Below are 72,089 nucleotides of genomic sequence, written 5' to 3'. Positions count from 1 at the left end.
CCATCTGGGATCAAAGTTCAGTTAAATTTTGATAAGGAATATGTATTAAGTAAAAATACCAGTTTCCCTCCCTTTCTAATATATGCTTCATTAAAAAAAAAAAAGGCTTTACTGAGCAGTTACCAAATGTCAGTCAATATGTTAAATGCTTTACACTTATTATCACATTTAATTTTTTAACAATTTTAACAACCATATGAGTTAAGCATGTTAATATATTGTCCCATTATGATGAGGAAACTAAGAGGTTTAAAAGTCACTCAAGATTAGAAGCTATGATAGAGATAGATGGGATTTAATTTCATGCAGTCTGACTTCAGAATCCATGAGCTTAATCACTACACCACACTCCCTGCCAACCTCACTTCAGTGGAACTAAGAAAACCTGTCCTTTTTATGCCCAGAATAGGAAGGAGGATCCTTTGGTCCATGTGAACCAGTGGGAGAATATCAATTTTGAAAACTGGAGAGAGGAAACTGCATATAGGCTGAATGAAAGAGGAGTAAACATTAGTAGAGGTGGCCTGGGGAGAGTCCACTGTGTCCTGATCTCAATGAACTCCCTTTCCTCCCAGGTCTGCCTCACAAAGGGTCAGAGAGAGACATTGATTCCCCCCTGGCAAACCTTAAATGATCCTCAGCCAGATGGATTCCACCAGGTGAAATCACTTCTGCCACTACATGTGCCCCATCCCTAATCATACCCTTTTCCCAGGACACTCATGATCTCTGATGAGAAATGGTTCTAGAGTCCCATTTCATGATGCCAGCTGAGACCTGATTATTCCTGGAACCACAGTTTTTTTTTTCTTTAGAAGATGTTGGGGGGTAGGAGTTTATTAATTAATTTATTTATTTTTGCTGTGTTGGGTCTTCCTTTCTGGGCGAGGGCTTTCTCTAGTTGCGGCAAGCGGAGGCCACTCTTCATCGCGGCGCGCAGGCCCCTCACTATTGCGGCCTCTCTCGTTGCGGAGCACAGGCTCCAGACGCGCAGGCTCAGTAGTGGTGGCTCACGGGCCCAGTTGCTCCGCGGCATGTGGGAGCCTCCCAGACCAGGGCTCGAACCCGTGTCCCCTGCATTAGCAGGCAGATTCTCAACCACTGCGCCACCAGGGAAGCCCTGGAACCACAATTTTTAAGGCTGGAAAAGCATTTACCATTCTCTTGTCCTCAGACTTTCAAACCTTTCCTCACAGAGTCCAGGGTCCAGGGGAACATCCTTGGGGAGAAGACAAGATGGAAGTGGGAGGGTTAGGGCTCCTGACTTCAACCAGCTCACCTGCTCTGGTGCCCTTTGAGAGAAGGATTACTGTATAAGGCTTAAGAGCTGGGGCACTCAAATCAGACAGCCTACGTCTGAATCCAGCTCCACCACTTACTGTCTGTGAGACTAGGGTAAGTTCCTTAACCACCTGTGCCTTGAGTGCCTTGTATTTAGATAATAACAGTATTTATAGGGTTGCTGGGAGGACTAAAGTTGTATATAAAGCACTTAGAATAACTCCTGGTATGATATAAGCACCCAATAAATTTTAGCATTATTATTTTGCTTACTTTCTACATTGGTTTCTGTGTTTAGATCCTATAACTACTAATTTTTTTTTTTTGAGAAAACCAATGGTTGCGTTGGACAAGTGACTTCTGCATGTTTTCACAACAAGTTAGTGTGGAGCTGAACTCAGAACCTGGGCTTCCCGATTTCTTCCCAGTGCTTATTCCCTTAGATCCCGCCATGTTATCCTTGCTACCCTCATCCCCGGTGATCATGAGAAGGACCCCTGAGCAATCCTGTCTTTCATCATCTTCTTTATAAAATGGGATTGGGTCAGCAAGAATGCTTGCACTTTTTCCGCTGGTAAAAATATTGGGAGAGTCAAGTGGACCTTAATTTAGTGAGTTGGTAGTGAGAGTGGGTGGAAGATCACCTATGCAATTTCTATTCCCTCTGCCTGGACGGAGATCTTGAAAGAGCTGGTTGCAGTTCAAATAACCCTTAATCCAAAAGGCCTTCCCTGACCACTCAGACTAAGGTATCATGGTGCAGTCACTCTCTACCTCATCATTTTATTTTCTTCACTGCAGTTAACACTACGTATCTGAAAGTCTGATATGTTTTCTTACTTATATTTTGTCTGCCCTGCTATAAAATCTATAATATAAGAAAGTGGTATGTCTTGATCTCTGCTATGTTCCTAGTACTCAGAACAGTGTCCAATATGTAGTAGATTCTCAGTATATATTTGTTTAGTGGATGGATGTATGGATAGTTGAAAGGGAGGAAGGAAGGAAAACTGAAATGGAAAGGAGGAAAGAAAGGAGGGAGGGGGAGGGCAGATGAAAGGATTGATGGACAGGATGGATGGATGGGTGGATGGATGAATAAATACAAAGAGAATGAGGGAGAACTTCGTGCACTATAGGACCTGTTTTAGTTCCTTAGACTTACACTTTGAATTGGAACAGAATGGTTTTCAGGGGTCACTCAAGTCACACAAAATCTAAAGGAGAAAAGAAGGCCACATAAGGAATCACAGGTCTGAAAAGTGTGAATACGTACAGTCTTATTTAAAGTGAGGAAGACAAGATGTCAGCTTATAGCTACAAGGGAGGCTAAAGACTAAGTGTCAACAGAGGTATCGTGTTGACCAAAAAGTTCGTTCAGGTTTTTCCATAAGATGTTACAGAAAAACCCGAATGAACTTTCTGGCCAGCCCAATAAAAGGAAGGGTCAGGGCTAGCTGACAAAAGGTTGGGAGGAGAAAGAATCCATGTTGTGCTGTGTGAAGAGCAGTGGGCAAGAAGCCAGACGACACTATCAGCTGTGTGCACTTACACCTCTCACCTGACCTCTGTGAGTCTGTTGACTCTAGTTCCCATATTGTTCTCTATACGTGAAGAGAGGGACAGAAGTTGTGTGGCTTCCTAGGGTTGTTGTCTGGGTGTACTAAGATAATGAACGTGAACTGCCTTGTGAACTCTCGAGTGCTGTGGACACAAGTGCTCTGTTCATTATTAAGAGAGAGTAGGAACATTGCTGCTCAGCCTCTGTCCTTCCTTTTAGGGTTTCAGTGAGGGCACAGGATGAATCTCTCGCCCTTGGTGCAAGTCTCCGGTGCTTGTCACTGTACTCGACATGTAGTGGGCGCTCCAAAATGTCTGCTTAACAATAAAATGGCATAAAAACAGGAGGAGTACCCCTTTTCATGAAGGAGGCTTTGGAATGGGACCAACCCGAGTCTGAATCCTGCTGTACCACTTCCTAGTAGCGTGACTGTAGGTAAATTATTTAAACTCTTTGAGCCCCAGTTTTCTCAGCTGTCGAAACAGTGTTGCTTACACTATTCACAATAGCCAAGACATGGAAGCAACCTAAGTGTCCATCGACAGAGGAATGGATAAAGATGATGTGGGTGTGTGTGTGTGTGTGTGTGTGTGTGTGTGTGTGGATATTAGCCATAAAAAGAGAATGAAATAATGCCATCTGCAGCACATGGATGGACCTAGAGATTATCATACTAAGTGAAGCCAGTCAGACAGAGAAAGACAAATATCATATGATATCACTTTTATGTGGAATCTAAAAAAAATGATACAGATGAACTTATTTACAAAGCGGAAACAGGCTCACAGACATAGAAAACAAACTTACAGTTACCAAAGGGGAAAGGGTGGGGAGAAATAAATTAGGAGTTTGGGATTAACGGACACACACTACTATATATAAAATAGATAAACCTGTATAGCACAGGGAACTATATTCAATATCTTGTAATAACCTATAATGGAAAAGAATCTGAAAAAGAATATATATACATATATGTGAATATATATATAAAACTGAATCACTGTGCTCTGAAACTAACATAATATTGTAAATCAACTATACTTCAATAAAAAAGTTATAGAATAATATGAATAGGCAAAAAACACCCATGCTGCTCAGTTCATAAATTTGTTGTGAGGACTAAATTAATTGATGTTATAGAACGGGGCTCCCGAGCACACAGTAGGTAATTTAAAGAAAGTATCTCTTGTGATAAAGATGAAGGAAGATCATTAAGCATCAGAGATAAAAGGGATGAGAGATGACATTGGTGTCCCAGTGGGGTGGAGAAAAATGGGATGGATTCTTGACAATCACTTCATCTTGCACTGCCCCAGGGACATAATAGCTGTAAGTCAATTTCCCGCCTGTTGGGCATGTAACATGAGTCTCAGATAAGAGGACAGTTCATATGGCCAACTGAGCATGAGAGGACACAGACCTGAGCTGTCTCTGCCTCTACTCCCTGCCTCAGTCTTCTCTTCTATAAAATGGGGAAGGGAGAACTAGGTAATCGAAAAAGCCCCTTCTGGATGTAAAACCCCATTTCTCCAAAGGAAAAATGATGGCAGCCTGAGGTGAGTGGATGGAAGAGACAGATTTTCTCTTTTCTTGGCAGATGAAACGTGTATGTTGCTTACAGTCATGTTGAGAGGTTAATTAACATCACTGAGCCTGTTTTCTCATCTGTAACAGGGACTATTAATCCTTCTCTTACAGGATGGTTGCAATGGCAGAATGAGGTGATATGTGCTGGGCACAAGACAGGCTCTCATTAAATACTCAAAATATTCTCATTCTCGACCACCCTCTCACCATCCTTCCCCATTCAGGCTAGGGCTCTTAACCCTCCCTTACTCTACTGCTGTGACTGGCTTCGAAGGGCCTCCCTGCCTGGCATCCAATAAATGCATCTGCTTCTCAATGAACAAAAAGGGAAAAGCTCCCATTCAGCCCCTTCAGCCCACCTTCCACTGGGCTGTCAGGATTATCCTCAGAAGCAAAGCTCTGATCTCATTACTCCCCTGCTCAAAAAACATCTGTGGCTCTCTCTCTCCATCACCTTAAAACAAGGACCACAGTGCTTGGCCTCTCTCAGTACTGTTAATTCACCACTACTTGGAACAACCCATTTCCCAGCCTACCAAAACTCAGCTGCAGGTTCCTGTTTTTCCACCACCCCCGCGCCACCTATAACACCAGCAAAGGAAAAGAATTATGTCTGCTCTGGATACTGAAAGGCACATGGGGAGATTTCACCCTGGTGCAGTCCAAATCAGAATCTACTTCATCAAAGTGGAAGAATTTCTGCGTTGTTTTTCTCATGAAAACAGTACTTCCTCAGTAATGAATTCATCAGGGGCTCTTCCAGCCCCTAGTCTCCGGGATTCCCCTAACATAACAATGCTTAATTGCCTCCATTTCTCCTCCTCTAATGGGGGCTGTCAAGTACCCTCCTCCCAGCATCCTGGCAAAAGATGCATAAATCCAACTGGAAGCTTTGCATGACGGTCACATTTCTGTTCTAATCTAAGCAGCCCTTTCCCCCATCTCCTCTTTACTCCAGGGACCAGAGATACTCCAATCTCCCTCCTAAGCTCCCGCCATGCTGAAGAGGAGTTCTGGGCCTCCCCTCCCCCATCCCAAGAGGTTGTAGCCACTCATTATCCAAGGAGGCTTCTGCTCAGAGGTTCATTTCATCTATCAGTTCTGAGCTTCGCCTGTGACCTGAGCCTTCCTTGGGTCACAATCTGCCCTCCTCCCTCCCCCTCCTGGGTCAATTCCATAGATTTTTGCTGCTGCCAAGAGCAGATTCTAGGGAGCTGAGGAGGGGCATCAGGAGAGATTGCCTGTCTCAGCTCTGAGTGAGGCACTGACGAGAAATGGGACTTGTAACAACTGCAGCTCAGTGATGAGAAAGTGATGGGGCCCCACCACCACCACTCAGACCCTCCTCCGAGCCCTTTGCACTTACCAGGTGAAACGGAAAACATTTTGATTAGGCCTAACTGGATGATAAATATGGGAGTCCAACCCATATGGACGCTAAATCCATTTCCTGACGCAGATGAATGGGCAGGCGGCTCGCAGCCTGATCAAAATTTTCCTTGGCTAGAAGCGGAAATGAAGGCACCCATGCCATCACCCACTGAACTCGCAATAGCTGTTTATTCAGCTTTTATGAGAGGATCCTGTCCTCCACACAGGGCCCCCGTATTGCAGTTTTAACAGCAATGTGTGCTGGTGTACGTTATTTCAGGATATTGTAAAATCAGAGCTTTAAAACAAACAAACAAACTTTGAAGGTCATTTAGTCAGTGGAATCAACTTGCTCTTGTTATAAAGCACTGAAACCATTTTTTGCAAATTACATCTTACGTGGTAACTCCACACAGAAAATAGATTAAAAAGGGAGCTTCTGTGTATAAATGATGCTCTTGAGAAACTCGGGGTTCCAGAGAAAGCTCTTTTGAAGTAGAGTGATTCATTCCAATCATCAAGCATACACAGGTATCTGTTCTACCATACCCTGGCATGCAACCACTAGCTTGACTAGCTCTAACGATGAGAAGTTCACTGGGTTACAAATAATGTCGTTCCTGTCCTAGAACCTCTTACTGATGAATCATGCGACCGTGGGCAAGTCATTGAACCTCACTAGACTTCAGTATCCTCATGTAAACGTAAGGTAAAATAAGAACAGCTGCCTGTTAGAAGGAAAAGATGAAATACCGTGTACGGAAACATTTAAAACTCAAGAAATCAGTAGGCACCCTGGTAGAACAGAGAGCGATCTATAAGTGAAAGGACTGAACTTGAAGCTGGATTGCAATTCACACCTGAGTCTGCCACCTATTAACTGTTTGACTTTGGGCAACTTACCTAACCTCTCTGCACTTCAGTTTTATCGTCAGTTTCGTCATATGATTCACTGAGCTGTCTGAAGATTAAATATGTGACAGAGGTGCATTTTATGAAGCACAGGGGATGATGATGGTTGCTATGAATAAGGTGCACATAGGAAGCCAGCCTCAGCCACCTTGATCTTAGTGGGGAGCTGACAGTTACCACATTCAGATCAAAAAATTTCTGAGCCAGCTGGTAAGGACAATCCTCTGAGGCTCAGTCAGGTTTCCTGGAGCACAGTAATTGCGTCATAAGGGGGAGGAGGGTCACCATTTTTACGTGAGAATACTGAGGTCTCGTGAGGTTAAATGACTTGCCCATTGTCATGTAACTTGTTAGTAAGAGGTTCTAGGACTGGAATGATATTATTTTTAACTCAATCTAATGAGCTTCTTTTTTTTTTTTTTGCAGTACACGGGCCTCTCACTGCTGTGGTCTCTCCCGTTGCGGAGCACATGCTCCGGACGTGCAGGCTCAGCGGCCATGGCTCACAGGCCCAGCCGCTCCGTGGCACGTGGGATCCTCCCGGACCGGGGCACGAACCTGCGTCCCCTGCATCGGCAGGCGGACTCTCAACCACTGCACCACCAGGGAAGCCCCAATGAGCTTCTTTTTTAAAAAAAATTTTTATTGGAGTATAGTTGCTTTACAATATTGTGTTAGTTTACACTGTACAGCAAAGTGAATCAGCTATATATATACATATATCCCCTCTTTTTTGGATTTCCTTCTCATTTAGGTCACCACAGAGCACTGAGTAGAGTTCCCTGTGCTATACAGTAGGTTTATATTAGTCATCTATTTTATACATAGTATTTATCGTTAGAGCTAATCAACCTGATGGTTGCATGCCGGGATATGGTAGAATGGATGTGTACATATGCTTGACGATTGGAATGAATCAGTACATTTCAAAGGGCTTTCTCTGGAACCCTACGTTCCTGAAGAATGTTATTTATTGAGACGCTCCATTTTTATCTACTTCCTGTATTGAGATACTATGTAAGATGTTATTTGCAAAAGAAACAAAAAACACCTTCGTGCACAATGCTAGATGCTTTATATGCAGAAAATCATTTAACTCTTGTCTGCTCTCAGATCTGTTCTCACCCTTCCCCAGTCCACTCTCTACCACAGGGAGGCTAACCCTCGCCAACTACAAGTCCAAGGCCCGTTGCCAAAAGGCAGGGTTTAGACAATTAGAGGCAATGGGGGATATTGGAAGAAGGCGGGGGGGAAAGAGAAGTCAGAGCGCTTTTCACCTCACCCCATTTGCTTTAGGCAGAGTCTCCAGCAGTGGCTGTAGCTCCCTAGTCAACCCTTTAAACCACCATCTGAGCTCCCGCCAGGAAGCCTGCCTCTTCAGTACCTCCCAGTCCTGAATGATTACCCCAGGATGGCTGCCTGCCAAGGTCCCGGCTCCCACTGGGCTCTGACACCAGGTCTCTGGTTAACACTGCCTTTAATCTAGTGGTTTCCTACCCTTTCCAATCCTGGGATTGCCTCACCTTCCCCAGGTTGCTGTGTCGCTCCTTCTACCACTCTATGACCAATTCATATAAAATTCCATTTATTGAGTCACCCAACATGAGTTGTTTCCTATAAAACCTTGATGAATACACCCCCTAACAATTCCATGAAGTTATTATTTTTCCATATTTACCTTTGAATGAACTGAGTCTCAAAGAAGTTAAATAATGTACTCAAGATTACAAAATAGAGTGGCTGAACTGAATCCAAACTCAGTCTATGAGACTTCCCAGGAAGTCTATGTTCTTTCCACCAAACCACAAGCCTTCCCTTGAGATTAGTTAAATCATGTGAGGCTAGAAGTCTCTAAATGCTGGAGAAATCCATGTCAAGAATTACCAAAAAAAAGAAAAAAGAAAAACTTTTGATTTTGTTTCAGGTTTTCATTTTTTTGGTATTGAGAGCAGATGCTCTATTGTTTGAGGCTCAATTTGCTTTTAAAAGACAGACAGTGATATAGTAAAAAGAAAATTGAAGATTAAGTGGGCTTCAGATTGAAGATCTTGAGTCTGCTCCTAACTTGACTATGAGACCTCAGGTAACACTGTTGTCCTCTTGGGGCCCCGGTTTCTGTATCTTTAAAATGGGGTCTTTGGACTAGTTATCCAGCATTTTGATTCTGTAATTCTAATGGTATGGTTATATAGTGATTTTTGCTTCACACTACAATGAGACTTTACACATGCTGGAATATTTTTTGGCACATGAAACCCTAAATTAAAGTGAATAAAGGAGGTCTTTGGCATGCCACTCCTGAAAGGTTTTCAGACCCTGAATTAGAATGAACAAAGGAAGACTTGGCAGGAGACTTCAGAAAGGTGGCTGACCCTGATTTAGATTGTCAAGATGTTGTTAGGGAGATTGGAGCGCTTGGCTGGCTGCAGCTCATCTGGGGAAGTTTCATGGAAAAGGTGAGTTCAGAACAGGGGTTCTGAGTGAGGAGAGGCTCTGGCTCACATCCCACAGGCTTCTTCACTCCCAAGGGGGCACCTTGTACCCCACCTGCAGAACAAGCCCCACCCAAGTCTTTGGAAACTTACTCTGTTCCTACTCAGGAGAAATTTGTGAGTCCAGGACCTTAATGGCACATAACATGAGGATGCTGACCATGCTAGAACCTCGGTCTTGGTTTGAGTATCTGAGCTCCTTAGCCTGAGTCCCCATTTTTCCCTTAGTTCCATGAAGTGGTACCCAGTGCCTTAGTCATTGCTCTGGTGCCCATACCTGAATCATATTCCCACACCCCAGGATGCAAGTCAAGGGGCTTGAGCAAGTGTCCACTGGAGAAAGTGTTGTCAGTAGCAATTGTCGGCAGTAGCTATCCAAGCCCTGTCCAAAGAGAAGCCCTCTAGCTCAACATCTGGACCTGACTGCTTCAAGGGAACAGGCATCCTTTTAAAGAAAGGGGCTCGTGTGAGCCTCAAGTTTAAGCAAGGTTCTTGCACAAGCCCACATATAATCATGGCCCCCACCTTCAAAGAGTCAAATACAAGAAACAGCTGGGAAAGATCAAAGGAGGGTCATAGGATAAACTTGCTCTTGGCCTTCTCACTGTCATCGGCAACAACTCTGAGAGCAGGGGCCACACGAGACAACAGGGGCCCTGCGAGAAGGAAGAGAACTTTAGCCAGGATGCTTATAACGTGGGCATTGTACAGGGCAGGAAGGTCAATTCTGATTTTCTTGGGAAGGGGTGGGGCTGTTGAGATCCATAAAGGACTGCTAGAGTCTTACTGGATGAACACTTCTAAAGAGGATGAATCTAGGTAACGGCAGGGCTGTTCCTGGATGTGGGGAAGTGAGTGAGGAAGCCAGCAGGTAAGGCTTGCAAGTTCAGGACCAGAGGGAAACTACTAAATTGTTCAGAAAAAATGAGGAGCTACTGACCACTCGGTCACTGGTTCTCCTTCCCCACTCCTCCCTCGTGTAGCAGCAGCCTGTCCTTTAACTCCATCAGTGTGAAGGGATGCCTTGTTGCTGGCCTGCCCAGGGCACCCACTTATCCCAGTCATGTCTCAGTCTGGCCTGACTCACAGGGTTACAGTGACAGCACATACAAGGTATGTCCTCCAGTGGACACACACGGGAAGCACTGATTTCTTCTCCGGAAACCTTCATTTTCCCTCTTGTGCCCACATACCTCCCCTGCCTCCTCTAAATTGATCTACATTGCTAGGGTAGCAATGTAGGGAAAAGGTGATCCATGTATACATGCTGATGTCTTCTTCCAAGTGCCATACTTGAAATTAAGTCTGAAATCCAACCTTCCTATTAGCAACAGTAATAAATGGTTATTGAAGATGGAAAAATGCTGATGAAGAAATAGAATTAATCACCCATCAATATGCTCAGACTCTCAGTAGACAGACATCAGGTGTGCGTGTAACATTTGTAGAGAAAGGAACCATCACCTAGGGATGAATAAACTTAGAACTGGAGTTTAGAGTTTTTCTTTTTTTTTTTGCGGTACGCGGGCCTCTCACTGTTGTGGCCTCTCCCGTTGCGGAGCACAGGCCCGGGACGCGCAGGCTCAGCGGCCATGGCTCACGGGCCCAGCCACTCCACAGCATGTGGAATCTTCCCGGACCGGGGCACAAACCCGTCTCCCCTGCATCGGCAGGTGGACTCTCAACCACTGCGCCACCACGGAAGCCCTAGAGTTTAGGGATTTGATCAAAGGCAACAGCTAATGGATGCCAGTTCTAGCTGCAGACTCAGCTCTTTCTGCTTCATTGCAGCACAAGAGACTATCAGAAAAAAATGAGTCTGACCAAGAACGACACATTACATAATTCCAGGAGTCGCCATTCACATTGAAATCTATATAAACACCACTGCCTGGAGTTATGCCATGCAGTGCATAACTGGATGCAATGCATGCAACACTGGATCTATCCTAGGAAACTCCAACAACTCTTTTCCCAAAGGCCCCATTCTTTATTGATGCCCACTTCATGAATTCATGTTTTGAAATATTTAGTTTCTCAAATAAACTTCATTTTTAAGGTATAAAGAAATCACATTCCCATTGTTTTAATGATCCAAAATACTACAAAACATCTATTGATGTTTTTATCATCAGGAGATAATCAAGGTTACAATTTCAAGTTGATTTCATTCCATCCAAACACTCATAGATTTGACCTTTGAGTTAGCACATGAAACCTTAAAACAAGTAAACATTTTGTTTCCCTTAAACCTCTTGACATATTAAAAATAACTAGAGAACCCCACTGCTACCTTGATATTAGTGCTGTCACAGACTTTAGTTAACCATAAGATCCTGCTTTAGGAACCCTAGACTTCACTATACCAATATAACCAGGCTGGTCAATTGTTTATTGAGTTTGAAATTAGTGGATGGGGAAAAAAAAACCAAAACAGAAATCAAAACCTTTGTAGGAAATACCATAAAACACATACACGAAAAGATTTTCCCTATATTTTAATTATATTTGTTAACATGGGCAGAAGAGGATGACAAGAAAATACCAACAATTCTACTTTCTTCTTTGTTCACCAAAAAGAAAGAAGTGAAGGGAATTGGAATTATAATGCATGTTTTAAATCTACTATGTGCCAGGAACTGTAATCATTACAAGTATTTCCCTTGTTTAATAAAAAAAGAAACTGAGGGCTTCTCTGGTGGCGCAGTGGTTGAAAGTCCGCCTGCCGATGCAGGGGACACGGGTTCGTGCCCTGGTCCGGGAAGATCCCACATGCCGCGGAGCGGCTGGGCCCGTGAGCCATGGCCGCTGGGCCTGCGCGTCCGGAGCCTGTGCTCCGCAACGGGAGAGGCCACAACAGTGAGAGGCCCGCGTACGGCCAAAAAAAAAAAAAAAAAAAAGGAAACTGAATTCCATTTAGCTAAATACATTGCCACATATCCAGTAAGGGATAAAAACCCGGATTTGAATTCAAGATTTCCTGGCTTAAAGTCTATGTGTAGTTTTCCTTTATTATGCCATTTTGTCTCCTGAAGAGAAAAACAATTCAACAGACAATTACCAAGCTCTTGCTTTGTGTCAGGCATTCACTTTCACTCATTCAACAAATATTTATTGAGCCTCTAGTAGATGGCAGACACTGTACCTGTTATATAGTGGCTCGTGGTCTAATGGGAGCGACAAGCAAGCAGCTCATGGGGAAACTGATAGAAATGCAGTGGGAATAAATGGATGTAGGGGTGCAGACGAGGGACCTTTCTTATTTTTGTTTTTCCCTTTTCTTTTCTCAATGTGGTTATCTCAGTGCTCCCAGGTCTAAAAAGGATGGTCAAGGCATCAACCCTATTCACATTCAGCCCAAGGATAACACTTGAAACACATCAATACAAGCAAAGATCCCTCTTCTTGTAACATATTATAAAACACGGAACACGCAAACCTGCCCCATCAAGGGAACCAGTGTAATTGGTGCACCTTCTCTCGTAGCATTTAAGGTGTTATCTCTATAAATACAGTGCATTTTGCTTTAATAAAAAATGAATTTTCCAGAACAGTGATAGTATTGACCTTACACATTATCCAAATAGAAATTGTAATGAAACAAGCCGAACAGTGAGTAGTTTTAATAGATATGCAAATATTGGTCTTTTCTTAAAGGTCTTTCGGCCTACTCACACGTGTCTCTTATGTGTCTGAGAGGATGGATTCAGCCTGCATTTATAATCTAGGAGGACATAGAGGAGGAGGAAGAAAGAGGGAGGAGGGAATGTTTGTCAAACAATTGTGGACACTAGAGTCCAGGAAGATTGTGCCTGAGTCTACAGCTTCAAAAACACATTTTGGGATACCTTCTGTGTGCTCAGTTCATTTATATGTGCTACCTCATTTGATCCACACAACCTATGACACAGGAATAGATGTTGCTGTTTTATGGGCGAGAAGACCAAAGCTCAGAAAAATGTGTAACTTCCCAAATTCATACAGCATCGCTAGAATCTGCCTCCTAACCTTCGTACCCTCAATTAGTTGATTTTTCATCGAAAAATCACCTGGTCAAAGTCTAGCTATAATAATCAAACGGAATCGATAAATTCATTTCCTGATTAATTCAATGGACAGTTATTGAATGTCTGCTGTGTGCCAGGTCCTTTCCTAGGTATGATAAAAAATTATGAATAACTCAGAAGTGGTTTCTGATCTAAAGTATCCTGAGGTTGTTAGGAGATGCCATACCGACTTCAAAGAAACCTAAAAGGAAATAAGAGAAGCAAACCCACAACTTATTTTTCCATAATACAATGTTTCCAAGACCCTTTAGCCAAATTCACCAGCCAGTCTCCATGTGTGAATTGGACAGTTCAATTTCAGGGTTTCCATACAATGGTAAATGTGAATGAGAAGGTTATATGTTTCCATCCTTAATTATCTCTAGATAGATTATACACTTTGTGGTCTACCAGTGGAAATTTGCAGCTAGTTTACTGAACAGATTGAACTCGATGGGCTGCAACCATGGAAGAATTTTATTTTTCTCCCATCACTCTTTTCCCTCAAGCTCTGATGAATCTACCCCTTAATAACTGTCTGATAGACCTCTGACCTTCCTGGTCACTTTCACAAATTAAACTGTCCAGCCCAGATTGGATCAGTTATCTCATCCCAATTTTATGCTCACTTCTTCCTCTCACTCCTGACCTTGGAGACCTAGGTATGAGGGGCTTGTGTGTGAAGAGAAGGCTTGTATGGTCTCTGGACACCTCTCTCATTCCCTTCCTCCTCTGGGATGGTGGGGTAGAGAAAGAGACAATATAGGATAAGTATCTCCTACCTAGGGTTGTTTCCCTTTTTTCTTGACTAACTCTAGGTTGCCATTAATTCCTCTTGTGTTATAAGAAATCAAGTGATGCTTCTATCTTAGGCAAATGCAAAGTCTTAAGAGCACTTAGAAAAGCAGGGGTCAGATCAGCCAGTCCACTGTAGTGATAAACAGCATAACTAGAAATGAGGTACCAATCTCCCCTCTTGAAAGCACCCCAGTCTCTGTAAGTATCAATTCTTCTCTTGGAAGTCTCCTCACTTAGCTGGAGGGAACATCCACTGGGGAGGGAAAGAAAAGACCACACTATTCCTCCCAAGCCAACAACTTCTAATCCTGGCCATCTTCCTCTCTTCCTCAGTCTTCTATGTATGCAAGCTTTATAGAAATAGATGGAGATGAAAACTGGGATGAAGGTTGAGGTTTCCAAAGTCCTCAAAGTAGTGTCTGCCCTCATTCACTTGGCACTTGATTCCCTTTGACCTGAACTTTGGGTTCTGATTGCCAATCTGGGCAACCAGAAAAGTTCTATTCAATAATCTACATGTAGAGTGATAGCATTGGCCTATATGTGGTCTGTATGTCCGCAAGAACCTTGCCTGTTTGTGTGCCATAACACTATAGCTGGTATAAGACAATCGAGGTCTGCTTAAAGGGAGCTTACATTCTAAAAAAGAAATTAAAAAAATATACGTATTCATACATAACAACCAACAATACAAAACCAGTGACAAGTACTATGCAGGTTATTATCCTAGAAAGTAACTGAAGAAAATTTATATTACACGATTTAGAAAGGCTGTTCTATAGAGGTGACACCTGCACTGTGATTTGAGTTAACAAGGCAAGAACCAGTACGGGAAGACCGAGAAAGAACATTCAAGACAGTGAGACTAGCTCAGGCAAAAGCTCTAAGATGAAGAACTGCGTGGCTGGAGCCCAGTAGAAAAGAGGGCAAATTATACAAGCTTGGGTCAGAGATGTACATAGGCCACAGACCTCACGGGATTTTTTTTTTTACTAAAGATTTTTTTTTCTTGTATTCTAGATGATATAGGAAGCCACTGGAAGATTTTAAGCAGTGAAGTGACGAGATACAGGTTTTAAATGGATTTCTTTGGCACCTTTTCGGCAAATGGGGTAAAAGTGGAAGTGAACAGTGACTGAAACCAAAAATGATGGGTGGTTTGCGCTAGGTCTATAGCAGTGAGAACAGAGAGAAGCGGGAGGATTGAATACATGCTTAGAAGAATAACGCACAGCACTAGCTGATAAATCGGATGCTGGCGGTGAGGAAAGGAGAGAAATCTAAAGTAACATGCACATTTGGGGCTTAAGGAACTTTGTGGGTGGCAGTGCCATTTCTGGAGAAGAGGAATAATAGAGAAGAAGTAGTTTTGAGGGTCAAGAACTGTCTTTCAGTCATATAAAGCTTGAGATGACTCCATCTTAGCTTTCAAGTAAGAAAGTCTGGTGCAGTAGGCATTTAGAGAAGTGAATGTGAAGTTCCTGAGAACATCAGAGTTAAGGAAGCATATTTAGAAACCACCAGCAAACACGTATTTGAAGCTGTAAGCCTGGATGTGTTCATGGGCATTTAAATCTTGTTAAAATGCAGATTCTGATTTAGTGGGTCTGGGGTAGGGCCTGATAGTATACATACCCAAGAAGCTCCTAGGTGATGCAGGTGCAGACCTCATTTTGAGTGGCAAGAGTGTAGAGAGGATGGGTAGATAGAGAAGGTGCACCAGGACAGAGACCTCTGAAATCCAATGTCTACATCAGGTAAAGAGGGAGTCAGTAAAGGAGACATCGCTCCTCCCTTCCCCTCAATTCTTTCCATCCTCCCTCCCTTGCATCACCCATAAACATTTATGAGAGCAATTAGGTGTCAGGCGCTGTGTTGAACAGTTTCTTATGTTCCTCTATCGACTGACCGTTGCCAAACCTTAATTCAGTCTTTTACTCTGCAGGTAAATTTCCCATCCCCTGCTGCTAAGACTTTTCTGCTGAACTCAGAGGCTCTGTTTACCTGTTTCCAGAAATATCCAGATTAGAAATTTAAGAACGTAAACACCTGTTTGAAAGGATCCCCTCAGGAGCCTTAAGTACCTCTGGACAGATGAAGCAAGGGGAACAGGAAAATGTGGGGATAGAAAGATTTGGCTAAGCTTGACCTTGGGGATGAGAAGAGCTGGGGATTTAGAAGTTCAGCCATCATCCAAATGCAGCCAAGTGAGGAATACCCCCTTCTAATTTCAGGAAAGAAGAGACAGACAGTTTCCTTCAAAGTCAGGCCTGTGTTCCATCAGAATAAATACCGATTGTGCTTGACAAAGAAAAAAAAAAAAGAAAAGAAAGAAGCGTAACAAGGAAAAAACCCACCACCAACATCTAGTTAAGGGAAAACAACTCAGACTGAACATGACTCATCTGAAAGCAAACAAGTCAATTAAACCAAGGATGTCTCTGAAGCAACCCAGTCCCCCTCCAGCCCAGCTACTAAATTGCTTCTTGCTTACTTCTCAGCTCAAAGACAGAAAGGAAACAGAAGGTAGGGACACAGACTAGATTTATGCATGAAGAAAACGATGGTGATAAAAGACAGCCATCAGAGCTGCCAGCCTCCCAACAGAGAACTGTTTAAGATAGCACACCATCAAACAAGAGCTGCCTGTGTACGAGTCAAATCCTGTGATCCCCTTTGTACATGCTTTCCAGAATTCCAGAATAATATGACTAGTCTCCTTGCCTTTTTTCTTTTCTTCTCTCTCTCCTCTCTCTCTCTCTCTCTCACACACACACACACACATAAACACACACACAGTCAAAGGATGCTGGAATCCAGGATGGCTCTAAAGACAGGAAAGTGAACTTGTGATCTATGATTTACAAAATATTAGGTGGAATAGGAAGATGATAGGTTGTTTTGTTAGCTCATGACTCTATTCCCTCTATTTTTAATAACGAGAATGTCTTGCCCATGAGGAAGAGCTCCCAGAGTGAAAGCAATTTCGCACACATGATCTTATACCATACCAGCCTTCATACCAACCTGTGAAGGAAGTAAAAATATTACCTTTCTTGTTTTCATACACGAAGAAACAGACTCAGAGTTATAATGGGATTTGTCCAAAATTACTTTGCAAATCAACACAAAAGGACATAAACCAAGGGTTTTGGTTCTCAAGTTCAGGGTTCTTTCCACTCTACCACACTAACTTTAAACTTTTGGTGTGCAATGTTAAGTGTGACAGGTTTGTCTTCAGGATATGGTCAAGCTGTGTTCCCTCTTCCCTGAAGTGTGCTGAGTTCTCAGCTCGGGGGCATTTCCTCATCCTAGAACTTGAAGGTCTCAAGTCAAGTCAATGAGTCTATTGTGAGGATGCACTGGATGCTTCAGGAGTCAACAAATGCTTGTGTTAAATAGCGAGAAGGGGAGAGTGATAATAATAATGATGGTGGCAATAGTGCATTTATTCACTCAACTAGTATTTCTTATGTTCCAGGCCCAGTGCTGTCAGTGGGAAGATGATGGTGATGGTGATGGTGACGATAGTGAAGAGGACTGTCAATCACAGAACTGAAAGAGCATAGGTTTAGAAGTCAAACTAACGTAGGTTCAGATTCTAACTTCATCACTTACTAGCTGAGGGATTTTAGGCAACGTGACTCATCCATCTTTGAGCGTCAGTATACTCCTCTCTCAAATGGAGGTAATATTAACTGCCTTGCTTGTCTTTATTTCATGTCTACCAAGTTGACCACCTACTCCGTACCAGGCAGGGTGCTAAATGCTGAGTATACACAGATGAATAAGACTCCACTTCTGCCCCTGAGGAAGCCACGTTCTAGTGGGGGATACAAAGCTATATTCCAATATCTACTGTTAGTAGCTATGAAAACGGCAGGCATGTGCGTACAGTGCACTCTGGGAGCACAGGGAAAGGTGTGATTAATTCTGTCTGGATTCAAGGGAGGGCTTCAAGGAGGAGGTACTTCAGATGGACCATGTAGAATTTTTACAGGTGGAGGAGAGAGAATAGCGAATGCAAAGGCAGAGGAACTTGAAATAGTGGCTTTCTGTGGGAACGGCAAGCTTCTGTTGTGACCATAAAATGCGTTTGTGGATGTGAAGGTGTTCCGGACTCCATAAAGCACCATCTCTGCACACTTAGGGGCACATTTTGTTTATATGGATCCATGAACAGCGTGAAGCACTGAGGCTTCATCTCGTCTTGTAGCCTTTCTATCTTTATATCTGCCTTTATTTACCCTGCTTTCCGCTACAGTTTCTGCAAAAAACACAGCCTCTCTTCCACAGCCATGGGGCTGGCCTCCTTCAAGCAAAGGAGACAGAGAACACAGATTTTGTGAAAGGATGAAGAGGAATCACCCAGAGACACGCTGCAAGAAGGCAGCTTTATTTCACCATCAGGAGCAATCACGTGCACTTGTAGAAAGACAAATACTGAACCAAGAGGACTTCAGGCTTTGGAGCAATCACATTAGGAACTGTAACAACTTATTTTCTAACTACACAGATAATACATATTCCTTATAGAATATCTGGAAATACAAAAAATGAAAAAGAAAAAAATACTCAAAACTCTCATCATTTAGGTAAATAACTTTGATGTTTTCTTACTTTTTTTCCCCCAAATCAGAATTATTCTAAATAAATTGCTTTGTAACCAGACTGATTCCAATTAAAACTATTTTGTGAATATTTTCTCAACATGGAATTCCTCTGCAACCTTTTTTTTAATTTGAGAGATTGCAGATATAAAAAATGATTCAGAAAACATAATGATGCCCATGTGCCTACTTCCCAGCCCAAAAAGTGAAACGCTACAGACATTTTTGAAGCTCTGGAGTCTGCCATGATTGCTGTTGCTGGAGATCTGCAGAGAGGCAGGCCACGGCCCCCTCCGACAAACCACAGCCTCAGCCCTCCTGCCTGCTTCCTCACTACAGGGAAGTTCTCAGGCTGGCACAATCAAGGTTATGTGTTTACAGAGAAATAACTCCATGGCTCACCTCAACAAGCTACGTCTCGGGGTGTCCCTACTAGGTGCTTTCTGCTCTCCTATAAGTCAGACCACTAAGGAAAGGCTTTCATTGTGTCCACAAAACCCCACTGTGTGCAATGACCCACGTGATTGTTTTTATCCTTACTGGACTGTTTCTTCAGGACAGAGAACTTGTCTTTGTTGTTCATCCCAGTACCTACTGTGGTGCCTAGTAAGTGCTTGTGAAAGAGTGGCAAGAACTTTCTAGCTCCAGGGCATGATAACCTAGAGGTTAGGTTAAGAACATGAGCTTTAAAATCATGAGGTTAAGGTTGATCATGAGTTTTAAAAGAATATGAGCTTTAAAATCAGACTCCCTGAGTTTCAGTCTCAGCTCTACCATCTTCTTGTTTTTTAACTCTCTAAGTCTCAGTTGCATCATGAATAAAATTGAGAGAATCATAGTTTCTACCTGCCTCTCAGCTGTTCTCAACCTTTGAGGCCAACAGCTCCTGTCTCGTGGCCCCTTCACTGTGGCCTAATATGCCATCATGAAAAATCCACTCCATTATGATAATAACATTCCTTTGGAATGCTGAATTAGCACATACATGCTCCCTTCCACTGGAAGCTGCCTCACTCCAGGCTCTACTAAGTAAGACTTGGTTTTTAAATTCCTCTGACTCCTAGCTGGTTGATTGGTCCAGAGATGGCACCTGCACCAAGCTTGGCTAAGAACTCTCTTCTCTGGGATTTTTGAAATAGAACCCCAGAATGCCAAGGTTGGTCCCTCCTAGAGACAGATGCTAAAAGATGTGAAACTCAAGCAGTTTCCTGTTATGTCTCTCATCCTGTGGGGAGAAAACTGACCTGTGGTGAGAGCAAGTGAAGTTAACACATGGAAAAGAGCAGAAGGCTTCTGGGTCCACATTCTAGAGTTCCCGAGACCCACCGCATGCCTGCCCTTCCTGAATGTTGATAGTTAGACTATTCTTTGGGTTTGGATTTCTAGGCCAATAAATTCCTCTCTTTATTTACATTCAAGGTTGCTTGTATCACTTATAGCTGAGAGGGAGGGAGGGAGGGAGGAAGGAAGGAAGAAAGAGAGAGAGAAGGAGGAGGAGGGAGTGGGGGAGGGGGAGGGAAGAGCAGAAAAGAAGGGAAGGAAAGGGAAGGGAAAGTAAGGGAAGAGAAGAGAAGACTATTACTTTAATTCTTTGAAAGTATCCTCAGAAGGGGCAATACATTCCAACAGTGACACCTAAGAGTAAATTAGAATCAGAGAACTTCAAATGTGGAAACGTCCTTAAATATAATCTAATCAAATCCAAACTTCTCATTTACCAGTGAGAAAAATGCAGAGCAAGGAGGAGACAGAGCTTGCCCAGATCACTCTGTGGGAAAAGCAGAGTCACAGCGCCTTAGCTCAGGCTATCATAATGCTGTAGATTGAGTGGCTTAAACAACAGGGGGAAGTCCAAGATCAAAGTCCAGTAGGGTTTGGTTTCATGTGCAGGCTCTGCCTGCGTTATAGATGGCTACCTTCTTGCTGTGAGCTCACATGGCAGAGAGAGACAGAAAGAGAGAGAGAGGAGCTCTCTGGTATCTCTTCTTATAAGGGCACTAATCCCCTAATATCAGGGCCCCACCTTCATGATCTCATCTAACCATAGTCACTTCCCCAAGGCCCCATTTCCAAATACCATAATAGTGGAAGTTAGGACTCCAATGTATGAATTTTGAGGGGATACAATTTAGTCCATGATACACAACTTTAGAACGTATAGGGCTGGAATTGTCTTTAAAGATCATCTAGTACAAATTCCTTGTTGGCCAGTGGGGAAATTAAGGTCCAAGAAAATATAGAGATTTTCCAAGGGCCCATCATGACCTGGTGGCAGATTTTACCCACCAGATGATTCTCTGAAAGGCTAAGGAAACCTAAAGGCATCAACAAGTATGTGAGGCTGCAAGGAGGCTGCTGGTGTGGGCTGGTAATGGGTGAGAGTACGTGTAAAACAGCAAAGACATTTGAATTTAGCCAATTCCGCAAACCTCACAGTTTTGTTGGGGGAGCTGATCAGACAAGTTAGCACGCACTAGAGGACACTGCCAGCCTTGCCTATTTTTTTCATTCTCCTGCAGCCGACCACCAGGCAGCAATTTTTCATTCACTCCACAGCCCTGAGTATTTGGATATGCAAATCAACTGCGTCCATGCATAATTAAGACAGACACTGTGGAAAGTTTCATTTTCTGGGGGAAAGTCCGCCAGACAGCTGGAAAGAAAGGTCCACATGGAGCACTGCCTCATTTCCTTATCTCAGACTGTGGGTTGAGGGTAGTGGCATCCAGCCTTCTCCCACCCTGTTGTCTTCTGTTGCTGCATCGGGGAGCCTCAGGGGTAGCCCTTGTCTCCCCCTTCCCAGACCTGGAGAGACCCTGGGGCTTTCCACAAAACCATCCTGGGACGGAGTCCTCTCCACCTCCAGTAAGAGCAGCTACATGCCTAGGGGCAGAAGTTTGCCCTCTTTCTAGGGTCAGCAAGCTCACTTTATGACCCAAGAGGAAGCTATTTCTAAAGGACAACACTTGGGGAATGTTTTTATAAGTCGCACACACAGGTTGTTAAACCATTTCCTCCCAACTCCAAATACACCTTTATTTATTTATTTGTTTTAATTAATGAATTAATTAATTTATTTTTGGCTGCACTGGGTCTTCGTTGCTGCGCAAGGGCTTTCCCTATTTGCAGCAAGCGGGGATACCCTTTGTTGCAGTGCGTGGGCTTCTCATTGTGGTGGCTTCTCTTGTTGCGGAGCACGGGCTCTAGGCATGCAGGCTTCAGTAGGTGTGGCTCGTGGGCTCAGTAGTTGTGGCTCGCAGGCTCAGTAGTTGTGGCTCGTGGGCTCTAGAGCACAGGCTCATTAGTTGTAGCGCACGGGCTTAGGTGCTCCGCAGCATGTGGGATCGTCCCAGACCAGGGCTCGAACCCATGTCCCCTGCACTGGCAGGAGGATTCTTAACCACTGAGCCACCAGGGAAGCCCCAAATACACTTTTAATACACAGCTCTGTGATGCTGGAACTGGGATTTCAACCCCTGAGGAGGGGAACACAGTTGTTCTGGACTTGGTACCTCAGAGGAGAGGTGAAGAGCTTGGCTCTGGGAGTGTGATAAGAGGTTAAAAGCTGAAACCACCTGCTGCTGGAACAAACTACTGCTTCCAGAGTAAGGAACATGCTGGGCTAACAGCGGCAGGAATAGCAAGCAAACGGAGAGCAGGAAGGCCTTCTCCCTCTTTCAGCCTTCCAGTCTTGCAGAAACTATCAGGAAGCCAGCTAACAACAGAGAAATGCATTTTTACAATCCCAGTCCCAGCACTGCAAAACAGAGTGTGATGAAATGGTAGATTTGGAGCTGAGAGACAGTAACAGCTTAATAACCGGCACAGTCAACCCCTTTGGCTACTTAGCATCCACACCCACCTCTCTCTATATATTTGAATCTCTCAAATGTAATTACAGCTACTGCTGAATATTCTGTAAATTAAACACTGCATTGTAATGCTAATCACCAACATCAATCCTTATGTGGAATAATAAGGGGAAAGGGGGAGAGAGAGGAAAAAAGAGAAAATAGTTTGTGTCTATTTATATGCATGGGTGTATGTATGAGTATGTGTATGTATTCATAACAAACAAAGAAGAAAATACTAATAGCTGCTACCATCCTTGTTTCTTTCACTGGTCAAAGGCCATAGTTGGTATTTATAACTTCTTTACTCTTCCTTGTTTCCTTTGTTCTTGGCCAGGACCTCAAATGATTGGGTTCTTTACCTGACAGTGTGACCTAAACCTTCATTCTTGAGGAGTCTGAATCATTTGTCCTGGCTTACTTTGATTACTGTCATTTTCCATTAACTTTTACTATTGGATATGTCATTACCAAGAGGTAAGTTGATCATCTGGACATTCCTTGGCATGTCATACTGGTCCACTCTATTGATGAGCTCATGTTAATCAGAATTCCAAGTCACCTGGATGCTCTCCTATGCCACATGCACAACAGAGGGTGGGAAATAAACCTTAAGATGATTCTAGGCCTGCCACATAACCAAAGTTTTTGGAGATAAAGTCAGTTCTTTTATAATGCTTCTTTTGAAAACATAAATTTGTTCCAATGTGATTGACATTTTAGGGACAATTTGAGCATAACAGGAATTTCATATTTGCTTATGAGTGTTTTTGTCCTGCAAGAAACACTAAGTGAATTAGAAGAACACCCAAGTGAACCAAGCCACATGGGAATAAACAAAATGTACACAGGTACACACTTCAAATATGTACCAGCTACCTCATTTCACTGCATGCCACACCTTATCCAGATCTGGTGTCAAACTTTGCATCCAATTTCAAATAATCCTCCATCCACCGCTTCACAATAATTCACAAGTTGCAACTATCTCATGGCCACATCCATAAGCAAATTTCATATCTTTTCCAAGGTGAAGTTTCATATGTACTAGTAGTAATCATGTCACCTACCTCTGTTACACCTCTACTTCTTCCTCAGTTCACACCTATGACTTTTCTGGGGAATCCCTAATCCCCACGAAGTAGGTAAAAGCCCAGGACTATTCAGTGGGAGTCAATTTCGTATATTGGTGCAGACTGAAAATATACTGCTTCTGCTCGGCAGCTTTGCTTGGACGTCTCACACCGAGCCCCACAAGAAATCATTGGCTGCAGAGAACGCACTAAACAACCAACCGGGTAGCACAATTCACCCCAGTAAGGCAACCAGTTTCTGTCCTCAACCACCCAGTGCCTGCCCAATGGACTCAAACACCAAGAATCTATGTGTCAGAAGTGGAAGCCATGCCCCACAGCACTGGGCCCTCTCACCAAGACTGACTGAGCCACTACTGCAGGATGTCCAACCTATAGACAGCAGAGACCAAATTTGAACCTTCAGTATAGTACCATCTCTTAAGTAGACTAACCAGCTACTTGGTGGCAAGTTAGTCACCACAGTCCTCTTCCATCCTGGAGGGAGGAGTGATTTGTTCTAATTAGGATTGATACATATTCCAGGTGTAAGTTTGCCTTTCTTTCCCACAGTTTTTCAGCCAGCACCGTCACCCAAGGGATCCATGGGATCCTGCATAACAAAACCTTGGAAACAGGCACCCAACTTATGTCAATAGATGTAAGTGATGGTCATGTCACATGACCATGAGCTCCACTGATGCAGCCATATGTCACACTATCCAAAGCTGTTGGCTTGATAGAATGTTGGAATGGCTCTTAAAGGCACAGCCGAAGCACCAGCTCTGGGATGACACATTGCAGTGCCAGAGTACTGTCCTGCTAGATCCAGTTTATACTTTGAACCAATGCCCATTCTATGGTGATGCATGCCTGACAGGTAGAATACATGGATCCAAGAAGAAAAGTGTGGAAGAAATGGCCTTTGTCACCATCCCTCCCAGCGACACACTTGGGGAACTTGCGCAAAATGTTTGCTTTCTCGATATTTTGAACTCCTCATGCCAGTAGATGGCAGATTTTTAAAAGGAGTTCCTATGGTGCCAGGGGTGAGTGACTATTGTTATCATAAGGAGACTAGTCGGTGCTATATATCTGGGGCGTGGAGGAGTACATCTGGAACTCAGAGGATTTACAGGAACATCTCTTAATTCTTCTATGCCCAGTGATAACAATGAATAACAATTACAGCAACGCCAGCCTGAGAAAGGCATGGTAGCTAAAAGTTCTGAGACCTCAAAGATAAGAAGCTGTGTTACCCCACTGGGCAAGCAATGTAAACTAGGAGAAGTGCTAGCCAAGGGTAAGTGCGATTTAGAATGAGAGGAGGGAATGATTATCAATATGGCCTTAAAGACAACCGCAGTGGCAGAGACAACATCTCACTGACCGTTCTGCAGTAGAGTTTTTGTTTGTTTGTTCTTTTGTTTGCTTTCAGAATTATGGCAGGCCACACTCTTGCAAAATCAGTGAGAAGTTGCAGGAAACGTGGACAGAAGTGGACCTGGGCGGTCCAAGGGGTAGACTGTAGCATACCGTGTTGGCATCCTACTCTTGCTGCCTCAGCCTTACTATTTCCACTGAAATCAGTCCATCATCCATCTGCAACCTTGCCTGATGTTTCCTTTGGCCACTGGAAACTTCTCTGTCCACACACGGGACAGGGAGAAATACCAAGGAATTAGTAAGCCCCCAAAAGCAGCCCTCAAGCAAGGACTAACAGAAGTTGGTGCATAAATAACCCATCTCCCTTGCACCTTGGGTGGAATAACTCTGAAGTTGTGTTTAACGCTGACTCCTAGAATTTCCCAGTGTTATTATGCTCCATTTCCCCTCAAAAGTAATGTGTTTGATAAAGCCCCCTTTATTGGCTTGCTTTCCTTCTCTGTTCCACACTCCCTCTCCCTTGCCAGGGTGTCCTATATTATCTACCAAATTAAGTATCAGCCCCTGAATCTTTGTCTCAGGGTTTACTGCTGGGAGAACCAAAACAAAGACAATGCCATATCCGATTGATTTTGAGACCCAGATTTTAAAATCCTGCCAACAGTACTTTATCTCCCTGAATCCTTCCCAACACCCACACTGCACTCCTGGGACCCCAAAATAGTGACAAAGTGGGTCGTTAATATATTGTAGGCCCTATGAATCATTATACAACCCTTTTCTGGCTTGCGTACCTTTGATGATGTCCTTCCTTTTTGAATGTTCTCTACCAATATCATTTTCTTCACCTAAGAAAGCAATGAAAATAATACCTAGCATACAGTGTTGCTGGGTGCATTACCTGAGTTGCATATGTTCATTTTCTAGTACAGTGCTAACACAATACTCAATAATATTGTTGTATTATTAACAACTATTGCCTGTTAAAGTGCTTATTCATTTGTTGATCTCAGCTTGAATATCTCCTGCCAGGCTTCCCTAACCCCATACTTACATCCACCTCCAGGTTAAAATTAATCTTCCCCTTTTCTATGCTTTCACAGCAATAGGTTTACAGCACTCGATTAACGTCTTACCTACAGTTACTCTTGTATATGTCTGCCTCCCCACCAGCCTCCTATTGACCAAGTTTTATTCACCCTCCCCCAAAAGTACGTATTGGCTGAACATGTTGAGATCATGCTTTCCACCTTTTCCTTCTGCGAACTCCTCACCCTCACACTGCCAAGACCTCCTGAAGAGATTATGTTCCATCCAAAGCCAAGACTATTCCTCTCAGCAACAGGAGGATTTTTGTCAAAGATGTAGTAACACTAATAATGTCTATCTGATAGCACTTTATGGCTTATAAGGTGCTTTCACTTATACATTTAATCATTCATTTTGGAGGCCAAGTATTGTCCCCATGTGCCAGGGGGGCAAAGAAGGAAAACAGCCGTATCTGCTGTAGACTGTGGCTCTACTGCTCAGGCCCGAACCATGAGAAAAAGACAAGGGAGTCAAGTGGATGTCAAGGTAACAACATTACTGCTTGCAGAGCTGCACAGTGAACATTGTTTGAATCAAACGTCAAAATCAGGTTTCCTCCCAGACCACCTCCTGCCCCTACCACCAGGTATATAGCCCTTGAGATCTGGCCAAGGAAAAATTCTATGGAACAGATAATTACTCAGCCAACTACATTGGATTTAGCACGTGCCTTGCACTCAGAAGTGCCATTTATAACATATTAACTCTATCCAATCAAGAAGAATTTCTTCCCATACCATTGAACAAAAACCAGAAAGAAGGAAGGAAGGAAGGGAGGAAGGTAGTTTTCCTTCATAGGGTGAGATGATTAAAAGGTAACGAGTTAGGATAGAAAGGTTTCTCAAGCATTCTTTCCTCCTAAGAAATGAAGTGGAAATCCCTTAGTGAAACAAGAGCCCTAAGAAATAGATTCCTTCAAAACATGTCCTCACGGACCTCTCAGTTTAATGGGAATTATGTATCCCTTGTGCATAGGGAAAAGGTGTAAATAGTTGGATAAATTCTATATTCCAGCTTCACAAGAAACGATAAGTTGGAGGAAGGATGCTAACTTGCTGTGGAGATGATCAAGAAAATGTAATAGAGTCCATAAAATGTTTGTTGTCATTTTTCCTGAACACTTAAGATATGCAGGCAGTGGGGCGTCATTGATTCCTCACAACGTTATTGTTAGTAGGATTACCGTTATTCGATGGACAAATGATAGGTAGAGAGTAGAAGTGACTTATCTAAACTCACAGTGGGTCGCAGGATACTGAATCCATTCCAGATTTGATCACTTACTAGTCCTATGACTTTGAGCAAGTCACTTAACCCCTCTGAGCCTCAGTTTTCCTCTTTTGTAAAATGGGAAATATTGATGTCAGACCTGCATGTCTCCTGGCGATTCATACCCTATCTACTTTAAAAGGTTTTCATGGAGGGAGATTAAAAGAGATAATGCACATGAAAGTGTTTTTGGAAAATTAAAAGCCTGGATCAATGCAAGGGATTATCAAGGTCATTACTGCACAGCCTAGGGCAAATTGGTGGCAAACACTTCTGACTCTTGCCCATATCCACTCTCCTTTCTTTACTATATTAACAGAACTCTGATTCTATTTCAGGAGACCATGTACCTAGTTAGAAATATTCACATCCCAGATTCCCTTAGAGCCACACGTAGCCATGTGACCATTTCCAGCCAATCAGATGTAAGATAAAGTCTACTGAGCAGAGTTTCCAGAAATGTTATCGTTTCTCTGATAGAAAGAGACAGACTCCACCGTCGTGCGGTTTCTTTCCTTTACCCTTCTTCCTGCTTGGAGTGCAGACTTGATGCTTGGAGACAAGACATCCATCTTGCCACCATAAAGACAAAAGCCATATATTCAGAATGTCAGAGCAGAAAGCAAGAAGGAGCCCAGGTCCTTGAATAGCTGCTCGAGCAGTTGCCCTAAGTCCAGATCATCTCTCTGACTCTTGTTCCCTTAGAAAAATAAAGCTATATTTGTTTAAGCCACTGTGGTCAGGTTTCTATTACATGCAGCCAAGCACAAGCCTAGCTGACAACAGCTGTTAATCACAGCCACAAGAGAAGTGTTAAAATGCTTTCTCAGGCTCTTTACTACAATTCTTCCTTCAGCGGCCTTAAAGAACGTGATGCAGTATGACAGAACAGGAAGAGCCAGATACTTTAAAAGTGACTTGTAGGCCTGGAGAAGCCCAATTTTGAATTCCGCAACTGTTATTAACTAGCTGTGTCATCCTAAACAGGATCTTAACTGTAAAACGACAACAATGATCTGCATTTCACAATGACTTCTACATGAAAAGGGCACGGTGCATATTAAGTATCTGACAAACGATTATGGTGTTTGGGGTTGGGGCAGAGGAGACCCTAACAGCATTTTGAGGTTCTGATCTGGACTTGAGGGTCATGAGTCCTTAGTGAAGACGTGTACTTGCTAGTTGTTTGGTCAAACCCTGTTTTGATGCAGTACTACAGGACAGGAAAAGTCACCTATTAAGCCACCAAGCCAGAACTTCAGCATCTAAATTAGTGTCAACAACTTCAGAGGCAGTGTGGCATAAGATTAAGAGTTCTGGCTTTGGGGCCAGATACCTCTAGGTCTGAGTTCTGGTGCCACCTCTTTCTACTTACATAACTTGGGTGGATTACATCATCACTGTGAGGTTGGATTTCTTCCTTGTCTGGTACACGAACCCCACAGAGGTTGTCAAGAGGCTCCAATGAGATAACATATACGAATATGCTCAACCTGCACAAATATTACTGATATTTATATTTTCCACTATGGTAGAGTAGTAAGCCCAGTGCTGGCAGGGTGGGGGAAGAGGGCAGGGGAGGGAAGAGTTTGTTGCAGCCATAAATTGAATCCCAAATACACAGATTAACTAATCTGCAAAGAACCACTGTTGGAGGTTATTTCGGTCAATGCTAGCCTTGAAGCAGACCCCACCACTTAGCTTGTGAGGTGGTAGCTGCCTGCAGGGCAGCAGCACTTGGGAGGATGGGGGGCAGATGCTGGAAGAGGGGTTCAAAGCCCTATGCCGCTCACTGGCTCTTCTCCACTGTAGCCATCTCTCTGAGGACCCAGCAGGGCTAAAAATATACTTTGTATCCAACATAGCTCAATATATTTGGGGCTGAGGAGGGGTTGGGGGAGGGGAGAGCCTAGCTGAGCACTGCCTGTTGGTAATAAAATCCCCCGGAATGCACACAGCTCCTCTAGAGGAAGCTGCCCAGGTGGAGACACGCCCACTCCTGGCCAGTGGACACCCTCCTCTGTGACCCTCCAGCTGCCCCTCTGCTAGCCAAAGCCTCTCAGGAAACTTATTACCAGGATCAAGTCCATTCTGTTCTTAGGGCCTTGCATCCGTTGCACTTGGGTTTAAATATAGATGGTGTATAAGCGAGGGAGGGAGAGCAAAGAAGCCAGGGCTGCTCCTGTAGCAGTCACTGCTGCTGTGGCCCTGGATCTGCACAGTTGGGTGTCACCAACATAAGCCAGGGGGCAGGGGAAAGAGCACCATTTTGGAGTCGGGGGACCTGAGATCAAGTCTTATAAGCTACAGTCTCTGAACTCTGAGCCAGTCATATAACCCCACTGGTCCTCAGTTTCCTCAAGCTTCTTGTGAAATATTAATTTCAAAAAGCAATAATAACAGATGAACTTTATAATAATTATATCTAACATTTACTGGGTAGTTAATACATGCCCTGTTCTAAGCTTTTTACATGCAGTGTCTCATCCCATTTTGACAATTACCCTATGGAGTAGGCATTCTGTTGTCCCCCGTATTCCTCATCTATTTTATAGATGAGGAAACTGAGGCACATAGAGGTGAAGTAAGTCACCAAGGGTCAACAGAGAGTAAGAATAATGTGTCGATATAATGAACAGAAGGTGTCCGGCATGCAGTGGGATTCACTCAGTGGTAGCAATCCCAGGGAGGTGTGCCTGCGTTAATAGAGCAGCTCTTACTTACTTTCCTTCCCTTTCCCCATATGCTATAATGATACACCCATCATCTCACACTAACCCTGGGAGGTGAGCAGCATCAGTACAGATGAGAGTATCAATCAAGAAAACAAAACCACTCTAATACTTCAAACACAGAGAACTGAATATAGGGACCTCATCAGGCAGTGACGGGGGAGCTGAAGTAGCAACCCAGAGTAGGAACAAACACGAAATTGCTACCACTTCCAGGCCTTCTGGCTGGATCAAGAACCAGTCAGCCAGAAGTGGGACCCTTGAGGAAGAAGCTGTTGAGAGTCAGCACCATGGAGAAGATTCAGTGGGGATGCATGTGGCAGATGCCCTGGCTTCCCTTCTCCCTCATCCAGTCTTCTGCTAGGACCATGCATCGATCAGGCCTAACTGGAAGTTGGGGAATGTAGTTTCTCAAAATATAGAGCAGAACAGAGGAGGGGAGAGAATAGGCAAACAACAGCCACGGAAAAGAAAATATATGACTTATTCGAACCATAGAGTGTATATCCAGGACTTGAGTCCAGGCCTCCTAACTTTTTACTCTTCTGGGATGCTTCCCAGTCCCTTGACTTGTCCCAAAGGATTCTCTCCACTCTTTATTCTACTTATTATACTATATTTTCTAGAGCATTTCCAGTCTTTTCAAGCCTCAAACCCTCCCCTAACCCTAACCTCTTTCTGCAGTTGACCTGGTTCCCATGTCTTCATATGGCCTCCAGACCATGTGATAATTATTTGACATCCACCTGCTTACTCTTTTTCTGCACCCAGTCTTAGTGCCTTCTCCCAATCTGAACAAGAGTGCCCCATCCACCCCATATCTGTTGGGGTTCAATCAGGGAAGCTGAAACTCTATAAGTATTATGGAATAAAAGATGTATTGTAGGAATAACACTTTATATAACCGTGGGAGAAACTAGGAAGCAAGGGCCCAAAAGGAGAGAATTGGAGGAGCAAACAGAAGTCACCAAGCAGCCCTCCTGAGACACTGGAATGGGTGGGCAAGGTGGAGCTCATAAAGGAATATGGGCAGCCAGGCATGTCCAGCTGCTGGGATCATTCTGCAAAGGGAAACTGATGGAAGAGTCTTTAAAAGACCATTCCTGGGTCTGGTTGTGGGTCTGGGAGTGAGCAAGCAGGAAGAAGAGCTAAGAACAGAGTTGAGGATAGTAAAGACAAGCTGGAATTTTCTGACATTTCTGCATCTAACTCTCACCATGAAAGAGCAAAGACAAGCTGGATTCTGGCTGCACCTCTGTAGGTTCCCCTCACCTGTTTAACCATGATGACCTTCAGAAAGTAATGGCTGCTGTTTCACTTGCACTTCCCAAACCAAATGCAAATTTCTCTTTTGGCCAACTCCAACCCAGAACTATAAAGGGCAACATCGGTCTAGCTCAGCCAGTTGACACAGTGTGAAGTCACCCCACTCCCCTACTCCAGGCTAATGCTACCATCTGGATGCCATCCCTTCCTCTGGGGACTCACACTCTAGATTAAAACCTCTCTTTCCTACACTTTCGAGTATTCATTCTCCACTGGTTCTTTTCCATCTATCCCAAAACATGCGCAGTCTCTCCCATACTATAAAAAAAAACCTTCCCTCCACAACTGCTACCCTCTAAAGAAAGTTGCTACCTCTTCTCTTCTCCCCCCATTTCCACCAATATTTACAGGCGAAGAAATGGAATAAATCATGCTCCCCAAACCTAACCACCTGCTTCTTAACCCCCTGTCATTGAACTTCCTGCCTGCCTCCCCGATGAAAGGTCCAGCCCAGTGGGTAATGATACTCTGCTCTTGGCTAATCTAAAGTTCCCTTCCTCAAGGCTCACCCCCTCTATAACATTTGACACTGTTAGTGATTCCTTCTGTCTTGGATTTCACTCCTTTCTGGCCTTCTATGACTCTGTTCTCTCCTGAATTTCCTCCTCTTCTCAGGCTGTACAATCTCATGATCCTCTCTTCCTTTGCCCATCCCTTAGATGTTGGGATTGGTCAGGGTTCCAGTTGTGGACATCTCACTATATACATTTTTACTCAGTGAACCTACTGAGCCCCGGACTTCAAATATATCTACCTGCTAATTTCTTCCTAACCTTTACTTCTAGTTCAGATTGCTTTCCTGAGCTCCAGACAGTTATTTCAGGTACTAATGGCCAATACTACAAGGGGCTATCCAAAGAGGACTATTCTTTGAGTGAGCAGAGATGGAGTGAATAAATACTGAATAATAACAATTAGCTAATGATTTTCAAGCTGTTAAGTTCTCAGCATTATGCTAAGAGTTTTAGTTGCACTATCTCTTTGTATCCTCACAAACTCTAAGAAGTAGATACATTTTAGCACCATTTTACAGGTAAGAAAACTGAGGCTTACAGGGATAATAAACCTCAGGCCTGGCCATTATTAAGTAAATGCTATTGGACGTGGCTTGAAAAGGCAAACCATAGAGTGGGAGAAAATATTTGCCAAATATATTTATCATTAAAAAACTAGTATTGAAAATATGAAAAAATACTTGCAACCAACTTGATAAAAATGGGCAGAAGATTTGAGTGGATACTTTACCAAACAAAAGATTGACAACTTCATTAGTCATTAGTGAAATGCAAATTAAAACCATAATGAGCTATCACTGTCCTCTAGCATGGTTAAAAATAAAAAGACTGATAATACCAAGTGTTGGCAGAGATGTAGAACAATTGGAACTCTAATGCATTGTTAGGGCTGATGGAGAATGGGCAGGTACCTTGGAAGACTATTTGACAGTTTCTTGTAAAGCTAAACATGCACTTACCATTTGAATAGTAATATTAGCTCTGAGTATTTACTCAAGAGAAATGAGAGCATATGGAAATAAAGCAAGACCTGTACATGAATGTTCATAGCAGCTTTATTCACAACAGCCAAGAAGTGGAAACAATTCATATGTCCATCATCTGATGAACAGTTTAACAAATTGTGGTGTATCCACACAGTGGGGAAAAAATGGCCTTCTAATTAAATGGTACTGGAACAACTGGATAACCATTTTAACGCAATAGAAAGGAACAAACTGCTGATACATGTAACGCCATTGATCAATCACAAAAACATTATGCTAAGTGAAAGCAACCAGATACAAAATGACTCTAATTATATAAACTTCTGGGAAAGGCAAAACTACAGGCCCTGAAATCGGATCAATGGTTACTGAAGGTTGGCTATGGTAAGGAACTGACTACAAGGATGTATGAGGTTACTTTTGGGGGAATAAAAATGTTCTATCTTGATTGTGGTGGTGGTCACATTACTGTACATACGTGTCAAAATTCATTGAACTGTGTATATAAAATTGGCGAATTTTATTGCATATAAATTATATATCATAAAGTTCATTATAATATATGGGAAGTGCAAAGAAAAGATATGTACAGGATATTGAGGAAGCAAAAAAAACTGCATAACTTAGAATGAAAGCCTTCATGGAAGGCCTCTGACAGTCTAGCTGAATCTTAAAAAATAAGAAGGCATGAACCAGGCAGAAAGTGGGTCCTTGTGGCTGATTCTGCAAAATGAGAGCCCCTGTTAGCCTCCATTGGCCAAGGGCTAGGAATGGGTCCCAACATTAGACTGCATTTCGGAGGATGGGAAGGTTTGGTGAGTTCCATTCTTAAGGCTAAAATGGAGAACGGGGTTCGATAGGTCTTGTAATTACCAGTGCATAAGGGTATGTAGAAATAAACACCAAGGATGATGTGTGAGGAACTTTGGCAGATTGCAGAACTCTTATCTCTTCTTTCCATCTCTGTCACAGGGACATGGTATCGGACTTTGGGCAAGTCATTCCCCTTCTCTGGACACAGTCTGACCATCGGTAAAATGGGAGGGTAATGAATAGACTTGATGATCTCTAAGGGTTTTTTCTTCTATAACAACACAACAGTCCAGAATGCTACTGGATGTGCGCTCTTCTGCTAGGTTTGGTATGTCCAAGAGGCCAGGGTTCTCTAATTTGAAAAGATACATGCACCCCAATGTTCATAGTAGCAGCATTTATAATTGTCAATATATGGAAGCAACCTAGTGTCCATCAACAGAGGAATGGATAAAGAAAAAGTGTTTTATATATATATATATATCAATTGATATATATATATATATATATATAAGATCAATACAATGGAATATTACTCGGCCATAAAAAAGAATGAAATTTTGCCATTTGCAGCAACATGGACAGACTTAGAGGGCATTACACTCAGTGAAATAAGTCAGACAGACAGAGAAAGAAAAGTACTGTATGATATCACTTATATGTGGAATCTAAAAGAACAACAAACTAGTGAATATAACAAAAAAGAAGCAGACTCACCGATATAGAGAACAAACTAGTGGTTACCAGTGGGGAGGGGGGGGAGGGGCAATAAAGGGGTAGGGAAGTAAGAGGTACAAACTATTCCGTATAAAATAAGCTACAAGGATACATTGTACAACGTGGGGAATATGGCCCATATTTTACGATAACTGTAAGTAGAATATAACCTTTAAAAATTGTGACTCACTGTGTTGTACAACTTACATAATATTGTACAGCAACTATACTTCAATTAAAAAAAAAAAAGAGGCCAGTGTTCTGAATTCCTGCCTGTGTGTCTCACTGCCTTTTCTCTTCATCCTCAAAACATCCAAGGGTCACATGCAAGGAGGGGGAAAACAAAGAAAGGAAGATAGGGCTGGCCAGGAAGGACAAACATCTAGAGTTCTGCCCGGAGCTTACGTCCTGGGAAGTCAGAGCTCCTCCTCTGAAGGTAGCCAGGTACTCCAGGTCTAGAAGCAGGAAGCTCCATTCATTTGACAAACATTTGAGTGCCTATTGTGTACGATACCGCATATCCTCATTAAGTACATCGTGGGAGGCTGGTGCTAAGACTGAGCAGTGAAAAAAACAGATGTGACCCATGCTGTGGGAGTTTAAGTGGGGGAGGCACTGATCAGATTTAATTTTTTGAAAATTAAACTGGCTCCCTTGCCTGGAATGGATCACAGGTGTAAGTCTCCCTAATTTTACATATAAGGAAATCAGGGCTTAGAAGGACTAAAAGTCTTGCTCCAGCTAGAGACTGATTCTTAGCCAACTGTACAACCTATGCTGGCTGCAACCTACGCCCTGTCCATCACGGTGTCTCTTTCTATTCATGATATTCGAGCAGGAGTACAGAGGGGGAGGAGGGCCAGAGAGGGAGAGAGAGGAGGTGATGGAAATGACGCACCTCCGGTTCACGATATGCTGGGCTCACACTTTAAGTCGCTCCACTGTGATGCACTCTGTTTGAGCCTGGTCGAGGGGCCACCTGCTCCCAGGGGCTCCGGTCAGAGAAAACTGCCGGCTGCCGCTGCCCAACAAAGATGTCTCATTGCATCTCGTTCCTATCGATTACCTACCCACCAAAGTGTCTCTCATTGTTAGGCATCCCCCAGGGGCCAGCAGGAGAAAAGGGGTCCTTTCTCCTTTTTTCCGCTTTTAATGACATCCAAGCCTACCCAGTGACCTATGCCCTCTTCCTAGAGGCAGGAGAGGGGGAGGGAGGAGGGAAAGGAGAGAATGAAAACAAGGACGTAGTGAGGAGAGGGGGAGGCACAGACACAAAGATGAGAGATGGAGAGAGACAAAGGGAGAGACAGAGATACAAAGACAGAGATAAAGAGAGAGATGAAGAGAGACAGAAGCAGACACATAGACAAAGACAGGCAGCAGAGAGACTCAGAGGCTGAGGGAGAGAGAAGCAAAGAGAGACAAAAAAGGGTCTCTACTTTGACTTAAAGAGTCTAAGAGTCTCCACATGGGAGAGACAGGGGCAGAACCAGAGAGAGAGGGAGAGAAAGAAGGAGACAGAACAGCAGTAGGACAGAGACAGGCAGAAACAAAGCAGCGGGGAAATAAAGAAAGAGATGACAAGAGAGAAGTGGGTAAAGAGAAAGAAAGGGAGGAGAGGAGGGAAGGAGAGAGAGCCAGTAGCACTAGAGGTCCAGGGGCTGAGAGGATTCCTGAGGGACCCGTGTGGAGCCCCAGACACAGCCCAGGCACATAATTCCTATCCCGAGTGTGCGGGGATGGGTTGTTCTCCTGTTCCACCTGTGGACCCTGTTAATCGCCCCACAGCTGGAAATGAGGACTCCTGAGAGGCAGCCAGACCCTGCCCAACACTTTGGTCCAGGCACTGAGACCAGAACTGGCTTTGGACTTGGGGGCTGTCATGCTCCAGGACACAGGACTCACCACCCGCACATTTCCCAGACTTTCTCTCTCCTTCGGCTTCATGACCCCAAAATAACACTGACGCCCAAACCTCCATGTCCAGCACAGTCCCCTGAGCTCTGCACACCAATGCTCCAATGTACCAATCCCCCAGCGTCCCACTGCCTCTCACAACAGCCTCTGGTGCCTTCAGCACAGACACAACTCAGCTCAGCATCTTCCCACCTCCTTGTCCAACCTGTTCCTTCTCCTGACGCTTTGGCTCCCAGCCCATCATCCCAGCCAGAAACCTGGGGATCACCCTTTCTTCTCCCCTCATCAAGTCATGCATTTTGCCCTCTGGACTTTATCTCCTCAACACTTCTTAACCTCTCCACGCCTCCATCTCTGCAACTGAAACATAAAGGTAACAATAGTACCTACCCATTGGGTTGATAAGATAATTCAATGAGCTATTGTATGCAGAACACTTGCAACAATGGATTCCTGGCCTAGAGTAAATCCTCAGTAAGTATCAGCCAGTGGTTAGTAGTCACAGAAGCTGTTCCTTCCTGTCCATCCCGATGCCTCGGCCCTCCTTCAGCCCAGCATCCGCTCACAGCCACGGCACTCCCTGAACCCTGTCTCCAGGCACGTAGATTCCAGTCCATCCTCCACAGCCACCAGGATGACCTCCCAACAGGACAGACAACTCTCTTTCCACCTTCCCCCAGAAAACCATTTGGGGAGCCCATGTGGACACAGGATGGGGTTCAAGCGCCTCTGGTGGCACAAAGGGTCTTCCATGCTCTGGACTTGCCTAGTCTCTCCTCTTTGTTTCTGCCACGCCTTATCCCTCCTAAAGACGTATCTGTGCACACCATGCTGTTCTCAGCCTCCCTGCTGTTGTTCCTGCTGTTCCTTCTTCCTGGAACACCTTTCCTCCTCCCAGCACCCCAATTGCTCCATTTCTTAAGTGTCCACATGTACCTAGCATTTTACATATGTATATCATTTCTAATCTTCCCAAGATAGGCACTCACCTCCCCTCTACAGAAGGAAGGGAGGCTCCATGGCCTGTGTGAGACACACAGCTGTGAGAGGCAGAGCCTGGACTTAACCCCAAAGCCCTCTGCTCCCATGTCTGCACCCACTGTGCCACACGGCCAGCAGGTACTACAAAAATAACAGCCTACGTGTATAGAGAAGTTCCCGTCTCTTAGGCACCCGCTAAGCATCACATGCACTACCTTGTTTAATCCTCCCAATCACCCTCTAAGGTAGGTGCTCTTTTGCAGGGATTCTTATTCTCCCCATTTTGCAGAGCAGGAAACCAGGGCACAGAGCGGTTGAGTAATTTGCCCAAGTTACCCAGTGGGGAGCTGGGATAGAAAGTAGGCAGGCTGGCTCCAGAGCACACTTCCCAACCTGCAGAGAAGGGGTGACTGGAGAATGGATTTCCAGTCCTGCCCCTACCACTGCTGTGCAACTTTGTCGAGTCACCTAGTATCTCAGAGCCTCAACGTCCTCGTCTGCAAAATGGAGATAACACCATGCTGCCTCAACTCCAAGACCAGGCCGGAGACCAAGGTAACAAATAAAAGGTAGTGCACTGCTTTGTAAAACCCAAAGAAGGGAAGCCCACCGCATACTGGGCTACAATTAAGTGGCAGGCGCTGGGATTGTGTTTTCATACATTATGGCAATTCAGCCTAATCACAGCTATGCGGTGTCGGCATGATTAGTCCCACTTTACCGTTGAGAAAAGTAAGGTCAGCGTGGGGCATAGGCGTTCAGCTGAATATTCACAAAGCATTTAATTTGCATTCATAAAGCACTTTACAGTAAACAAGATGATTCATTTTGTTTCTTTTTGATCCTTGACAACCCCGTGAAGCAGACAGAAGAGAAATTCAATCTGTTTTTGCAGATAACTACTTTCCTAACTCAGGCCCACAGAGATCTCGTGATTTGATCAAGGTTACACAGGCAGGGACGGACACAGGGCCTTCCACCTCTTAGGCCAGCTTGGCTATTTGAGAGTCAGAGTGGGCTGTCTATGTGCTTTCAGTGCCAAAGATGGGAAAAGAGCAATTGTCTCCCTTTTCAGGTGGGAAAGCCAAGTCTTTTATAAGTCAGGTAAGTTGACCAGGTTCATGTATAGTAAATGGTGAGTCTGGGAACCAAGCTCCGGTAGTCAGACTCTGGAGCCCAAGCTCTAACTGTTTGTATCCCGTCCAGGTCAACTCTGGGGCAAGGAGGTGGGTAAGAATCATCTATCTTTTCATTGATTCCATAACACACATTAATAATAGCAACTTCCAGTTACTGAGCAATGAATAATACATGCCAAATGCTTTACTCTAATCCCACAACCCTGTCAGGAAGGCTTTATTATCCCTATTTGACAGATGAGGAAACAGAGGCTCCAAGTGGTGACATAATTTGCCAATGTGATCTGCAGAGCCAGGACTTGAACCTAGGTCTATAAAATGCCAAACCCAAGCTTGGTCCATGAGTGAGATACTGTGTTAGGCTCTCGGGTGATACAAGGGGACTAGACATCGGATTATTTACGACTCTTTGGTTGTAAGTAACAGAAACCAACTCAAGCTAGCTTAAGCAAAAAAACCCAGAATTTATTATAAGAATATAGCATGTTTTTTGAAACCTAAAATGCAGCCAGCCTTTTGAAAGGCCGAAACAAGGAAACAGAAGTCTGTCAGCAACCCAGACAGGCTTCTACTGTCCCTATTGTCTGCATTTCTCTGCACCTTGCTTCTCCCTCTAAAAACCAGACTCCCATGCTTCCCAATCCTCATGGCAGGCCATATAAGTATTCTTGAGTTTACATATCCTCTCTCAAGTGTCGAATCTAGACAGAGCCAGAATCTCTGAGGCTTCCTCCAAGTTCCAGAAGATCACCTGAGTGGCCCAGCTTGGATCACCACCCATCCCTTGTCCAAGCAACAGTGGCCATTAGAATGAGGATACCTTATTCAAACATGACAGTGGGTGGGGAACAGCCCTTAGAGTAAGGAAGAGGAATCATCTTCCTTACATCAGAGTAAGGGAGAGGAAAGAAGACACTCCAAAGCTTTTTTTCTTTTCTTTTTTTTTTTTTTTTTACTACTGATTAGATCCTGGTCCCTAAAGAACTAGAGTTAGCAAGTGAGACAGGCAGATACACACATAATCTCCATCCAGCCTTGCATGGGCCCTAAGAGAAGTATATGTACATTGCTGAGACAGCTCGGGGGAGAAAGCAACCAACTTTGCCAAGGAAAAGCAAGAAAGGCAACTCTTTTAACCATTGCACAAAAAATCATCAGAATTTCAGAGGTAGTAATGTTTTAAATGATACGTATTGTGTGTGTATGTATAAACAGAGACTGTAAAGCACATTTTATAATTTTAATTTTAGATTATGAAATATATATGCAATATGTTGACATTCACAATTGAAGGTTATTATTTAGGTATATTAAAGAGAATTACATTAATATTTTGCTATAAAAAATTACCATATAGGGCTTCCCTGGTGGCGCAGTGGTTGAGAGTCCACCTGCCGATGCAGGGGACACGGGTTTGTGCCCCGGTCTGGGAAGATCCCACATGCCGCAGAGCGGCTGGGCCCGTGAGCCATGGCCGCTGAGCCTGCACGTCCGGAGCCTGTGCTCCGCAACGGGAGAGGCCACAACAGTGAGACGCCCGCGTATCGCAAAAAAAAAAAAAAAAAAAATTACCATATAAAATTTAAAAGACAGGCCAGATGGGTTTTTATGTTTTAGCTGCAACTACATAAGAGTGCAAGGACTAGGGAGGCGGTGTGGTCTAATGGAAAGAGCACTGTTAACAGAAACATGTGCATTTGAAACCCAACCCAGCTCTGAAATTTACTAGCAGTGTGATGCTGGGAAAGTTATATACCGTCTCTATTTTGAAATTTATTTATTTATTTATTATTTTTGTCTGCATTGGGTCTTCATTGCTGTGCGCGGGCTTTCTCTAGTTGCGGCGAGCGGGGGGCTACTCTTTGTTGCGGTGCGCAGGATTCTCATTGCAGTGGTTTCTCTTGTTGTAGAGCACGGGCTCTAGGCACGCAGGCTTCAGTAGTTGTGGCTCGCGGGCTCTAGAGCGCAGGCTCAGTAGCTGTGGCGCACGGGCTTAGTTGCTCTGCAGCTTATGGGATCTTCCCGGACCAGGGATCGAACCCACGTCCCCTGCGTTGGCAGGTGGATTCTTAACCACTGTACCACCAGTGAAGTCCCTACCCTCTCTACTTCTAATTCCTCTTCACAAACCAGAGCCCATGGTACCAAACTCTTAGGGTCCTTGAGAATGCTGACTGGCATAACTGATGTGGGTCAAATCATGTCACTCCTCTGCTCAAAGGCCTCCAAGTAAAGGCCAAAGTCTTTCCCATGCCTGGCAAGGCCAAGAGGGATCTTCCCATCAGCCGTCCTGTGCCATTATGTATCTGACCTCATCTTCTGTTCCCCCTCATTCCCTCCTTGACACCCCTCCAGTGACAGCGGCTTCCGTACTGTCTCCCAAACACCCCACCCAGGCTCCCACACCAGGGCTGACACCTGCTGTTCACTCTGCCTGGGAGCCCTTCCCCTTGCCATCTTTAAGACACACCTTTCACCTTGAAGTCTTTGCTGAAAACTCATCTTCTCTGAACACCCTATTTAAAACTGCAACCCCTCTCCCCAGCATGACCTATCCCCCTGTCCTGCTTTTTCTCTATTATTCATATCCTCTTTATTTGACTATATAATTTACTTATTTATTTTACTTATTGGCTGTCCTTCCCCATCAGAACATAGTCTTCATAAAGGCATGGATTTTTGTCTGTTTAGTTCATTACAGTATCTCAGCAATCTACACAGAGTAGGCAACTCGAGAGATTTACTAAATGAATGAATACAGGAAGGCACCTAGAACAAAACTCAGCACATAGCAGGCACTCAATATCACTTCCTTCCTTCCACATCTTCTGAAATTATTGCTTTTCCTCAGGTCTAAGTTAGATGTTAGTTGTAGTTCATGTTTTCTTTGAACTCAAGCATATTTCATATTCAGACTGCCCATATGTCAGGGGTTTTCCTCTCTGGATTTCTATCCTTGCTTTTTTTACACATTGTATGCACATAGAAGGTGCTCCACAAATATTTGCTGAATTGACTTATTTATCCAAGTCCCAGGAAAGGTAATAAAAATGTTTTGTCTACAGCTGGCAACACCTGTGATGATCAATTCTTGATACAGTCTTGATTACACTGAGAAATCCATATGCTGAGAACGGGTGAAGATGAATGTGTCCTCTGGCATCAGGCATGAGAAGGGCCCTGTATTCACAGGCTCCTGGAGCGGACATCTGCCGTTTTTATTTGTCCACCTCCCTTAGAAGAGTCACTACTCTCCACTCCAGTCAGATCATTCTAGAAGAGCTACCCATCTTTGGACCAGTCCTGCCCCGTGCCCTCTACTATGGGACCCAGACCAGCCACTTATAGTGTCCCTTTCCTCTGGTCCAGTGAATGGCCCTGTAGTGGCCCAATCAAACTCCATTCCCCCCACCCCCCAAAAATGATTACCTAGCAGGGTAAGGTCCTCGCTTTTTTTAATGTAATGAAGATGGAAAGATTTGTATCAGGGGCCACAGACAGCCATCTTTCCTGCTGCACTAAGAAAGTCTGCAGTGGGAGAGAAAAAGAGAAACATACATGGAGAAGAGACGAGAGAGAGAGAGAGAGAGAGAATGTGAACAAAAGCAAAATCTGCTGTAGCCAAATATTTGGAACAGTTGCTGACACATAGTAGGCACTCAATAAATAATGTTAGATGAATTATTGAAGGGGACGAGGAGAGAGAACTGGTGACTTCACTTGTATCTGGATCCAAACACTTATTCATTTTTTTCTGCACTTATTTATGGAGTTAGTACCATATGTTAGGTGCCATGCCTGAAGCTAATACTGGAAGTGAACAGACTGACACGTTTCCTGCCCTAAAGCATCCTCCTTCTAGAGGCAAATGTTAACAACAAACAAACTATGACTTGCTGTAAGTCGAACACCTCTGTGAGGAATGCCTTAGAACCACCCACTTTTTTGGAACCTGGGGACAAGCTGCCTCCAGTTCTCAGGGTGTGTTCCCAATGGTGATGTCTCTCCCACGTGACTTCACACCTTGGCTAAGCTGAGCTATCTCTCTAGCAAGACCTGGAGATTTTGACCTGAGACACAGAGACTGGGATGCATTGCAGGTGAGTTGTGCTAAAGTCAAAATTTTAGAATCAACTTGTAGAAATCCTGCTGCTGAGAGACTGTCCCTGGTCTCGCTGATTCTGAGTCTTGGTTAGTTGATTCTTTTGGATTCTGGAAACTTCCCTAGGACCTGTATGTACATTTCCCTTTTTGCTTAAGCTAACCGAAATTGGGATCTATGTTTGCAACCCAAGGAAACTTCACTAAAACAAAAGCCGTCTCTCAACTCTGGAGAATAGAGACAAACTGAAAGAAAAGAAGTAAAATCTATAGTGCTTTGGGATTTTCATAAGACTTTTCCTGCACCACTTCCTTTTAACATCCCAGCATCCGGGAAGAAGGCGTCATTATTTACTCTTATCTACAGATGCAGAATCCTACCCTCTGTAATGTTAACTCTTAGATCAGGCTTTAAAGATCAGAGAGACTTCGTTTAAAACTCAAGCACTAGCTGTGTGATCTGAGCGAGCAATTATCGTCTCTGAGTCTCAGGTTCCTTGGGTATGAAATGGGGAGAGGAGGTTTTGTCACTCTCACAGGGTTGTGAGGATGAAGTCAGATTTTGGGTGTGAAGCTCTGACCTCAGAGGTGGACCTTGATAGCTTCCCAGGTGCTCAGGCTCCCGGCCACTACCCTCCCAGCCCTGATACATGTTTGCAAATGTTAATTCACATATACACACACACACCATACACACACACACACACACACACGAATGACTTGAACAGGGTTTGAAACTTGGTCTTTGACTCTAGAATCTTCACTCTGAAAATTACCTTCAAGCTTTAACTAGCATCGTGGGGAGACTCAAGTCTACAATATGGAAACACTTGGGCTTATTTGGTCTGGAGAGGGTTCTAAAGAACACTTGAAGGATTATCATAGGGAATAGAGACCAGAATTGCTCTGTGAGTTCTCAGAAGCAGAACTAAAGCCAACAAGTGATGGTTACCAGGTTTCTGCTTAGTGTAAAGAACTTTCTCAGGGCCAACACGCGCAAACTTCCAAAGAGGTGGTGAGACCCCCGTCAGTGGCACTGAGCAAGCCAGTTGAGTGACCTGCTTGGAAGGCATGTCAACAGAATGCAGGAATGAGATGTAAGTTCCTCTGGGCCCTGAGATCCTAAGAGCCTTTTCAGTACAAGATGTACATTTGAGATTCTCAGGCAAGTGCCTATGTCTTGGGGGTCAGATTTCACAAGCAGTTAAGTTCTCATTGAAAGCCCAAGGCCTTAGTGGACTGTTACAAGATGAAGGGGAGAGGCTGGGCCATTTGTTGGCTTTGACGTGAGTCCTAGATTCCTCACGTCTCATGTCTCTGGTGATCGGGACCAATCATGATCATTACACAGTCCCCAAGGCAGCTGGGACCAACAGGACTAACATCCCTTATCAGCCCCGAGGGCCACCTGGATTAAGTTTGTCTCCTTCACAGACTACCGAGAAGAGTGCCTGGGCCAGGCAGACTGTAGGAAAAGCAGCCTCCCTTTGACCAAGAGCCATGGTTTTGAAGTAGGAAGCAGTGTATTGCAAAAGTTGCAAGCCCTCCCTCAGGGATCCTAAGAATCTAGGTCCAAATCCAACTTAGTCTATGAACTGGGCATCGTTAAACATCTCCGTGGTTAAGTCCCTCATCTGTGCTACCCAGGGTGGCTGGGAAGATGAAATGGGAAGAAACACTCTTAGCACAAAGCCCACAGAACCGTGGATGCCCAGGGAGTAGCAGCCCATCCACCCTCCTCTCTCCTCATCCCTCTTTGCTTTCCTCTTCCTCCAGGTTCTAAGACCCTTCGGCCCATATTAATCTCCCAGCTGGGCTGGTGGTTCCAGCTGGGCCTAGCAGGCTCTCTCGCCATATCGATCACCCTGACTCCCTGTGGTCAGTGCTTTATAGTTTGTAGAGAGCCATTCACACAGCTGATTGCATTGAATCCTAAAGGCTCACTTCCCACTACTGCCCTTACTGCTTCCTCACTCCCCTGCCAATCACACCCACCACCACATGTTCCTCAAACAAGCCAAGTCTTTTCATCACCTAGAGTCTTTGCACTTGCTCTCCTCTCTGCCTGGAATCTATCCCTAACCCCTTCCATCTCAAAACTGGATCCTCAGCATGGGGCTCCCTCCAATGCCGCACCTCGAAGAGGCCTTCCCTGACCCCTCTATTTAAAGCAGATTCCTCCCAGGTACCTTTGTCACATCATCCTATTTTAATTCTCTCAGAGCACTGATCATAAGTCTATAAACTCATTCTGTGTTTACTTGTTTATTGTAAGCCTGCCCTTTTAGAGTGTAAACTCCATGAAGGCCTGTAATCTCTCTGGTTCATGGCTGCATCCTAGAGCCTGGCAGAATGAGGCACTCAGAGAGGGATGAGTGAATGGATGCGTGAATGAACAAATGAATGTTGTCGTTATCATCCCATTTCATGGATGAGAAAACTAAGGCTCAGTGCAGACTCACCCATCTCTCATAGGATTGTGTGGCTGTCCTCTCACAGCCCCCATGCTCCCTTTGCTTTGCTCTAGGAGGCTGGCGACTGAGCAGGACTCAGGGAAAGGATAGGCCAGCTCTCAGTAAAGCATCCCTGGCCCAGAGCTAGAGGAACACACAATTTGTTTGTGCGACCAAGTCCCAGGCACTGTGCACCATGCTTGATGTGCAGGATGTCACCTCAATCCCCATGGTCTCCCTCTATTCATCTCAGAAAGGGAAACTGAGGCGCAGAGAGCTCAAGGGCCTTGCGTGAAGTCATGGCAGAGGAGAACTGCAAACCAAGACCATCCGACCCTCACATCGGGGAACCATGGAGCGATGTAGCCTCCTCTCTCAGCTCTCACTCTGGTGACCAGCAGGCATATGACAGACCCTGTGAGACACAGGATTGCCTTTGAGCTTAAATGGAGCCAGAAATCTTAGACTCTCTGAAAGCAAAAGAGAAGAACCGCTTTTGAGAGGCACCCACCTGTAATTGGCATGGCCCAGTGGCATCTCCCTCAATTTATCACAAGGCAGAAATCCTGCTGAAGTCCCTGGAAGGCTGTCCCTGCTTAACGAGGACACGATCCAGCCCTGGGTGGTTCCAGCCACTTTCAAAGCTGTAGCCCAGAGCCAGTTTTAATGATCACGGAAGGAACTTCTGAGAGAGTTGTAAGAGGACGAGGGGATAACTGCACTAGAAATATATGCCGCTGATGACAATGGCTCCATGGCCCTGGGCTCTTCAGGAGACATGGCCTTCAAGGTCAGTTCCTCTGGCACCTGCTCTGATTCTCTCTGACTCTCTCTCCAAGATAATTATGAAAGAAAGATAGTATAAATCCCCCCCCCACCGCCATCCCCACCCACCATCTCACAGCCCTCCACCTCCCACCCCAGTGAAGCGGCAGAAAAGAACGATTCTCATTGGCCAAGGTTAATGAAAACACCGTGGGTTTGAGAGTGGGAAGCTTGACCATGCTCCTCACCAGCTGTGTGACCTTAGACAAGTTACTTAACCTCTCTGGATCCATTTTATTTTTTTTCAGCTGGAGAAAAATATATCAATTAATACCTATCTCACGGTCCATCTAGAATGTCAGTGACAGTGGCTGGGTGTGCCAATGTTATCACTGCTAGTAGCAGAGAAGGAAAGATTGACATTTGATTTAGTGTTATTACATATTTCTGGTCTCCAAAAGTTCATTCGTGCCTGTGTGACAAAATTATTAACACGTAAACGTTCCTGTCTTCCCCCTGCTCTCGTCTCCTACCTCCCCCACATCCCCTACCTGCTAAAGAAAACATTGTCTTTGTACATGCAGCTCCTCCCTGGCTCCACTCCCCGCCCCCGCCCCCCAGGGAGACTTCCAGCTTTTTTTTTTTTTTTTTTTTTAGATTTCTGTGCTTGAGATCTGAGAGAATGGTTAGTGCTCAAACACTGCTCCCTCCCTGAGGCCCTCAGTGACCTTCCACCTCTTTTCTCTCTACCAGATATGCAAACTCCATGGCAGCAGGGACTTGGTCTGTTTTGTTCACGGCCATATAGCGACACCTGCTACAATCCCAACACGTAGGTATTTGTTAGCATCGTAGGCGTTCACTGAATAAATGAAAGAAAGATGAATGACACCAGTGGTTTCTCAACCATGGCTGATTTTGTCCCTTCCCCCAGAGGATATGTGGCAATGTCTGAAAATATTTTCGAATGCCATATCTGGGAGGGGTTGCTACTGGCCTCGAGTGGATAAAGCCCAGGGATGCTGCTAATATCCTGTAATGCACAGGACAGAATTATCCCACAACCAAGAATTATCCAGCCCCAAATGTCAAGAGCGTCTAGGTTGAGAAGCCCTACCCCACTCCAAGCGCAGTCAGCTCTCCGTGCAGCATGTGCCCTGGGACCATCCCAAGGCCAAGACTCTGCCATTTTTCACTGGTTCCCCTGCAACATCCATCTATCAGATGCTTCCACTCTTGTCGGCTAAAATCTACTCTCCACGAAGCAGCCAAAGTAACATTTTAAAAATCCAGTCAGTTTCCTACTAAGAACCCTTCAGAAAACCTATGGCTTCCCATTGCCCTCTGAGGAAAATCCAACCTCATTACTGTGTTTTACAAAGCCCTGCTTTGTGGTCTGGCTTTCACCTGCTTCTCTGTCCTTGATTCCTACCACCTGTCTCCTCACTCAGCTCCATCCATACTGACTTTCTGCTTCTCTAACTGGAGGTTCCCAAAGTGTGATCCTTGGCCCAGCAGCATTAGCATCCCCTGAAACTGGTTAGACACGCAAATTCTCCAGCCCCACTCCAGACTTACTGAACAGAAACTCCAGGGATCAGACTACCAACCTATGATTTAACAAGCCCTCTAGGTGACTCTGAGGCATGCTCAAGTTTGAGACCCAGTGACCTAACAGAGAGGCTCATCTCTACCTCAGGACCCTTGCATTTGCTCTTCTCTTTGTCTAGGATATTCTTCCCCCAGATCTTTAAGGGTTTAATATGATTAAACCCTTGTCCTTCAAGCCTCAACTCAATTGATACCTTCTTACACAAGCCTCCCCTGCACACTCTATGTAGGTAATATCTGTCCCAAGGTAATATCATATAACTTCATGACAGGCATATTATTAAATTCTAATAGTCATTTATTTGTATTTATTTTCTCTCTCCTCTACTATAATGTAAGCTTTACCGGAGAGCAGGAACCTTGTCTGTCTCATTCATTTCTCTCTCCCCAGTGCCCAGAGCAGTGCCTTTCAAAATATTTGTTAAAGGAATGAATAAGTGGAAAATCTAATTAGTGGGGAGCAGAAGAGAAACTAGAAGAGAACCAAAAGAGGTATCAATTTATATTATAATGAGAAGTAGGGACAAGGAAAGAAAGAAAAATAAAATACTCAAACTGGGGTCTTTAAGACAATTTTAAGAAGTAAAAGGAGCAGAGGCTTGAGAAAGAGGAAAGGGGGTTTTGAGAAGTGCTACTGAAGGTCTACATGACACACGGTAGAGACTCAGTTTCCCCTGAGCCACTGACCTTTACTGGGTTGACTGTGACCTCATGCAGAGGTGATGTGGGGACCTGGGACTGAAGAGGTTTTACACATGAGCTTCCTGCATTCATTCGTTTTAGAGACTTGGCTTTTGGAGAGCACAGAGGAGAACTAGATACAAACCCTGTCTTCAAGAAGCTGAACGTTTAATCTGGTAGCTAAGACAGGCGCAGAAGCAATCATGTACAAAGACAGACAATGCTAAGAAAGGAAATGTGTTTATGATCTTCTCTAGGTGAAGCATCTCCTCAGTGCTTTACATAAAATATCTCAGGTGATACCCACAGAAACTCTGTTAAGTATCCCCATTTTACAGATGATATTAAAAATAATAACAGTTGTTGAGATTCTGGTCCAAATGCTAAGAACCCTCAGTGAATTTTCACAACACTCCTATTAGGAATTAACTACCAGAGGCCCCTTTGCACAGATGAGAAAAATTAAACCTCAGACAGCTGAAGTGGTTTGTACAAGGTGATAGAGCACCTCTGCTCAAAACAAACAAACAAACAACAACAAAAAAGCCCCTAAGGACGCCTGTTCTCACTGGATGTTAAGCAGACAGCATTTTCAGCTTCATGTACGGAAGAACTTTCCAACCAGCCTGGCTGTCTGACCATGTGATGGGTCATCTCATGAGCTGGTGAGCTCTCTTTTGCTCTTCGCATCCAACCAGAAACCAGCAATCATCCGTCTGGGATAATGTCGTGACTTCTGTGAAGAGAGGGGTGTTAAACTGACAACTTCTAAGTTTCCGGAGGTACGATCCCACGATTTCATTCCTAGATACATGGCTTTGGGACAGTCCTTCTCTCTGGATTTCATTTTTGTGTCATGGGATTATATGACCATTAAAGTTCCTTCCAGACCCCGCACTCAAAGGTTCTCAGATTTAAAGGGTAGACATAGAAGTCAGGGTTGCTGAGCTCTAGCCAGGCTTTTGGCAACCCTCAGTGAAGGTCCTGTTCAGCCAAAGGACCTGGGAGCTTTGAAATTAACTTCCTTCCCATTTTGCCTCCAGTTGCCCACAAGTAAACCTGTATCGTGGAAAATTCCAGGCAGCAAAAGACTGGTGTGATGACAAAGACTTTTGGAGTCATTCCCACAGCTGGCTTGGGAAACTACTTCCATCCATTCAACACCCCTCAAAAAACTCAGTTTATTTGAATTCCAATTATGCTCCAGTGATCTCAAATCCCCAGAATTCCTTTTTCCCAAGGCAAAAGTAATTGGATTTTTCTCCTTTTAAGCCTCAGCCAACCCTCCCCTTCAACAGCATGCTGGGCTCTGGGGCCACCTGGCTCTGTGAATGAATTGAAAAGGTGCCACGCAGCTTTAGGAAATCATACATAAGATCTTTAAGGATGCTTTCTGCAGTGGAGGGGGAGTTTTTATTTTTTGCTAAATCACTTCCAGTCTTCAGATAACAATTCTGCAGTCTGTTAAGGTCTTGAGATAGAATTTATGATTCTGGGGAATAGCTCCTTCTTCCTAATGAGGCTCTTTTTTGTCCTTTTCTTTTCTTTTTTTTTTTTTTGCGGTACGCGGGCCTCTCACTGTTGCGGCCTCTCCCGTTGCGGAGCACAGGCTCCGGACGCCCAGGCTCAGCGGCCATGGCTCACGGGCCCAGCCGCTCCACAGCATGTGGGATCCTCCCGAACCGGGGCACGAACCCGTGTCCCCTGCATCGGCAGGCGGATTCTCAACCACTGCGCCACCAGGGAAGCCCGAGGCTCTTTCTTTTGCCTTCCCCCACCCCACCTCCTTCTTGGAGGATCCTGTAAAGGGGGCGGGAGGAGAGGGAACTGATTACCTCCACTACCTAATGCATACAGTTCCTCCACACGCACTGTGCTTTGTACCGACAAAGCACTTTAATATCCACAGTGTCATATCATCCTCATGAAGAGGCTAGAAATAGGCTGAGCAAGTATTATCGATTTCATTTTCCAGAAGAGGATACTGAAGCTTCACTACAGCAGGATTCAAACTCGCTTCTTCTGATCCCAAGTCCAAGGCCCTTTCCAACATGCCATGGTGTCCCCCTAACTGCTGTGTGGCCTCGTTTCTCTTCCTGAGTTCAGAAGAGGACCCAGGTTGGAAGGGCTGAACTTCTAAAATGACAGGTCAAGAATTACAAGGTTACTGTCGTGTGATGATGAGGGAGACCTGTCTTCCTTCCCGATCCCACAGCCACAAATGTCCCTGTATATGAAGCGAGGGTAAGAACACTATCAACCTGGCATATCGTAAGCGCTGAATACACGGGAGCAAGTGACAAGTAAACAGGCATATACAGGACAATTAAGTACGTGTACAGAAGTCTTTGGGAGCATCTAATCCATTGGGGATGGTGGCCAGGGAAGGCTTCCTGGAGGCCATGACCTCTAAGTAAGACATCCAAGCAGGAGTTGTACAAGCAAAGGAGAAAACAATTTCAGGGAGAGGAAATGGAACTGCAGACACTGTCCTGGAATAAATAGAAGGCATGGAGTGTTCAAACAAGTCTAAGAGTTCAGTGTACCTGAAGCAAAGAGGGCAAGACAAGGATGTGCGTTAACCATTTCCTTTTCAGAGACTTGATGATGAGAAAATCTTTTCTATGTCTGGATCTCTGGCATGACACTTACAGACTTCTGTAGTTTGGCCCTAACTTACTTTTGAAAACTACCTCTCAATTTTGTACTATTCACATATCTATCAACATCCAGGCCTTTTTAAATGCTGTTTCTCCTCCCAGGAATGGTTCCTAAGGTGAATATTTGGGACTTTGATTCTCAGGACCCCTTCACACATCTTTGCTAACAGAATTCCTCTTTCTTGTGGGCCACCCACTCCATGTTATTCAGGTGGGCACATCCTGAGCTAACCCCACCACCAGACTATAACCCACAAAGAATAACCCACTCTCTGGCCATAGTAATGGCTTCAGGTATGGACACATAACCCAAGCCGAGCCATCCAGAGTCCTCCATTGACTTTTCCGCTGGAGTTACCATTCCTGTGATGTTGCTTAATTGGAAGGACATGAGTTTAGGGCTGCCAGGCCATCTTGCCTGCCTCTCAAAAGGAGAAAACTCTGAGGAATAATGTCAAGTAGGGAAAAGCAGAGCCATAAGATGGCAGGAGAAACAGAGGCAGGATTCCATCATTTGAACCCCTTGATTGATACCAAACTAGAACCAGCTTTCCTCTTAGATTTCCCAGTTATGTCAGCCAAATAATTCCCTCCCTCTCCTCTTTTCTTAAACCGCTTTGAATTAGGTTTTTTGTCACTTCAAACCAAAAAGCGTTCTAATTCACTTCTGACCCCATTGTCACCTGTCATGGTTTAGCACAGTTACCGACTCTTCCATGATCATCTCAGTCAGAAGCATCACCCACTTTCCCCGCCATCCCACCACGTTTGTTATACTCATGGAACACTCAGGTCTGCAGTAGCCAACCGGCATTTACCACATCATACCGTCCATGGTAGAATTTGGCATATATCCTACTGAGCATCTGAGAGGAAAACTCTAGTAGGCAGGCAGCCTTGTATCCCCATGGTGTGTATTACAGTATCTACTACTGAGCAGATGCTCGATAAATGTTTGTGGAGGAAAAGAAAAGGAATACGAAGGAAGAGGATTAGAGATGAGGATTCAAACTCCAGGTCTAACATTTCCTAAATGGGTATCCTTGGAAAAGTCACTAATCTCCCCTACACTCAGTTTCTATGCTTTTTTACTTCACCTATAAAATAGGGACACTATTTATTAGACTCATTTCAGGATGGAATAAAAGAATGCATGTTACATATTCATAACTGTCAAATCATGGAAGCAACCAAGATGCCTTTGGTAGGTGAATGGAGAAATCAACTATGGTACATCCAGACAACAGACTATTGTTCAGTGCCAAAAAGAAATGAGCTATCAAGCCATGGAAAGACATGAACAAAACTTGCATGCATATTGCTAAGTGAAAAAAGCCAGTCTGGAAAAGCTAAATACTGTATAATTCCAACTACATGACATACTGGAAAAGGCTAAACTATGGAGACAATAAAAAGATCAATAGTTTCAGGGGGTAAAGGGGGAGGGTGGGGAGTGAAGAGATGAATAGCTGGAGCACAGAGGATTTTTAGGGCAGTGAAAATACTCTGTACGAGACCATCATGTTGGATATATGTCATTATACATTCATGCAAACCCGTAAATGTACAATACCAAGAATGAACTCTAAGATAAACTCCGGACTTTGAGTGATTATGATGTGTCAGTGTAGGTTCAACCCTGTTAAAAATGTACCCTTCTGGTGAATAAAGTCAACATTTGGTGATGTTGGGACTTCTCTGGCAGTCCAGTGGTTAAAACTTCGCCTTCCAATGCAGGGGGTGCAGGTTCGATCCCTGGTCAGGGAGCTGAGATCCCACATGCCTCGCGGCCAAAAAACCCAAACATAAAACAAAAACACTACTGTAACAAATGCAATAAAGACTTTAAAAATGGTCCACATCAAAAAAAAAATCTTTAAAAAAAAATGGAGTGATGTTATGCATGTGTGGAGGCAGGCAGTATATGGAAAAAAATCTCTGTACCCGCTTCTCAATTTGTAAACCTAAACCTACTCTAAAAAATAAAATCTTAAAAAATTAAAATAATGAAATGTTAAATGCTCTTCAAACATTTAAAAAAGAACGAATGCTACATGCTTTGTAAAATCTAGAGATATTTATTTAAATAAGTTAAAGTTTCAGTCCCTAGCGCTGGTCAAAGAATAAGGAGTCCAGAATCAGAATCCCAGTTTGAGGTATCTCTGAGACTAGTGATCAATGTGAAAAGTTGGTTATTCTGGGCCTCAGTTGACTCATTTATAAACTGAGGTTAGGGAGAAGAGGATTAGGTGAGTTTTAGGAACATTCTCTCACTCTATGATGTGATAACATCATTCACTAATAGCTTAGCACTTGGTGTATTACAATCTCCTCCATGTCCATGGAGGCAAGTTGTTAGTCCAGGAGACTGAAGACGGGCAGGATCCCCCTTTGTCATCCCTTCTCATCAATAAAATCTTGTACTGAGGGCTAAAATTTGATAGCCACCATGCTAGGTAATTATCACTCATTATCTCATTTATTCTTAAAAATAACTCTGTGAGGTAGGATCTATACTCTTCTTTCTAAACACAGAAAAACTGAGGCACAGAAACATTAAGTAATTTGCCTGAGCCCCACAGCTAGTAAGTGGTAATGTCATTCAAACCTGGGCAGCCTGCTTCCAAAGCCCATGTTCTTAACCATTACACTGCACGGCCTCTTTGTGATTCCCACTGTAACATTTGACAAAGGCTGAGAAGGACAGACCTAGATCTGCTCCAGGTGGCCTCTGCAGTCCCCACCATGCTAACAGCTGTGTGTGCTGGGGGCCAGCGTTGAGTGGGAATGCCGTGCTGCTAATGGAAGAAAATGTAATTATAGAGCATAATTACAGTGTATCATATTCTGTAATTACACTGACAGTATTTAATACAGAACATATTCTGAAGCTAAATGGAATGGAAACACCCCCCAAACAGAACAGTCAGAGCTGCTAAGAACCTATCTCTCGACATTAGGGAATCATAGAGACCTCTATATCACGCTCCCCATCTTAGTAGAAAATACCATGGTCCACCCATGGCCCACACCCCAAACTTGATGCTCTCCAGCCCTCATCTTCACATCCCATAGACTTTACCTCTCAAATCTGACCCATCCTCTCCAACTTCACTGCTTCTTTCCTGCTTCAGAAACTGCCAACTCTCCCCTACTCTATTTTTACAACTTCCAACTGGTCTTTTTGCTTCCTGAGATGCCCTCTGGGTCAGCCTCCACACTGTAGGTGAAGGAATCATCCCAGGATGTAAATCTGACCACATCACTTCCTTACTTAACGCTTTTCAGTGGCTGCCCATTGCTGAGTCCAAACACCCTTGTTCTGCACTCTGGGCCTTGGTGATCTGGCCTCTGATCCCCTCCCTGACCTCACCTCCTGATACTTGCCTCACACCCCTGTGCTCCAGCCATTCTGAACTATCCATGCAGATTCCAGAATCTCTCATTTCTCCCAGTTGTGAATATTATTTTTTGCCTGAAATGCTTTCTTTTCACATTTTCTCTAACTCACACTCATCTTTCAGGAGCAGCTCATGTGCTGTCACACTCTAAAAGACTTCCCTGACCCCCAGGCTGGTTTGGGTACCACTGATATGTGCTCCTACAGCATCTTCCAGCAGAAAGCTCACCCCACTGCGTTGTAACTGTCTGCTTTCTTCTTAGTGTCCTCATCGAGACTAGGAGGAACTTGAGGGCAAAGACTTGTGCTTTGTTTTGTTTTTATTTTGTTTTTGTTTCTATATCCCCCATACCTAGAGTGATGCCTGGTGTCAAGTAAGTATTCCACATTTCTTGTGTGAATGAGTGAATGAATGACATATTCAAAGAATCACGTGCAAGCAGTAATGTTTTTATTTCTATGACTATCTATAGGGAAAAGCATAGAATTGTAGAGGGTCACAAATTGAGAAGCCTTTTAGACCTTCCTTTCATTTTAAAAATAAGAAAAAAGAGCACTAAAGAAGTGAAAAACCTTACCCAAGGTCACACAACAAGTATATGGCAAGTCTAGGAAAGAAAAGAGGCTTTTCCATTCTGAGTTTAGCACTGTGCCATAGTATGGAAAAATATTTACCTATATATAGCCAAAGATCTAGGCTATGGGGAAGGGGTGTCTGAAAAAGTAAAAAAATGTTAACAGAAAATATTCAGGTAAAAAATTATCATAATTTTGTGTGGTTTGTAATACTTGGCATCACATCCTGTACGATTTTCTTTATCTAGGTTTCAGAAAAAGAAAAGAAATCTATTTTCCACTTAGATGTGGGTTCCACTGGACTTTCTCACAGTCACTGGTTGCCCTTGGGGAATATGTATGTGCTAGAGAGAAGACAAAAACAAATGAAGCAGATGCAGAAATCATATCACCACTTCATCTGATGAATGCATTCAGGAATTAGTTTATTTAGAATACAAAATACCTACTCGCACTTGTGAAATGCCCCAGAGACCAAAATATTCAAGAACTAAATCTGCACAACATTGGGCTTTCTCTTCCTCCCCATCGATTCATGTATTTATTCATTCAACAATTATTTATTAAGTACCATCTATGTGCCAGGCACCAGGATCAGAGCAATGAACAAAACAGAATCCGTACCTTCATTGAGCCCACATTTCAGGGGCTATGTTTCCGGCTGATAAGGTACCTGCCACAGCGGCCAGCCAGCAAGGGATATAATCTCAGCTCTGCCACCAACTGGCTGTTGAATTTGGGTACATTGCTCGGCTTCCATTTCTTAACTTATTAGACGGTGATATAATTAGACCCCTCGTTATAGCACTATTGAGAGGACCAAATGAGGCATTCAAGTAAAGTGCTTATAACTGTGTGTGGCACGGGGTAAACCTCAATAAACAGCAGCTTCTATTACATCCTGTTTTCCACCCATGTGCCCTCAGAGAGATGTAGAATACTAAAGTAGCCAGGAGTCTCGGTGAGGATGCAGTCCCACCATCTTATTTTACAAGACGGGTAAATGGCATCTCAGAGGAGAGGAGCAGTGTGTCCCAGGTGATACAGCATATTGGTGTTAGAGTCTCACCTGTACTCTGATCCAAGGCCACCCCTGTGTGGATGAGCCCAGAGACCCTGGCCTGACATAGCTAGTCACACATTTCAGGCTCTGAACCTAGCGCCTCCCAGCTCTGTTGACCTAAGCAATTTATTTAATCTCTCTGAACCTCCATTTTCCCATCCGGAGAACGAGTACGATAATGCTACTTATGATGATAGTATTAATAAGTAATAATTCTTCCCTCACAGCTGGGAGGCTTTAATGAGACATGTTGTGATAAAGGTGTTAACTGTAAAGGGCTACACTGTCCAATAGAGTAGCCACTAACTACAGGTGGCTATGAGCACTTAAAATGTGGCTGGTGTGACAGAGACATCGAATCTTTAACTTCAGTTAAATTAAAAACTAATATTCAATTCAGTTACTAGAAAATGTCCAGGTATTCCCAATTTGGGTATGTGAATCTACTTTTTCAACAGTCTATTTTATGAAATCTTAATACAGATCAAGTGTTTCTGATGAAACAAGTGTTTCTGATGAAAATTTAGCACCCAAATTGAAATGTAAAAGTGTAAAATACATACAGGATTTCAAATATTTAGTATAAAAAAGTAAAGTATCTCAATAACTTTTAGCTGGTTACATATTGAAATGATCTTTTGGATATATTGAGTTGAAATTTATTTTTTAAATGAATTTCATCTTTTATGCTTTTTTCTTTTCTTTTTTTTTTTTTTTGATGTGGCCACTGGGAAATGTTTACTTTCCTATTGTCTCACTTGATAGGTCTACTGGACAGTGTTAGTAAAGGGCCACACACATGGGAGCGGTTATCTTCCTTCCTCTCCCTGTCTTCTGGCTGTTCTTACTAGTCCTGGATGGGAAAGTGGACCATTTAGGATCCTTTGGGCCCAGCCAGTAAAAATCAGCTCTGGTTATCTTAACCAAATAGAGAAGGATGAGAATCTCATGGCTCCAACGAAAAGCTGAAGCAGCAGGCCTGGGAAAAGATGCAGGGTAGGACCTAGGGAGCAGGGAGGCAGAGGTGGTCCCTGCCTCCTGGATGCAGTTCTCTATTTTCAACATCCATGTCACAATACTCCAAATTCCAGGAAAAGAGAATCTAACTGCCTAAGTTTGACTCATTTGCCAGCCCCTTGGCTAGGAAGGGTAGGAGGATGGGAAGGCACTTTGATTGACAGACCCACGAAGATACTATTTAGTAGAGAAGAATCAGTGCCCCAAGGGAGAATCAGGGTACTAGAGGAAAGAAAATGGATCCTGGGCAGGCAAGAGTCACATATGTTACTCATCGCAGTGGCCTGGGTACAGGTAAATGCTTAAGAGCTATAATAAGGAGTGGGTGAGTCTCTGCTCTGACACTGAGTCGTCACTCTGTCTCTTTAAGCCTCCATTTCCTCAACTAGAAAATGGGAGAAGAGTGTACATGCTGGATTCCCTCCCACTGTGAACCTGTCACAATTGCTTCAACTCTTGCTCTTGCTCTTCTTGGGGCTGGACGCCCCTGGAGAAACTAGGGGGGCCTGTGCCCTATTGGAAAGGGAAGACTCAGTTTTGACTGCAGGTCATCCTCCCATCCCACTCCCATCCCCTGCCATGGCACTGCAATTCTACCACTCTCTCACGTGTGCCTGAGACCCTCGGCCACATCCTTGCTCTCTTACCCTCTCTCATAGCTTTGCTGCAAAATAAAAAATATTAAGACATGGCATGTTTAGAGAAAACCCTTTCATCTAATTGATTAGGAATTGCTAATTCGGCAAAACTAGTCTCAGGAAGAGAACTTAATTCCTGGCACAATCTCTCCTGTTAAAAGGGAAAGAAAAGATGGTTTAGAAATTTATAAAAAACCATACTACCAGCCCCAGCTACACTCCTTGGTGAACAGCTTTCTCATCTGCTTGCAAAACTGCTGCTTTGAAAGAGAGACCAGTGGCAAGAAGGGTCCAGCAGAACTGGGCTGGAGTCTCAGTTATGCATGCACCCATTCATTCATTTATTCAGTAAAATCTAGAGAAATAATTAAGACCTAGTCTTTGTCATCAAGGAGTTCACAGTCTCCTAGAGTCTACTACAGATCGATAAGTGAGCAAATACCTACACAGCAATACAACAGAGTCAAGAACAAATCATTACAGGAGCTAGAGGAGGAACAAACTAAGTCAACCAGGGAAAGTTCTTTGAGGGAGAAGATTATTCTAGGCAGAGGAAGAGAGCAGCAAATGCAAAGCCAGAGATGTTACTTGTTTGGAGAGTGGAAGTAAGTTTAGCTGAAGTCTAAGTTGCATGATGGGATGGTCAGTGATGAGCTCCAAGTTAAGTCACTTCATCTTTCTAAGATTCTTTTCTACCATTTGTCCCCAACCAACTGATCTCTAAGGGTAGTTGGAAAAATGAAATTTAATTCTTCATGAACATCTTTTGCACACTGCAGTGTATTGTGGAGACAGAGGTGAGGGTGAGTTCTTAAGAGCGCCCTAGTGGCCCTACGTAAATGACAAGAGTTCGTCAGCCATGCACTTCCTTTGGCAGAATGGCAGCGAGCATTTGTTTTTGCTAGCTCTGCTTCCAGTCCTATGCTTATGCAAATTCAGAGACCCCTGGATTTTGGCATCTCCTTCTTCCTTTCCATGAGCTCCTTGGTTTTGGAGTAAAATACATCTGGGGTCAAATTCTGGTCTGAAACTGTACCAGGTGTGAAACTGTAAGACTCTCCTTGGCCCCTTTAGCTTCTAATTTCCTCACCTATAAAATGGGACTGATATTGTCTCTCACAAGGTTCATGAGGATTCAATGAAATATTTTATGAGAAAATTCTTGGTAAACTTTCTCATAAAATATTATGAGAAATATCCAGATATCTCTAAGATCATTTTTACCACCATTATTTCTCTCTTACTTCTCAATGAGAACCACGTGTGATAAATAAACCACACTGTCATCTCAATGCGAAACATATTGTATTGAACTCAGACCTGAATTCTAGTCCAAGTCCTGCCCTTTTCCTTTCTGATCCCTTCCCCAGCCCTTCCTCTGCTTCTTTCATTGTGTCAGGAACGATATTTTCCAGGCTTCTTTAACTACTGGCTTCCCAGCAGGTGTAGCCACTGAGATGCTCTCAATGAAGCAGGAGGCTGGAGGACAGGAGAAGGGGAAAAGCCAGGGCATTTCTTCTTCTCTTGCTCTGCCTCAGGTGCTGTATCTTGCAACTGCTGTGTATCACAATAGCTCCAGATCTTGCTGCGTTGCAAGAGTTCTAAGTTTCCCAGAGTCCTAAGGCCCTAGCTCCTACAAGATGGGCCTGGCTCTGGACCTCTGATAACTCCACCTCCTCCTATTGGCCCTTTAGCCCTCAGGAAAGTCACAGCTATCTGCTTTTGACAGTCCCTAGGTTGCCTCTCCATCCCATTTGGCTTCTAGCTTCTTCTATTCCTTGAGGTTTTTTTTTTTACTATCTGAACTGACTGATAGCCCAGGTGAGTCATTTCACTAGTAAAAGGAAGCCAGTGGATGATCCTACCTCTAAGACATCTTCCAATTTTAACATTCAAGGAATTGTTTGTCCAGGGAATTTCACAGTTGGTCATGTTTCCTTCTCCTGCTAAGTTCTTTCTCTCTCTAGCCACGGCCATCTCTCTGGTTCCATCAGTTTGCTCCAAATCAGAATTAATATCCGACCATGCCACCAATACTCAAAACTTGGATATATAACATCAACATGCTCCCAACCCAGCCCTGAATTGGGAGTAAAAGATTTAACTGTATCATTCTTTGTTGTGCGTTGGCCCAGCTGATCTTTCTCTCATGTGCTTCTAGAGGCAGATCATAAGCACCTTGGATGGGTGTGTTTGTAGCACCCGCTGAAATCACCCAGCTCAGAGCAAAGGGCTCACAAAAGGTATCTGCTGAGAGTCTGGTGAATAAATCCTTGAATTTATTCAAGGATTGGCACAATGTAAGTCCGCTTGGTCCTAAGTTTTTAGAGTGCCCTACCTTGAACTTTTTATGCACAAACTGATTTCAAATTCTGGCTCTGCCACTTATTACTGTGTGACCTTGGGCAGCTCTAATGTCTTTGAGATGTTGCCTACTCTGCATCTTTGAGGGACTGGTTCCTACCTCACAGAGTTATTGTAAGGATAGATGGAGCTGAGGACTATTTTCTTCCCCCCCACCTCCTTGAACCCTGACCTCCTTGCAGACTTATATCTTGCCTCACCATCACCGCCCCCCTCCTGTTTCACGTCCAGACACAGCTCCTCTCCTCTGCTACGATTTGGAATGACAAACTCACTGCCATGCTATACCAAACACCTTTCTGGTGGTTCCCCGCTCCACACTCTGTTTCTGTTGATTTACCCTAATCCATGAACGAGAACCAGAAGGCTCTCTCTTTCAAGAGCTACGAACTAAGATGACAAAGCTGCTAATGCTTATTTCCAGACCACACAATCCCCAGGCCACATCTAACACATCCAGTCAGGACAGTCATTCAGATTCCAAAGACAATGACATTTCTCTCCACAATTTGCAAGCAAAGCAATAATGCTCTAATTATGTGTCTATTATCGTCATCATCATAATGCACCCACATGGATGGTGGCAGCAAGGCTGGGTTAATATATTCATTAGGAACAGGCAAGAGCAACATGACATTAATACCGCTAATAATACCAAATTGAGCTTAATTACAGTGTGGTGCCTAATATATTGTGATGAATTTATTTTCAAAGTATTTACATATTTGTAGTTAAGTAATTAGCATTCTGCCCATAAGTAACTCCTCAGAAGTCCACTCCAGTTCTGGAACAGACAGGAGACCAAACCCAACCTCCTGCTTGGAATGGCCTGGCCAAAGAAAAGCTCTTAATTTGTGTGGAAATATATATGTCACGTCTTCCTCAAAGGCAGTGGGAACAGGTCCCACTGGGAAGGCTTTTGTGGGAAGATGGCGGCAAGAGAGAGATTTGCTCCTGTCCACTTCAAGAGTCTGACCGAGATTAAGAGCCTGCATGCTGGGGGCTTTGCTGTGCTTGTCACACCACACAGGGAGCTCTGTGATCTGTCCTAGGTGACAAACTTGAAGAGGGACATCCGCAAACTGGGGGAGGGTGATCCAGGTGGAGAGAGAGCCCACAGAGGTGCACCTGAAAGTACTCAGCACATTTAATTTGCAGAGAAGAGTCACTGAGATATGAGAGCTGTCTTCTTGGGCTTGTAGGGCTGTCATGGGGCAACAGGAACTGAAGTGGACAATAGCATAGATTTTCAAGTCAAGGAGACGTATTTGAATCCCAGCTTGGCCACTTACTATCCACATGACCTTGGGCCAAATACACCCTGTCTCTAGGCCTCCATTTCCTCTTTGGGTTGTATTAATTACATCTTAAAACAGGAGACGATGCCTGAGATCTGGAATCCCAGATACTTCAGCTTACCTGCCTCATGGAACAAAGATTCAATAGCCCAGGAGCTAGAAGTAGACTGTATTGCATTCTCACCATGTAAAACCTGGTGACGTGGAGCAAGTAACTGTAGAACTCAGCTTTCTCACCTATAAAACAAAGATTAATATCACACCTAACAGGATTGTCATGAGAACTGAAGAAAATAATTCATGTAAGGTGCTTTGCTTGGAACACTCAGTATACAGTGAGCACTTAATGATAGTATTATTATTACTATGGCCGCCTCTTTTGTTTAAGGAGTGGGTGAGTCTTCAGAGGAGAAGCTTCAGAGGAGAATATCCACCCTAGCTAGTTGAGGCAGAAATGGTATTGATTACAGGGATTAAATGTCCGAGAGGGTTATTGGCTGAAGACAAGCTCAAGGTTGAATTTTCAAGAATAAACTCCCAAAGCCATGCCATAGGTCACAAGAGAGCTGCTGCTTCTTGTACCATCAGAAGCCACCCAGCAACAAATCCATCTTCATGGCCGTAGTGAGGAAGCCACTGTGATCAGGAAACAGCCGTGATTAGGAGGCTATGACTACGGCTGCTAGCTGCAGAGCCACGTGGTGCCTGTTGCAATCCCCTCCAGCTGCACTGCCACAGACACCCTGCATCTCAACCCCCATGAAGCTGGTTCATGGACAGAGAAACCTCTGTTCCTGCAACTGCAGAAAAAAAAAAAAAAATCAAGACTCTGCCAGTTTCCAGCAGAAGTAGCAGAAGCAAGGCCTCCCTTACTTCTAAATCTCACACAAGCTGATCTGATTGGCCAAACTCCAATGACAACTAGAACCCCAACTGCAGGGGAGTCTAGGAAAGGAGTCTTGAAAATGACCTTTCAAAATGCTGCAGTACAGAAAAGTGCACTACGAGGAGGGTAAGAATGGATGCTGAGTTCTAATTTACCATATCCGTCATGCCTCCGCTGTGCTGTTCCAAGGTGAATAAACAACCTTCTAGGAAAACATCCTGTCTACTACTAGCCAGGACTTCAGCTCCAGAGCCCTCTCTGGTTGTCCATACAATTTCCGAAAAAATCTCTTTTTTCTCCTCCAGCTTAAGAACCAGACAAGAATTTAGGCAAATAACTACTCCTTGGGCCTTTTCCTTAACCACGTCCCAATCTTAAATCTGACCATTTCCACAGCAGGAAGAACCTTGCCAAATCCAATCCCAAAAGAGAGACAGCACTTCTCCCTAAAGCACAGAGCTGATGCCCTAAGCACAATGTCCGTTTCTCCTTTTGTGATCCTGTTTATGCTCCACGGAAGGGGGAGAGCCAAGGGAATCTCCCAACTGGAGGTCAGCTTAGGCTCATCTTATGGCCCCAGCCCTGCGCTAGCTGTCCTCCGGTGCCAGTCGCACCCTCCCAGATCCACTCTCTACCTTTCTTCTGCCGGGAGGCTGACCCGCAAGGCTAACATCTCCAGAGCTCCTTACCTTTAAGTTTCCAGTTGAGTTTGCCCAGTGGGACGTACTAGCAGAAAACCCAAGTCAAGAGGAGAGAGAGGAGGTATTTCTTCCCTGCTTCCTCCACCTATCAGCACTGAAGTTCTGGCAGTGTCTACGTCCCTCTGTGGCTATGGCTCCTGCCAGGTGACTCTACTTCCTGGGCTCCGGGAACACCCTCTTCTCTTTCACCTTAAGGCCTAGGGGATAGAATGACTTTCCACTGGTCCTAGTTCCTGACTACATCAACATCACCTGCTGGTTCATTTAGCCCTGCCCCATTCTATTTGATTCTATTACTAAATTCTCTTCGGTTAAAGAGTATTTCCTGCAGGGCTCCTAATACAGGCTGCAAGGAAAGGCTATCCAAGACAGATCATTTCCCCTTTTTTCAAAACTTAATTCATTGATATTCCTTTCACTCCTCTCACTAAACTCCCCACTCCTTCCTAAAGGAGCTCTACCGTGTGCTCGGGCTATTATCAGAGTTCTTCGCTCCTAGCAGAGAAGTGAAAGGTGGGGAGGATGCCTTGGCTTCCCTTAGGAGTTAGAATGTGCAGGAAACACATAGTTAGAAGAATAAAGTGAGATGACACACATGCATCCTGTGCAGAGTGCTGGCCCCCAGTCAGTGCCCGGCTGTACAGTCAGGCCATTCAAGATGGCTGTTCTCTCGTTCTCTGTAATCCCCTGCTTAACCAGTCCCTGCTTCACTCACATGACTACCCAATCCTCTTAATTACAGGGCTTAATTAGTCCCTGGTAACTGGTGAGCCCACCTGATGTCAATTCCCCCTATAAATGGTATCCTCCTCCCCCAAGTAGCAAAGCCCGCTGCCATGTCCTGCTTGCCACCTGCCGTCAATGGTAGGGTGTCGCTCTAGGACCTTTTGCCTAAGATGTCCTGTCCAATAAACCACTGATGTCTCTATATATGTCTCTGGGCCCTTTCTTCAGTCTCAAGGCTGGGCAACGACAAGGCTTGCAGGCCTGCAGGGTGCAGCCCAACACCAGTGCATGATGGTTCCCTGACCTCTTTCATTCTCTCCCTTGTCCCCCAGTCCAGAAATCAAACAATAACAGGCAGAACGATTAAACACTGAACTCTGCAAACAAATGATCGGACTCCAAATCCAAGCTCTAGGGTCCATGATGTTGGGCTAACAATTCATCCATTCTGTGCCTCTATTTCCCCCTCTGAAAATATTGATTATAATAGTAATATCTATCTCTTAAGGTTATTATAAGGAGTAAATGAATAAACTGTACAAAGAATTTAGAACAGTGCTTTGCACATAGTAAATAAGCTCAATAAATTGTTGTTTGTTTAGTTTGAAAACATTGTACACATTCTGGGGAAGGGAAGGGTGCTTGTCAGGTTTTGATGCTCTGAGCACAATTTTGTCTTTAATAGAAAAGTAGGATCTACTTAGTCCAGGAAATGATTGTAGAACAATTCCTAAAAGGGGTTTTATAATCCAGCACTTTTGAAAGATGACACAAGGATGAAAAAATAATAATAATAAACCCCCAGCCTGAAGAGAGAATTGTATGCCCGTGCATATCAGGAGATAAAATGGGCACCAGTATCAGTCTCCACAACCTCCTCAATAAGGAAGTGGTCAAGGATGACCTGGGCTTAAATGTCCCTCTGCCACTTGGTAACCACTGACGCCAGGCAAGTTACAGAGCTACACAGAACCCTTAGTTTTCCATCTTTAAAAAAACGTGGGTCGAAGAGGGCTTCCGGGAAGATGGCGGAAGAGTAAGACGTGGAGATCACCTTCCTCCCCACAGATACACCAGAAATACATCTACACGTAGAACAACTCCTACAGAACACCTACTGAACGCTGGCAGAAGACCTCAGACCTCCCAAATGGCAAGAAACCCCCCCACGCACCTGGGTAGGGCAAAAGAAAAAAGAATAAACAGAGACAAAAGGATAGGGATGGGAGCTGCACCAGTGGGAGGGAGCTGTGAAGGAGGAAAGGTTTCCACACAATGGGAAGCCCCTTCGCGGGCGGAGACTGCGGGTGGCGGAGGGGGGAAGCTTCGGAGTCACGGACGAGAACATAGCGACAGGGGTGCGGAGGGCAAAGCGGAGAGATTCCCACACAGAGGATCAGGGCCGAACAGCACTCACCAGCCTGAGATGTCTGCTCACTCGCTGGGTCGGGCGGGGCTGGGAGCTGAGGCTCGGGCTTCAGTTGGAGCGCAGAGAGAGGACTGGGGTTGGCGGTGTGAACACAGCCTGCAGGGGGTTAGTGCGCCACGGCTAGCCGGGAGGGAGTCCGGGGAAAAGTCTGGACCTGCCGAAAAGGCAAGAGACTTTTTCTTCCCTCTTTGTTTCCTGGTGCGCGAGGAGAGGGGATTCAGAGCGCTGCTTAAAGGAGCTCCAGAGACGGGTGCAAGCCGCGGCTAAAAGCGCGCACCCCAGAGATGGGCATGAGACGCTAAGGCTGCTGCTGCCGCCTGGTACCAAGAAGCCTGTGTGCGAGCACAGGTCACTACCCACACCCCCCTTCCAGGGAGCCTGTACAGCCCGCCACTGCCAGGGTCCCGGGATCCAGGGACAACTCCCCCGGGAGAAAGCACGTCGGGCCTCAGGCTGGTGCAACGTCAGGCAGGCCTCTGCCATCGCACGCTCGCCCGCACTCCGTGCCCCACCCTCTCCCCAGCCTGAGGGAGCCAGAGCCCCCGAATCAGCGGTTCCTTTAACCCCCTCCTGTCTGAGCGAAGAACAGACGCCCTTCGGCGACCTACATGCAGAGGCGGGGCCAAATCCAAAGCTGAGCCCCGGGAGCTGTGCGAACAAAGAAGAGAAAGGGAAATCTCTCCCAGCAGCCTCAGAAGCAGCGCATTAAAGCTCCACAATCAACTTGATGTACCTGCATCTGTGGAATACCTGAATAGACAACGAATCATCCCAAATTGAGGAGGTGGACTTCGAGAGCAAGATTTATGATTTTTTCCCATTTTCCTCTTTTTGTGAGTGTGTATGTGTATGCTTCTGTGTGAGATTTTGTCTGTATAGCTTTGCTTACACCATTTGTCCTAGGGTTCTATCCGTCCGTTTCTTTTTTTTAACTTTTTTCTTTTTTTTCTTAATAATTATTTTTTTATTTTAATAACTATTATATTTTATCTTATTTTATTTTACTTTATCTTCTTTCTTTCTTTTTTCCTTCCTTCCCTCCTTCCTTCCTACTTCCCTCCCTCCCTCCCTCCTTCCTTTCTTTCTTTCTTTCTATTTCTACTAACCTTTCTTTCTACTTTTTCTCCCTTTTATTCTGAGCCGTGGGGATGAAAGGCTCTTGGTGCTGCAGCCAGGAGTCAGTGCTGTGCCTCTGAGGTGGGAGAGCCAACTTCAGGACACTGGTCACAAGAGACTTCCCAGCTCCGCAAAATATCAAACAGTGAAAATCTCCCAGAGATTTCCATCTCAACACCAACACCCAGCTTCACTCAACGACCAGCAAGCTACAGTGCTGGACAGCCTATGCCAAACAACTAGCAAGACAGGAAAACAACCCCACCCATTAGCAGAGAGGCTGCCTATACTCATAACAAGTCCACAGACACCCCAAAACACACCACCAGACGTGGACCTGCCCACCAGAAAGACAAGATCCAGCCTCATCCACCAGAACACAGGCACTAGTCCCCTCCACCAGGAAGCCTACACAACCCACTGAACCAACCATAGCCACTGGGGACAGACACCAAAAACAACGGGAACTACGAACCTGCAGCCTGCAAAAAGGAGACCCCAAACACAGTAAGATAAGCAAAATGAGAAGACAGAAAAACACACAGCAGATGAAGGAGCAAGATAAAAACCCACCAGACCTAGCAAATGAAGAGGAAATAGGCAGTCTACGTGAAAAAGAATTCAGAATGCTGATAGTAAAGATGATCCAAAATCTTGGAAATAGAACAGACAAAATGCAAGAAACATTTAACAAGCACCTACAAGAACTAAAGAGGAAACAAGCAATGATGAACAACACAATAAATGAAATTAAAAATACTCTAGAAGGGATCAATAGCAGAATAACTGAGGCAGAAGAACGGACAAGTGACCTGGAAGATAAAATAGTGGAAATAACTACTGCAGAGCAGAATAAAGAAAAAAGAATAAAAAGAACTGAGGACAGTCTCAGAGACCTCTGGGACAACATAAAATGCACCAACATTCAAGTTATAGGGGTCCCAGAAGAAGAAGAGAAAAAGAAAGGGACTGAGAAAATATTTGAAGAGATTACAGTTGAAAACTTCCCTAATAAGGGAAAGGAAATAGTTACTCAAGTCGAGGAAGCACAGAGAGTCCCATACAGGATAAATCCAAGGAGAAATACACCAAGACACATATTAATCAAACTGTCAAAAATTAAATACAAAGAAAACATATTAAAAGCAGCAAGGGAAAAACAACAAATAACACACAAGGGAATCCCCATAAGGTTAACAGCTGATCTTTCAGCAGAAACTCTGCAAGCCCGAAGGGACTGGCAGGACATATTTAAAGTGATGAAGGAGAAAAACCTACAACCAAGATTACTCTACCCAGCAAGGATCTCATTCAGATTTGATGGAGAAATTAAAACCTTTACAGACAAGCAAAAGTTAAGAGAATTCAGCACCACCAAACCAGCTTTAAAACAAACACTAAAGGAACCTCTCTAGGCAAGAAACACAAGAGAAGGAAAACACCTACAATAACGAACCCAAAACAATTAAGAAAATGGAAATAGGAACATACATATTGATAATTACCTTAAATGTAAATGGACTAAATGCTCCCACAAAAAGACACAGATTGGGTGAATGGATACAAAAATAAGACCCATATATTTGCTGTCTACAAGAGACCCACTTCAGACCTAGAGACACATACAGACTGAAAGTAAGGGGATGGAAAAAGATATTTCATGCAAATGGAAACCAAAAGAAAGCTGGAGTAGCAATTCTCATATCAGACAAAATAGACTTTAAAATAAAGACTATTAGAAGAGACAAAGAAGGACACTATATAATGATCAAGGGATCGATCCAAGAAGAAGATATAACAATTGTAAATATTTATGCACCCAACATAGGAACACCTCAATACATAAGGCAAATACTAACAGCTATAAAAGGGGAAATCGGCAGTAACACATTCATAGTAGGGGACTTTAACACCCCACTTTCACCAATGGACAGATCATCCAAAATGAAAATAAATAAGGAAACACAAGCTTTAAATGATACATTAAACAAGATGGACTTAATTGATATTTATAGGACATTCCATCCAAAAACAACAGAATACACATTTTTCTCAAGTGCTCATGGAACATTCTCCAGGATAGATCATATCTTGGGTCACAAATCAAGCCTTGGTAAATTTAAGAAAATCGAAATTGTATCAAGTATCTTTTCCGACCACAACGCTCTGAGACTAGTTATCAATTACAGGAAAAGATCTGTAAAAAATACAAACACATGGAGGCTAAACAATACACTACTTAATAACGAAGTGATCAGTGTAGAAATCAAAGAGGAAATCAAAAAATACCTAGAAACAAATGAAAATGGAGACACGATGACCCAAAACCTATGGGATGCAGCAAAAGCAGTTATAAGAAGGAAGTTTATAGCAATACAATCCTACCTTAAGAAACAGGAAACATCTCGAATAAACAACCTAACATTGCACCTAAAGCAATTAGAGAAAGAAGAACAAAGAAAACCCCAAAGTTAGCAGAAGGAAAGAAATCATAAAGATCAGATCAGAAATAAATGAAAAAGAAATGAAGGAAATGAGAGCAAAGATCAATAAAACTAAGAGCTGGTTCTTTGAGAAGATAAACAAAATTGATAAACCATTAGCCAGACTCATCAAGAAAGAAAGGGAGAAGACTCAAATCAATAGAATTAGAAATGAAAAAGGAGAAGTAACAACTGACACTGCAGAAATAAAAAAGATCATGAGAGATTACTACAAGCAACTCTATGCCAAAAAAATGGACAACCTGGAAGAAATGGACAAATTCTTAGAAATGTACAACCTGCCAAGACTGAATCAGGAAGAAATAGAAAATATGAACAAACCAATCACAAGCACTGAAATTGAGACTGTGATTAAAAATCTTCCAACAAACAAAAGCCCAGGACCAGATGGCTTCACAGGCGAATTCTATCAAACATTTAGAGAAGAGCTAACAACTATCCTTCTCAAACTCTTCCAAAATATAGCAGAGGGAGGAACACTCCCAAACTCATTCTACAAGGCCACCATCACCCTGATACCAAAACCAGACAAGGATGTCCCAAAGAAAGAAAACTACAGGCCAATATCACTGATGAACATAGATGCAAAAATCCTCAACAAAATACTTGCAAACAGAATCCAACAGCACATTAAAAGGATCATACATCATGATCAAGTGGGGTTTATTCCAGGAATGCATGGATTCTTCAATATACTCAAAACAATCAATGTGATACACCATATTAACAAATTGAAGGAGGAAAACCATATGATCATCTCAATCGATGCAGAGAAAGCTTTCGACAAAATTCAACACCCATTTATGATAAAAACCCTGCAGAAAGTAGGCACAGAGGGAACTTTCCTCAACAAAATAAAGGCCATATATGACAAACTCACAGCCAACATCGTCCTCAATGGTCAAAAACTGAAAGCATTTCCACTAAGATCAGGAGCAAGCCAAGGTTACCCACTCTCACCACTCTTATTCAACATAGTTTTGGAAGTTTTAGCCACAGCAATCAGAGAAGAAAAGGAAATAAAAGGAACCCAAATCAGAAAAGAAGAAGTAAAGCTGTCACTGTTTGCAGATGACATGATACTATACATAGAGAATCCTAAAGACGCTACCAGAAAACTACTAGAGCTAATCAATGAATTTGGTAAAGCAGCAGGATACAAAATTAATGCACAGAAATCTCTGGCATTCCTATACACTAATGATGAAAAATCTGAAAGTGAAATCAAGAAAACACTCCCATTTACCACCGCAACAAAAAGAATAAAATATCTAGGAATAAACCTACCTAAGGAGAAAAAGACCTGTATGCAGAAAATTATAAGACACTGATGAAAGATATTAAAGATGATACAAATAGATGGAGAGATATACCATGTTCTTGGATTGGAAGAATCAACATTGTGAAAATGACTCTACTACCCAAAGCAATCTACAGATTCAATGCAATCCCTATCAAACTACCACTGGTATTTTTCACAGAACTAGAACAAAAAAATTCACAATTTGTATGGAAACACAAAAGACCCCGAATAGCCAAAGCAATCTTGAGAACGAAAAATGGAGCTGGAGGAATCAGGCTCCCTGACCTCAGACTATACTACAAAGCTACAGTAATCAAGACAGTATGGTACTGGCACAAAAACAGAAATATAGATCAATGGAACAGGATAGAAAGCCCAGAGATAAACCCGCGCACATATGGTCACCTCATCTTTGATAAAGGAGGCAGGAATGTACAGTGGAGAAAGGACAGCCTCTTCAATAAGTGGTGCTGGGAAAACTGGACAGGTACATGTAAAAGTATGAGATTAGATCACTCCCTAACACCATACACAAAAATAAGCTCAAAATGGATTAAAGACCTAAATGTAAAGCCAGAAACTATCAAACTCTTAGAGAAAAACGTAGGCAGAACACTCTATGACATAAATCACAGCAAGATCCTTTTTGACCCACCTCCTAGAGAAATGGAAATAAAAACAAAAATAAACAAATGGGACCTAATGAAACTTAAAAGCTTTTGCACAGCAAAGGAAACCATAAACAAGACAAAAAGACAACCCTCAGAATGGGAGAAAATATTTGCAAATGAAGCAACTGACAAAGGATTAATCTCCAAAATTTATAAGCAGCTCATGCAGCTCAATAACAAAAAAACAAACAACCCAATCCAAAAATGGGCAGAAGACCTAAACAGACATTTCTCCGAAGAAGATATACAGACTGCCAACAAACACAGGAAAGAATGCTCAACTTCATTAATCATTAGAGAAATGCAAATCAAAACTACAATGAGATATCATCTCACACCAGTCAGAATGCCATCGTCAAAAAATCTAGAAACAGTAAATGCTGGACAGAGTGTGGAGAAAAGGGAACCCTCTTGCACTGTTGGTGGGAATGTAAATGATACAGCCGCTGTGGAGAACAGTATGGAGGTTCCTTAAAAAACTACAAATAGAACTACCATGTGACCCAGCAATCCCACTACTGGGCATATACCCTGAGAAAACCATAATTCAAAAATATTCATGTACCAAAATGTTCATTGCAGCTCTATTTACAATAGCCTGGAGATGGAAGCAACCTAAATGTCCATCATCGGATGAATGGATAAAGAAGATGTGGCACATATATACAATGGAATATTACTCAGCCATAAAAAGAAACGAAATTGAGCTATTTGTAATGAGGTGGACAGACCTAGAGTCTGTCATACAGAGTGAAGTAAGTCAGAAAGAGAAAGACAAATACCGTATGCTGACACATATATAGGGAATTTAAGAAAAAAAATGTCATGAAGAACCTAGGGGTAAGATGGGAATAAAGACACAGACCTACTGGAGAACGGACTTGAGGATATGGGGAGGGGGAAGGGTAAGCTGTGACAAAGCGAGAGAGAGGCATGGACATATATACACTACTAACCGTAAAATAGATAGCTAGTGGGAAGCAGCCACATAGCACAGGGAGATCAGCTTGGTGCTTTGTGACCCCCTGGAGGGGTGGGATAGGGAGGGAGTGGAGGGAGAGAGACACAAGAGGGAAGAGATATGGGAACATATGTATATGTATACCTTATTCACTTTGTTATAAAGCAGAAACTAACAAAAAAAATAAAAATAAATAAAAAATTAAAAAACGTGAGTCCTACGATACTTTCCTCGCAGGCTGCTCTGAAGACCAAGCATGAGAACCACTGTAAAGTCAATGAAGGCTGCCTAACCCATTCCTCCCTCCACACCCCTCCCTGTGACTAGGCTTTGCTTATGGACTCAGTCCAAGTACAGCCCTATGATACAGGATCTGTTACCTGTTGAGCTCTTTGGGGTTTGGCTGTTGCATGCTGTACAGGTAGCTACTCCCTGTTTCCCAGACTCAGGGTTCTGGGTCTTTAGTTTCTGCTTTTGCCGTCTTCTCCTACACCATCAGTATTGTCAGTCTCAACGGAAGGGGCCTATGAGTCTCCCTTTTGAGGTGAATAGATTCTTCTTTCTTGACACCATGCAGGATCTATGCATAGCAGCCCAATGACATGCTCCTTGTGCGTCATTATTGAACAAACCCCAGGAAGGCTTAATGAGCACTGCTGTTAACCCATCATAGTCCAACATCATGGAGATTTCTCCAGGCCTATGGAAGG

The sequence above is a fragment of the Delphinapterus leucas genome, chromosome 1 (assembly GCF_059928025.1).
Source record: "Delphinapterus leucas isolate spDelLeu-1000000601 "Yukka" chromosome 1, BTC_Dleu_Yukka2, whole genome shotgun sequence".
Classification (NCBI taxonomy): domain Eukaryota; kingdom Metazoa; phylum Chordata; class Mammalia; order Artiodactyla; family Monodontidae; genus Delphinapterus; species Delphinapterus leucas.
The sequence above is the reverse complement of the archived record's forward strand: the minus strand, read 5'-3'. Positions refer to the sequence as shown.